Raw genomic sequence first — 61713 nt, forward strand, 5'->3', positions numbered from 1 at the left:
ACGTTCATTGAAGAGCCGCACATATACCCATGGTCGCACATATCTTGTGACCCAAGTTGGCGTCAACGAAGTTTATTGAAGAGTGACGCATGCCCAGTGATAATTACCCAGTGGCATGTGCCCAGGGATGCTTAGTTGGCCTGAAAGGAAAACAGTTTTACCTGGATATACAGGATCATCATTTTTAGGTTTTACGGAATGTTTAAAAAACCGCCTGTGTCAGGTAGTCTAAGCAAGTCCTTGAGCTGGATCATTGATAGAGGCGGACATGCACGAGAAATAGAAACAGAAGATCAGTTAACTGACGAATATTCACCTTCTAACTTGTTGACATGACATGACATGACAAGAACTTTATTGAGGTCCTGAAGAACTCACGCCCGGGGGGACCCGGGATCAGCCGATGGCTTGACCCATGACGGGACTGGCATGCCGAGACCTAGCGCGACATCATGGGCCTTCTGGACGGCCTGGAGTTGTAAATGTTCTGGACACCGGAGGGCGGATTCCCAGGAGTCTTTGGTTTGAAGTGAAGATGTCTCTAAGGCTGGGCACAGCCAGAGCATGTGTTCAAAATTACAACATTCGTATCCCCAATTGCCTCATTCCTGTGAGTTTTCCTGATCTCATCATCATCATCATCATCATGATCATCATCATCAGCCTGTATTTTATGTCCACTGCTGGACGAAGGCCTCTCTCTGCGATCTCCAATTACCCCTGTCTTGCGTTAGCTGATTCCAATTTGCGCCTGCAAAATTCCTAACTTCATCATCCCATCTGGTTTTCTGCCGACCTCGACTGCGCTTCCCTTCTCTTGGTATCCATTCTAGTAACCCTAATGGTCCACCGGTTATCCATCCTACGCATTACATGGCCTGCCCAGCTCCATTTCTTCCGCCTAATTTCAACTAGAATATTGGCTATCCCCGCTTGTTCTCTGATCCACACCGTTCTCTTCCTGTCTCTTAACGTTAGTCCTAAGATTTTTCGTTCCATCGCTCTTTATTCAGTCCTTAACTTGTTCTCGAGCTTATTTGTTAACCTCTAAGTTTTTGCCCCATATGTTAGCACCGGTAAAATGCAATTATTGTACACTTTTCTTTTCAACGACAGTGGTAATCTCCCAGTCAGGATTTGGCAATGCCTGCCGTATGCACTCCAACCCAACTTTATTCTTCTGTAAGTTTCTTTCTCGTGATCAGGGTCCCCTGTGAGTAATTGATCTAGATAAACGTACTCCTTTACAGACTCTAGAGGCTGACTAGCGATCCTAATGCTTGTTCCCTTACCAGGCTATTGAATATTATCTTTGTCTTCTGCATATTCATCTTCAACCCTATTCTAACACTTTCTCGATTAAGGTCCTCAATAATTTGCTGTAATTCGTCTCCGTTGTTGCTGAATAGGACAATGTCATCTGCAAACTGAAGGTTGCTGAGATATTCGCCGTTGATTCTCACTCCTAAGCCTTCCCAGTCTAAGAGCTTGAATACTTTTCTAAGCATGCAGTGAATAGCATTGGAGAGATTGTGTCTCCTTGCCTGACTGCTTTCGATAGGTAACTGTCTACTTTTCTTGTGGAGAACCAAGGTAGCTGTGGAATCCTTGTAGATGTTTGCTAAGATATTCACGTATGCCTCCTGTACTCCTTGATTACGCAATGCCTCCATGACTGCTGGTATCTCTACTGAATCAAATGCCTTTTCATTATCTATGAAAGCCATATAGAGAGGTTGATTGTACTCAGCAGATTTCTCGATTACCTGATTGATGACATGGATATGATCCATCGTAGAATAACCCTTCCTGAAGCGAGCCAGTTCTCTTGGTTGGCTGAAGTCAAGTGCTGCCCTGATTCTATTGGAAACTATCTTGGTGAATATTTTATACAATACTGAAAACAAGCTAATGGGTCTATAATTATTCAATTTTTTTAACGTCTCCCTTCTTATGGATAATTATAATGTTGGCGTTCTTCCAGCTCTCTGGTACACTTGAAGTTGTGAGACATTGCGTATAAAGGGCCGTAAGCTTTTCAAGCATGATATCTCCCCCATATTTGATTAAATCTACTGTTATTCCATCTTCTCCAGCAGCTTTTCTCCTGATCATGTCTTTCAAGGCCCTTCTAACTTCATCGCTAGTTATAGAAGGAGCCTCTGTATCCGGTTCATTACTATTTCGAATGAAAGTAGCTTGGCTGTTTTGGGCACAGTACAGGTCAGTATAGAATTCTTCCGCTGCTTTTACTATGTCGTCGAAATTGATGATGATATCACCATGCTTACCTTTCAGTGCATCCATCTTGCCTTGTCCTATGCCAAGCTTTTTTCTTACTGACTTAATGCTGCGTCCATATTTTACGGCTTCCTCAATCTTTCCCACGTTATAATTTCAAATATTCCTTACTTTCTTCTTGTTGATCAGTTTTGACAGTTCAGCGAATTCTATCTGATCTCTTGAGTTGGACATTTTCATGTTTTGTCGTTTCTTTATTAGGTCCTTTGTTTCTTGGGAGAGCTTACCTACTGGTTGCCTTGGTGCCTTACCTCCCACTTCAATTGCTGCTTCTGAGATCAACCTAGTTACGCTTTCATTCATTGCCTGTATGAGCCTGATCATAATAGACCAGGAAATGATCTATTAAGTGCATTAAGCGAGGAGTAGAGTAAGATCTAGTCTGTAGCACTCTAAGCGTAGAGGCCTGGCAACAACAATGCCACTGTTGTTGCCAAAGTAAAGAACATGTCATCCCGGCTGCTGCTAGAATCGCTAATCATTCAATCAATGGCCAGCTACGATGAACCGGACAGCAGGGACTATGTCTGCCATTTACGCACGTTCATTACGTCCCGTGCTGGCTACATAAGTGACGACGATCTCCTGTCCAACTCAGTGAACAAGGAACCCGTACGCGGTTCCGAAATGTCGCATTATTCGATTATTCATCAGACTTGGTCAGTGACCGTGATTCCCTTCATGGCTAGGCAGGTGAAGCGATGCGGCGCGCGCGATCACGTCATGGCTCGGCTCTGGAGCTGTCGCGAGGCTCAGCGCAGCTGGTGCGAAGCGTTGCTAGGCGACGCATGTGACGCAATCGTTCGGCGAGGTTTTTAAACATCGTGAGTGGTCCAGGCTTTTCATAAAACTGCGGAATCAGGCATGCAACACTTCAGTGCGAGCACTATTAGATTCGCTCTAGTAACCGCCTCACAGGAAGGAAGAACATATGCCGCAAATTCGGATTCCTTACTTCATTGAGTGGCTTCAGATATGAACTGTTCTGCTCTGATTAAGATGCTCAAATTGTGAAATTTGCCGCTCCATGAAGCGTTCTTTATTTTTTCTGTTAGCCTAGGCCAAACTCAAAATATCCGGCTCCCAAAACGGATGATTTTGCAAATAAACATTGCAGCAAAATCCATCTCACAATGTTTGTCGACGGCAATGCGTAAGCATTGCATCAATATGGCGATACAACGTATTGCCACGGTTGAAACGAGTAGGCGTACGTGTACTGCAGCATTGGGTCATGTTTGGCCCAATGGCGGTGTGCTGCCGGGGGGATGCGATGGAACCTTCAGCAATATGCCCAGCCAATTTTCTTAACGGACGTGCATTGATTGCTGATCCTGTAACTGTGTGCAGAGCTCGGTGGGGTCAAACTCGGTGGGGTCAAGCAACTGTCACAATTGCATGACCATCTGTGGATAGGATGGAGAAAAGGCTGCCTCCTCTAGCTGCGTTCACTGCACCGCTAGCCATCGGGTGCCAGCAGCCATCTAAGAATGGATGACGTGCACAGCCCGACATTTCAAGATGTATTCGGCCCCTTCGACGGGTAGTAGAATTTTTTCGTCTTCAAGACGGTGTAGTACGGGCCTGTCGAGTCAAGACACTAGATGACATGTTCGTGCCGACACCAGCGCAGAAACTCTACAAACTCGAGTTGGCCTACAACTCTTAGGGGCGGGAGTATGCAGAAAAAAAGAAAACAGAATAAACATGCGGAGGGTAGTACTGCGCGAAAAAAAGTTGAGAACGGAAGAGAAAATGGCTCGGTGGCTGACTTCTCGCATTGATTCGTAGTTCTCTTATACTGGGTATGCGCTACTCTTCAATGAACCTCCCGCCAACTTGGGTCCCTGAGTATGTGCCACTGAGTGGGCGGCAAACGAGGGAACGATTCTGAGCGTTCGCATGCACCGGCGCGTCACCCTTGTCGTTGCGGAAGCCACGCGAGCACATGTCGGTAGTGCCACCAGGTGGCGCAGCGTGTCGAGAAAGAAGCGCGTGAGAGGAGCTCGGTTGCAGCACGACGCGTTTCTCAACGGTCGCACTCACCGGCGCGCCATGCATTTCGGACGCGACGCTCAAGCTTTGCCGTCCAAGGTGATGATGATGATTCCTGATTTAATGGCACAAGCCCACTGTGCTCAATAGGCCCCTAACCGGGCGCTAATCTGATAAAGCATGAAGGGAAAATGTAGTCGAAGATGTGGAAGAGACAGATAATAATACAAATAAGATTGTGTGTAATAAGGTAGTCAGCCTTGCATGTCTTTTCCGGGAATACCCCAGGAACGTTCTCTTCCTGTACTACACAAGCGCGTACGTATCAGCGATGAAGGCTCATACGCAATGGCATGTAGCAATACAAAACATATCAGCAGGACATACCTTTCATACGATAGATTACTAATTGCATTAGCGTCGCCAATAATTTCCAAGGGATGGATGCCCTGGTAATTTTTTTAGGTAGACAGATTGCACACAAAAGCACGCTCGGCTTTTCGCGCGTCTTGTGGTTCGCTGCTTGTATCCTTGTTTGCTTCCGTGTTGATGTTTTGCGACGTATACATGCGGAGGTGTGCCAATCAATGACGATTAACAACAGCCGGAAAATGGCGCCACCGTCTGCCCCCTTTTTATTTTATTGAATAGCATACGGCAATCACATTTAGTTTTTTTTTGTATAATCTAAATGGGAATTTTCATACATATAAACCTCGCGTAGTGCTATTCATAACTATAGCCGTCGCAGTAAAGAATGTATGGTTTTTAAAGCAAGTTTTATATGCCTAGGCGAAATCTATGTACAGAAAACTATCATCAACAGTATTGGCACAAGCGTCGTCGTCTTCTTCCGCAGATGGCTCGTTGGCGCCCCTTGGGTTGCGCTCTTGCTCGGCACGCACTCGTGCCACTGCTCCCATGTTCGTCGTCGTCGTCTTCTATAGCTGGTTGCGCTGTCGCTCTCCATTCGAGCGTAGCATTTCACTTCTCTTCTGTCGTCGCAATGGGAAGGCCGAGTTTACGGGGGTATATGAGCCATTGCTTAAAGGGATACGGACACAAAAGTTGACGGGTGGTTTTTTGTGTTGGAACAAAACTTGAACTGTCGGGACTGACGAATACAACAAGCTGCTTTGGAAAAAAGAACGAGAAACATCTTTTTTTGCGATTTTCTGTTGCATCTTGCCTCCAAGCCGCCGTCGACAGAAGCTGAAATTTGACGTCATAACACCCACCCGCGTGCGCGCGCGCGCGGCCAAGGTTGGTTACAGCCGTCACAGTGTTTCCGGAGGTGTCGGTCCCTTACAGCGTTTGGTTAACCCCTTTCGGCGATCTTAGTACGTCGTCCGTCTGAAACATTATCCCTGTCGGTGCTCCACGCAGATGGTGCGTCTTACATGCGCCTTCCCGCGGTCGTCGTTGGGTATTGACGCGTTCGTCGCGGCGGAAGGAAATGCCCAGACATTGCTTAGAACAGCATCGTCGGTCAGGACGCGCCGTCGCACACGTTTCCCAGAGACGAGAAGGTGCGCAAATTTTGGATACCTGCCTGTCAGCCGCCACGCCCAGCCTGGAGACCTCTAAAAATGACTTAATTTGCGCGGACCACTTCGTCGACGATGATTATGTGACCAGCCCGGCTGTGCTGAAAAGCCTCGACATGCTGCTCAAAAAGCAACGCCTAAAGCCTGACGCTGTGCAATCGGTCTTCTCACGAAAACGCAAGGCAGGAATGATCGGCGGCGCGTTTGAAAAGAGGAGGCGAAAAGACGGTCGGTACTGTTTTCGTTCACTTGCAGCCTTCTTGAGCAGTGTGAGGGCGAGGCTGGGCAGAAAGGCAGTAATGTCTTTAAAACTGTTGGCAAAGCATAGTAAAACAATACAAAGCTAGCGGGGCAGACACACACACAGGTGTGCTTTTCCACAGGCAGAAATTTGGGGAGAACGCTAGACAGGTGCTGCCATCTGTCGGGCGGCTGGCGAACTGGACGTGAGAGTCTCGGAGGTAGTGATACCAGGCCCCGGAAACTCTTGAGTTCACCAAATGGCCACAGAGGGCGAAAAATCAACCGCGGCGCGTTCCAGCGTAAGCGCGCAAGTGGAGCTACTGTAATTTAGTGGCATATACTTTAGTTTGAGTTTATCTGCTAGGGGCGCTCAACACGACTCAATATTTGATCTATTAATGTACATATAATAACCAACAAACGCAGCTACGGTGTCATTTTTTTTACAAAATAAGCACTCTATTGTTTTTATTGGACTTCTCTTATTAAAGCTTGTGCTTTGGTACTTGATTAAAGGTTTTGAGGCCTCACTGACGTGTGTTAAGCAGCAGCCCATTGGTATCGATTGCAGTCAGTGCCGTTTATCGATTCAAATTGTACGGTGGTAATATTTGCGAGCGGGGCGGTCGTTTCCTTTAAGCAGCATCACGTAGGTTCGTTTTAATTAGATATCAATAATATCTCAGCCAGTTTATGAATCCAACATTCGATAGCTGCCACCAAGCAAACTTGCTTAAAGACGATAAACTTTATCAGCTGCGGCATTTCAATTGCATAACGGCTGCATGCACGGCTTCCGCCGTTAGTGATCTGCCGCGTCTGGCCGCGTAATGATCGACATGTTGCTTGAAAAAAAAAAGTGCTAGCCAGCGCGAAAATTCATCGCTGGAACCGAGCACAGTCTGCTTGAAGACTACCCACGAAAGCGGATTAACCTTGCAGCCCCTGGGCGTGTGCGCCGGTGAGTAAAAAAGCAGTGCTTCGCATTTTTAACTTTGAATTTCTTTGCGTTGCGAGGCGGATAAAACAGATTCCTGCAATCATTTCTTAATAGTAGAAAATGGTAATAATTATAAAGTTATTGCCCTTCCTGAGCAATTCAAACGAGGCTCATGCTATTTTGCCAAGTTGCTAAAATTGCTAACATGTGTACAGCAGAACTAATAAAAGTTTTGGCTGTTTCTGCATAAATGACACACCGCGATAAATTCACTGCACATTAGTGACAAATGTACTTCCGGCGATACAGTTAGGTTATTTGCATTTGAGACATAATAAAATGAACGTGTTTATTACTAGTATCTGGCAGAAACAATTATTATCTAATCCCACACAAGGACACCACTGGACACAAGGACACCACCACACAAGGACACCACAAAGACAGCCCACACAAGGACACCACTGAAAGAAATGCACACTCAAAACAGTGTTGGTGTGTGTATGATTTTCTGTCATAGAGCGTTTTGTGCACTGTTCTTTGTCATAGATGAATCACAAACTCACCCACATTTCCACCATAGTAATTGAAGCTCTTTTTTCTTTCGACTCCAGCCTCCAAGACGCTGTTCATATTTGTACTCATCCCTTTGGACTCTATTGTCTCTGGATGTGCAAGTCAACCGGGAACGTGTCGCCACTGGAAGTAACATTAAGGGCCCAAATCCTCACAGGGTATGTTTCTGAACATTTCAACTAGAACTGTGATTTGTTCATTTATGGGACTAACTTTTGTTTCACCATTTTTAACACGAAAGTGTTTTATGCCGGGGTCCACCAAGACTTCACTGACGTATTTCCGTCACGGAAATACGTCAGCTTACAATGTACACGAACATAATACAAAGAAAGAAACCAGAAGAAAAAGTTCCACAAACATGCAAAATTTGGAAATCGAACCCACGACCTCTCGGTCCGCGACGATAGATCGCCGAGCGTTTAACCCATTGCGCCACAAACGCATTTGCAGAGAGCTACACAGACGCGCCTTATATATCTAACACTCCTCCGTGTACCCGCGCTCTTGCTCGGGGTGGTGCCGCCGCCTACGAGCAGAAAAGAGAAGTACTGCATTATGACACTAACGCGCACCGACAGTGAACGCTTCGGTGGTCTCAGCCATAGAGTTTCTAAATAAAAAACATAATATGAAACTCTATGGTCTCAGCACTACGACGCCTCGATGCCTCTATGGTCATAACTCTATGATGAAACTCTATGGTCATAATATGAAACTCTATGGTCTCAGCACTACGACGTCTCGATGCCAGCATTCGAAGGGACGCTGGCATCAAGAAGCACTACCAACGCCACCTAGGTGGCGTTCACCGTACTCAGCACAGCGGAGCGTGGCCTCCGCAATTAGCTCTGAAAATGTTTCTGAAGTTGATCGCGGAGGCTGCAATTACGACGCGCTGTACGCGCTGATTTGACTCGGTGACGATTCAGTTACGTGCTTTGTCTTGCGCGTTGTATTAGTGTGTCAGTTACGTGCTTCGTCTTTCGCGTTGTGCTAGCGTGTGCAGCGTAGTGCAGCTTCCATATGCACGACGGTTGCTCATGGTCATCGACGTTGGTAGTCGTGATGGAGGAGACGTGCCACCAGGCGTCAGCGTGGGTGCATCAGCGCCTAAGGGCGCTTTAGCCACAAAACACCAATAGACATTATATATCAATGTGCAATAAACATTACACTACTTCTGTGAAGACACGTTTCACTTTCGTGTTCTATACCGATTCCTATATAAGAGGGATCAACCACATTTTTTTTATTTTGTTTTATTTTTCAATGCCGCTCGGTAATTGCGCGTGCATTGCGGCCGCAGTGTCGGCTTTCATTCTACTATGTTATTGTACGGTTCCCTTTGGAGAACAAATGTTTTTCGCGTTCTTCAAGCAGCTTGTATCTCTCGTGCGTACTGTTGCGCATATAGTTTTCCATCAGTAGGTCTTGCGAAAAGCAGATGAAGAAACATATGTAACCTTCTTGATTGCCGCTTCAAACAAGTAAAGCATATCTGCCCCGTCCGGCGCCTGTACTCAGATTTACGGGAAGCATTGTTATAGATTTTAAAAAGAAGAAAGAGTAAACTGCAGCGCAACATCCCATTCAAGTTTCCGCGGTCATTTATTGCAGTCGGACCGCGATCGAGGGCCGAAAATGGTTTTAGTTAGTCATTCTATATGCTAATATTTCGCCGTAAGCCGTGCGTGGAATTTCTTTGCCAATCGATACTTCAAAAAAGAAAAAAAAAGAAGAGAAAGAAAACCTGCGCGGTAGCCTAATTAGTGGCTATATAGTGGATACGGCGTTGAGCTGCTAAACTGGAGCTCGCGGGTTCAATACAGGTCGCGGAATTCGATGGGAACGAAATGGGAAAAGACTCGTGCACTTTTATTTAGGTGCACGTTAAAGAACCCAGGTGGTGAAAACTAAACTGGGTGCCTTATAATGATATCGTAGTTTTGTCACGTAAAACCAAAGATTTTGTTTAAATAAAAAAAGACTAAAAAGTAGGTGGCTGCGTTCTTCGGCTTTTTTCTAGGGGTAAAATAAATCATTCTCCAGTCTAATTTCCGAGAAAAACAAGTTACGCGCTTATCCTATATTTCATACATAAATGTAATGCCGTTCCCAAATGTATGACCGCTCAACTCAGCAGCTTGTACATTATAAACGGCTGCTTTCAGTTATTCGGTGCACTATCATAACGATCATAATTAAACAATTAAAGGAAATGCGTGCCTCACATACACGTAGAGATGTGCAGATCTGTTGCGTTCGTTGAAGAAGATAAGTGTGGTACCACATGGGGCACCCAGTTTTAATGGGTTGCAAACATGATGAGACTCAAAAAAAAGTTTTCCTTGCCTGAATCAAGTTAGCAGATTTACAGGCTGCCCCAAAACGGGGCGTTTATATTGAATGACAGCTAGGAACTTGTTAAGCAGGACTTATTAACACCCATGCGTTAATTCTCTCAGGAACTGCGCCTCTATGCAACATTATATATATATATATATATATAAAGATGTTTTGCCTGCTATCAATATTATTTCTGCGAGTGAGCGTTTTATGTGCAGTATTCCCTGATAAGTGTGTTACTGCATACACGTGCGCTTATTCCGGTCGGGAGTTCTCGCTTTTTCAATTCGTGCATTTAGAATATTTGTTATTTTTTCCCTTACATATCTATCGTGAACATATATGTCAATGTACCCTTTGATTTCATTATCTAGAAATACATTGGTCATTCTTCGCGCCACGCAGTTAATAAACCTAGTTTATTTCACTCCAATGCTGTTTTCTTCGATGAATGTCCCTGATTAACATCCACCAACAAGAAGCGTGCGTAATATCACACGATATCAATAATAACATTTTCGTACGTAGCTTCATGGTGCAGAGACACCAGTTACGTTTAGAAGACAGTGGTAAAAACAGCAGTTCACCTGGCTAAAACTACATTGGTACCGGCCGTCGAGAGTCACGGGCGCACCAAAGCAATTAAACATTAAAAAAATGTACTGCACAGACGTTCTCCGAGAAAAACTGGGCGTCCGCCAGCGTCCGCGTAGCGAACGCGCGCTCGCTAGCAGACGACGCGCTTGACAATGACAGCAAAATTGAAGACATCGCGTTGTATAATCCATGTCTCAAATATATATGTTTGGCAAAATGGTGTGAAGATAAATTTGCAGTTGAAATACAGCACTATTTTAAGAGCTACTATGCGCAATTGGCCTCGGCGCCCGCAACGAAAGTACGTTGAATATGTCGCAGAGCACGTCTCCGCCCCAATCCAGCTCGCTCGCAGCGCCCTCGCACTATTTTTCCACACGCGGCGCCTCAGCTGGAGAGCGCCGTTCGGCCCACGCAACCATTGTCTAGTACACTCTAATCATCACCACTACGCAGTGAGCAATAAGCCGCTACAGTAGCGGCCACGGAGAAAGAATACAGGAGGCGGAACTCGGCTCCTTCCCGCGTCGTCATAATGTCACACAGGAGCACAGGACGTACCATGCGGCGGCGGACGTCGTGACAGCGCCCCCTACAGAACGCCGGACGCATAACGTATGGTCACGTGATGGTTTGTTGAAGCGATGCAGCGGATCCGTGGCGCGGCGAGCGCGCTCTTGCAACGCCTCCGTTGGCTCTTGTCGTCTGCTCGCACGCGACGGCTTGATGCCAGTGCGCCGCCTTGGCTACTATCGCAGAACGTCTGATCTTTCATGTTTCTTGGTCTTATAGGCTCCGTACAGTCGAGTTTGCGGCTGCTCTGGCGCCATCTGGCGCAGCGACGCAACAGTGTTGGGAAGTGGGCGCCGCAGCTCGGCCGGCTCGATGAGTGTTCTTTCCCGCGCGCTACATTTAGTCTCGGCCACGGTTGAAGCCGTTTTGCTTTGTTCACCAGCCTCCTTATTTTTTTATACGTCTTGCGACGGTGCAATGGCATGCGCTTCATCGGCAAGTGTCGGAGGTGAAAAAAAAAAGGCAAGTGGAACCGGTGATACTGCTGCGTAAAGGGCTGTCACAAACACGAAGGCCAGCCGGTGATAAAGTTGTACAGGTTTCCTGGCAAATCTTATGAGATCGAACGGCGAAAGAAATGGGTAGCAGCTGTGAGGAGAGTAAAGTAAGTCAGCTTCTTTTATATTTGTGACAAGGTTTTGTTCTGTAAAGCCTGCTACACATGTGCGTTTCACAGCTCGTTGTGCGACGCCAGCGGCCATGGCCAGCTGCTGAACATTTAAAAGAAATTTGTGACGACTTTGCTGATTTGACGACTGCTTGCCGTTGTCTTAGCATTCGGTATGATCAGCATAGAACTGGCATGTGCGATGAGCAACATTTAATGCCAAGGAAGCCTATTTTGAGCTGGCGAGCACTAACTCGACGATCCTCGTTTCCGCCGCTGGCGCTTGAGAGGCGCGGTTTCACATGGTGCGATTTTTCTTGTGATATACATTTGCGATGTATCATTGTAAAAGCAAAGCGCGTATGCAAGGAAAGGAATTCGCATGCGATATCGTATCTCGTGAAAGGGGCCTAATGAGCCTCGATCATTGTACATGATGAAGAACGAACATTCGCGTCATGTACTTTAAGATCGCCTAGTTAATAAATCTCGTTTATCAGCGCAGCAGGTGGCTCCGACTGGGTCCCAAACGAGTCAACGAGGATAGCATGGTCACTGCCACACGATCCAACAATCCGAATCGTTTAGCTCACTCGACATGACTGTGCTGACGACAGCCTACGAGTGAGCGTGTAGCTGCACGCGGTCCAGATCGAGCTGTATGACAATCTAAAGTAACAGTGTGACAGGGCATCAAATGATAGGCCGCGGCGTACAACGCGCCGGAGCGAAATGAGGCATGCATTGCCAACAGTGAGGCGTCGATTAAAAATCGGTTTCAGGGTGTCACGTTTTCAGGGTGCCAGTTTAGTGACTTCAATTTTAGTATAACAGTAAGCTTTATTCACGTGAAGGATGACGTCGTATACTTGCTTTCCCTGTTGCGAATGGCACTTCGCGTGAACGTCCACGCCGCCTTTCACACAAGCAACATGCGAAGCAGCGTAGAGCTTGTGTCCGCTGGTTAACGCTGCACCGTGAAAGTAATCGTCTATTCCTTTAATAGGCCTGAACCCCGCAAAAACTATTTGTGCCATCACAGAGGGCCACGCTTGTACTTTCACGTACACACACGCAGAAAAAAAAAGAAAGCGGATCGCGGATATACGTGCGGCTTTCGGAGGCGTGTATACGTAGTTCCGAAATCTCGCTGTCTTCCCCCCTTCCCAGGTTCGCGCCGCCCGCCACATGCGACGCTGAGCATCGCGCCACCGCTGCTGCGCAGCAGCTCCGCCTGTTCACTGTACGGAGCCTATTGCCACATAAATAGCATGTGATCCTAAATAATAATCTATAAAAAATATCCAACTAACACGGTCTACAGGTCTTCTATCCCCGGATTGCAAACCGCGCTGGAGCTAAACGTTTTGGGCGGTATCCGACAGTAGCAGACGACGCCGGGCGCCGTCGGAGACCGCGGCTACCGCGGCCACGCGCGCGCCGCTGCGACCGCGAGCATAGCCAGCACCTCCTAGACAGCTTTTCAGGCCTGCGCGTCACGTGATGTGACGTCGTCGACGTCACATCGCGCCGGCCGACCGTGGCTGGACGGCCGCGCCAGCCGCGAGCGCTTGCCGCGCGCGCAATTCACGGCAACTTCTGCCTCAGACGAGGTTCCTCGACCGCGAAGTCCTCACGATTGATCAGGGTAACGACAAATAATAACTATCACGAATTTAATAATGTATTTATTTATCACAGCCGGACGCCGTCTGTATACAGGTATACATATTTATCCACGTGCACACTGTTCGCGGCTCAAATACATGACAGACAGCAAAAGATATTGCACTGTAATGCTGAAAATATGCCAAAAGTACAGCAGACACAACATATTACCATATACACTGCGCAGCACAAAAGCATGAATGACTGGCGGAGAAAACAAGTTATTGCACCAATAAGATGCACACACAGTACATCAAATCAGAGATTCATTTCTTTCTATTCCCTTGTCTAAGTAGGCGTTGTATGGGTCTCAGTTGAATGAGAGAAAACAAAACATAACACATTGTAGCGCCAAAAGAATGCCCAAAAGACAGAACATCAAAAGCATACTCCCATCTAAATTGTAGGTTCAAGGAAAATATACTATTCACTTATCACAGTAGGAGGCTTCACTTCAATAGCATAACACAGAACACATTGCATTGTAGATTCAAAGACATGCCAAAAAATCAAAATACATAAAACACACTGGTGACTAAATTGTGGACTACAGTAGGATGAATAAGTGACACAAACAAAACAAACTTATTGTACTGCTACAGGTAGAGGCATGTCCAAGGAATCCCAACACACAAATCACATTACACAATACTGTATCTGCATACAAAGTGCTGAAGAAAATCTTACACAGCTGCAAGGTACCAAAAATGGGTCATTCAACTACCACAGCAGGCACTCGGGCAGTTCGATGAGAAAAAGAGCACAGCACATTGAAATGCCAAGAACACGTAAAAACAGATTTAAAAGCTATGTACTGCCATTTAAACTGAGGGCTAGAAAAGATGCATAAACAGAAAACAAGGCTCATTGCACTACAACAGGCAGAAGTGTGCGAAAAGAAATCACGTCCGGACTGCAAAATAAAATACACCCAGTGCAATTTGACACGAATAAATTCAGAACACGACGTGTGGAAGATTACTTTGCTTGAAAGATTTGGGCTTTTCTGTTTTTTGAATTCTGTCCTTTCCCAATGCGTAGAAGATCGTTCCTTTGCTTGCTCAAGTTGTTAAGCATTATGTTTGCTGCACAGTTTGCAACCAATGTGACAAGGAGCTCGTAGGTGTGCCCATTTTCACATGCATCTATGTCCTCAAGCTTTGGCAGAGAGTCCAGTGTCAGTTGCCGAACAACATTCCTTTGGTTCGGCCCATGGAGAAACTGTGTGGAGGTACTTTGTGCCATAAGCTTTGTAACGACAACCTCCGTGTGCATGACTATTGTGATCACAAGGGCAGAGGGAAATTTGAGGCCACCTCGGTCCAGTTGTGTGATTAAGGAATGGATGTCCTCTTCCGTTTCGGTCTCATTTCCAGTAACGACCAAGTGCCCTCGGCAGCTTTCGCACTTGAGAACTTTCATTGCAGCATGTGCACAATACCCGCCAACATAACCAATAACTGGCATTTGTGCTCTGAGCTCATCAAGGTCAGCCTCGCTAACATGAACATTAAAAGATGTTGCCGCATCTGTGACACTGTTTATCTCTTCTATGCCTCTGAGGTCATCACTGCTCATGTTTGGAAGAACATTTTGAAGGCGAATCCTGCCCTCTGTTTCACAAAGCTGCCGAACAGATATGTGGTACTGCCCACCAGCCATCTGCCTGTACTGTCCGAAACGACTCTCGAGGGAATCCGTCTGGACTTTCCCTAGTAGGATGTACTTGAAGTGAAGCTCATTAATGCAGTACTTTGCCAATTCCAAAAGGATTGAGCAGAGAGCCTCAGGGCACTCAGTGTCTCCTGGGTAAGTACCCCGGTATCGTGCATATAAAATTCCCACGCGTCGAGCCATGTAATAAAAGCACTCAGAAAAGCTACTTTTGGGTCACCTGTATGGTGTGACATGGGCTCTTCGTAAACATTACGGTGATGGAAGCCTTTACTTGGTGTCTTTACATTGACAATACTCCACCAGCGAATAATTACTTTCATGAAATCAGCTGTTGCTGCCGCATGTTGAAATTCAGCTTTACCACTGCGAGCTGCCAGGGCTTCGGCTACGTGCGGATTAAAAACCTGCAGTACCAGTTTGACGTTTTGTCGTTCCAAGTTGCTCGGATTAAGAGCTTTTGATGTCAAGCCATACCCAGACTTTAGCAGCAGCGATGACTCCTCTTTATGTAAATCTCTCAAATGCTTAAATGAGGCAGTCATTTTGCATTCAGGACGAACATCATTGTTCGAAAGGTCAAAGCGTGGGTAGAAAAAGCAAGTCCCAGCATTTTTCTGGTTGAGCCAGTTATTCCTTATGCATTTGAAGAGATGCACAGCATCTACCACGTAAAATAATGGTCGAGCTGGGTCTGCCGGATGTGGATAAACAGGGCTAAGCTTTGGCAGAAACATCTTCATTACCTTCCGGTTTAGTGAGTTATTGTCACAGACAACGGCTATGACCCTGTATCCAATCTCTTCTAATCTCAAGATCACCTTCTTCAGCATGGCATGAAGGTCATCACCCTGTAAGGTTTTTACTGGAAGAATGTGTGCCACCTCCTTGAATGCGCTCAGCAGACTTTGTATCATAAATACGTGCACTGATGTGGCCGCTTCGTTGGAATTGACTGCTGCACCACATATGTTCCCACCCTTGTAATCAAAACAAGGCTTGATATGAATTTCGTCAAGCATCAGCGTCACAGTGTGTTCATGTGGCTGCAGATGTTTGAATCTCTCGGAAACATACTGAAGGAAAGTGGCATCACAAGAATCAATTTCTGGGCGCACTTGAACAGATGTGCATACATTTCTAATAGTACTTGGATGGGGCATGGTTAATGTACTTGTTCTTCTCAGAAACTTGTAGGCATGAGGTGATATTGTGTGCAAGATGCATGCTAACACCATTACCTGTGCGCTGTACTGAATACGTCCTGCAGAAAGCAGTAGTAGCTGTTCCTTCATAAAGTTTACCACCCCTTTCTTGTCTTCATTAATGCTACCTTCCAATTTGTCTAGAAGGGAATGTATTGCAAGAGACAGGTGGCGAGAACTGCAGCGCCCCTCAGACAGCATGCATAGGTTGTTCAAAATTTCCAACAAGGAACTTACTTTTTGAACTGAGTCCGGTACAACAGTGCTACCAAGGTTCTTAATTTGAGATCCTTGATAGCAGGCAAAGACTTTAAGGTTTTCAAACACGGTCAATGACGCATTCAACCAAGGTTCACGATAGTCGGTAATGTTCAAAAACATCGAGCACTCTTCTTTATGAATCACATTCCACTTCGCCGACACTGATACCACTTGCAGGCGAGCCTTTAGTTCTTCGAGGGACGAAAAACGGTCTCTCTCCTGCTCCACTTCATATGACGCCAGTGATTCTTCGACAGCACGAGCGAGTTGGGAAGCTTCTTGTCGGCTCCTCTTGGCATCAGGTGTTTCTCTCGTGCTGTTGTGTGGTACTGAAAGGTAGGATGGACAGCCGGGAAATACTGTTGGCACAGATCCAGGACGCAACCGCGGTACTGGCAATCCGACTTCAATAACTTTTCCTGTCCTTGGATCCGTGTACGATGTCGTCCTCTCGATGCATGAAGCGTCAAAATGATCCGAGCACACCTGCACAAACGAACAAACGTTTCGTGAACGTCCGAGAAGCCACTTGTTAAAATAACTTGTAGATGTAGTGCAAGTACATGTAGAAGCAATATGAAAGGAAACACGGGAGCGTGCGTCCACCGCGCTTCACGAAGCGCTGCCACCGACAACTGGCAAGAATGCACGGCACCAGGCAGATGTGCGGAAAGAGCAGCCGGCCGCGATGGCTTGCTGCGAACGTGCTTTTATCGCAGATTCTCATCGGCTCTTGGCGGCAGCGCTTCGCGAGGCGCGGCGGCCACACACCCGGTGTTTTTTTTTTTTGTTTGTTTCTTTTTTTCATATAGCTTCTACCTGTACAAGCAACGAGGAGCTGACAACAGGAGAATCACAAATGCTTACCTTAGTGCACGAAGTGGGAACAAAATCCTTCCTAGGAATGGCGCGTAACCACTTCTTGAGAGTGTCGCAGTCTTTAGGGAAAGAAAACACTTGTATCTTCTTTCCCGTCTTGTAGTTGCCGGTGCACCCCGGTACACAACACTTATTTGGCATTGTGGTATCACTTGAACATCACACACGAAAACAAAATTGCCGCAAAACAACAACGGGAAACGACAAATGTGACAGCGCCGTGCCACCAAACCGGCCCGCGCTGCGCGGAAAACGTGAAAGACGGTGGCAGATTCATGACGCTGCCGATGCGGCTTCAGCAAGTGTCGGCCGGCCGGAACTGACGTCATATTGCAGGGCGCAGGCTTGAAAAGCTTTCTAGGAGGTGTTGGCATAGCCTCCTATATAATTTATGCCTGCCGGATGAGCGCAAAAAGGCCGTCGTCTATGGCGGCGCCACCTACGTAGGGTAAGAGTCAGCATATTGAAGGGAGCGGCAAACCTCGTCACGGGGATGTCGCAACTGCCGCATGATAGCAGTAGCAGACGATGAAAGTTGTTCGTTCACACTCTTGTCATAATAAAGGTTTAAATCGGCGGTTGCGGTGGTAGCAGACGATTTCTTTTTTGGAAGCCGCAGAATTGGAAACGTCGCTATGAATGTTTCGCTGCTTTCCCTAGGTTTTTTTCTTGCAGCGATATCGTCGAAAATGTGAAGTTTACTTTCAAAAACGTTCAAAAAGCGCACCTTAGACCCCTACGTAAGTGGCGCCTCCATCCCAAGTTTTGACGACGACCGCTTTATATTGCTATATTATTACAACACTAAGATATATAAGTATTTACACAATTTTTATTTACTTTCACCTATTTTTTGTCCCCTATGAGCACCAAAAACGTAAAAAGCTCGCACGCGACAACCCTACGTAAGTAGCGCCACCGCCATAGTTCCGACGACGGCCGCTATCAATAGGATCGCCGATAATCCGGCAGGCATAGAATATATAGGAGGCTATGCCGCGAGGGAAGTAGTTCCTTCCGTCGCCGCAAGGGGCGCTGCGCCGACGTTAACCGCCAGCGCGTCTCCTCCTCTCCCAGCGTGACATTATCACGACCAGTGCTCGCGCTGGCGCCGGCCCCGAGTTTCGCTTCCTGTTATTCTTTCTCCGTGGTAGCGGCACAGAACACCCATACAAAGCGGTTCGTAGGGCTCGTCGCACTGCTCGCTCGCTGGTTTTGGGCGTTTTGTTACCGCTTTCGGGGCGGTATTCGTGTGTACTGTACTCAAACATAACTACGGATATCTTTATTATGTCGCGAGGTGACCGAGAGGCCTCAACTGGCAATAAAACACTTCAAACAAGTAAGCTTACATTGTTTATTGTCAATGGTGAATGAAGCAGTACATGATCACAATTTTCATACAGGTCAGGTGGACTTAATGTTGTCCGTCACTGAGTTTACAACATACAGAAACACAGACAACCATCTATTTAATGTAAACCAAAGCCGAAATCGAGAGAAGTTTTCTCATCGTGTTCGGCGTGCCGCTAAGCAGGGAGAACGAAGCCTCAGACAGCGATATTTATGCCGAGCTACCCTCGTACTTGTATTGCGTAACGTGCTGCTTGACGTTTTATATTCTCTCCGTTCGACGAGTTCAGCTACATTAAAGAAAGGAACATAAAAAATTGCTCGGCAAAAATGTACTGTCAGCAAGATAAGCTCGGGCTGCAATGTCCCATTGCTCTCATAACACATTGGCGAGAGGCACGAAGTGTGGGAGGGAGGGGGGGGGGGGGCGTTATGCTAAATTTTACATCACATATTTTCTGCTCTTGATATGCTTCTGCTGCACATTTAGTGTTCAAGAGCGGCAGTAAAGGCTTTGACACAAGTGGAGTACTCGTAGGGAAACCAAGAAACGTAAGTTATGGAGACAGCAGTGCTTACAAGGACTTCTACAAATATTGTGTGAATAAACAAGGACACTAAATCAACATATAAGCCAGCCCAATTAATGCTCACAGACCCTAGGAAAATGCAGCTTGCGGTTTCATGTTGAAAAGGAATCTCGGTATGTGTATTCAAACAAGGCAAAGAGCATGCAAGGAGATGAACACTTCAATTGAGTAACAGATGTGAGCAAGGGAAGCCCGAGCTTGGAGCCAACGTTTCACGAAGGAAACATATTTGTGAGGGCCGAGACGAAGACATGTGTCCAAGGTTGAATACTGGGCGTGTTGGTATAGCATACTAGAGGTTGGATTGCGCAACATTTTTCACGAGACACACAGAAGGCAAGTTCCCACGCTGTGGTTTCCATTGCTCGTCCACTGTTGATTCGCAGAATGTTAAGCCGAACTTATTCTGCGAGTAGATTTCAAAATCTTTTTGGGAGCATACTCGGGTTTGTCTTGTGCTGTTTGAAGAGAAAGAAAAATTGTTTTTAGCGATTTCTCAAGTTTGTGAAGTGTGAAATAGGCTGGCCGGTTGTGTGATTTTGCCTTTTCTAGCTATCTGTTATGGTGTAGGGCTAGCCTAGTTATTGATTTAATGCAAACTGGCAATGAGCCTCTTTTAGTAAACAAATGTAAAATACGCGAATCCAGATACCTAATTCTAATCCTAGCACTTGCCATGTTAACAACGTTCCCTTGTATTTTGTCATGTCATATAATTATTTCGGTGTACACATTACAAATAACTTAAATTGGACCGTTAATATAGAGTACGTCATTAGCAATGCTAATCACATGCTCTGGTACTTATGGCGCAACTTTTCCAAAGCACCGTCTACTTTAGAACTACAGCTTTACAAGACTAATTTGCTCCAAACTTGAATATATGCATCGGCAACACAGGATCCCAATCGCGTTAATCGTATTACTTCACTTGAACTAGTACAAAATAGCCCTACTTGCTTCAATTATTCTAATTATAACCGTACCGCGAGTATAACCTCAATGTAAACTAACCTAGCACTTATTCCACTAGCTAATCGCCGCAAAGTCGCCCGTCTTTTGCTATTTCATAAACTTTACCGTCACACCACACTTTCCAGGTATTCAGTGGAACGATCTCAACCCCATTGCAACTACTAATTCATCCGAGTGTACAGCTTTCATTGACCTCTGTTCTACATTTAATCTTTCCCAGCTCGTACAAGAACCGACTCGCGTTACCCCTTCATGTGCAAATGTGCTGGACCTTGTGCTCACCAACTATCCCGATTCTGTCTCTTCCTTAACCCTACTGCCAGGTTTAAGTGACCACCTTTCAATCCACTTTACTACGCCATCGCGCTCGCGCCGCAGATCGAAACATTCGAAAATAATCCGCGATTACGGGAGAGCAGACTTTCAAGCCATTAATACTGCTTTGGAACAGTTTATTGACGAGTTCTTTCCGCAGTTCTGGGAGCGCACAGTGCAAGAGAACTGGCGGTTATTTCAAACGCAAGTCAAAGCGCTCATCGATAAATATATTCCGCTGCGAAGAATATCTAGCAAGAGACGTTCGCCGTGGTTCAACCTATCGTTAAAACGCCTACTGAACAAGAAAAAGCGCATGTTCCGCCGCTGCAAGAAACTTATGACTGACAGAGCAAGGTTGGCTTATCAATCTATCGCCGCGGAATATAAACGTGCTCTCATCGGTGCTAAACACTATTATTTTCATTCAACCCTTCTTCTTTACTTACTTCAAATCCTCGCAAATTTTGGAATGTTATCGGCATGCGCGAATCTGATGAAGTTCGCTTGAAGAACGATCGAGGATTCTTTGTCTCAAAGAAACAGTGCTGTATCTTGCTCAATGACACATTTTCATCATGTTTTTCACACGTTGCACCAATAACCGTTCCTATTATTTCTGCACCTAACTTCTTTCAAATGGACCCTATCCTTATCGACTGGGTAGGCATTTCTAAACTCATTCAAGCTGCGAAACTTTCATCGTCAGCTGGTACCGATGGTATTAACTACAAGTTCTTGAAAAACACTCAGACTTATTCATCCATTATACTGTCGTATGTCTTTTCGCAGTCATTGCAGAGCGCTACGTTGCCGGACGACTGGAAGGTGGGAAAGGTGGTTCCGGTGCATAAATCGGTGATGTTCATAGCCCCACAAACTACAGGCCTATCTCATTAACATCAATTGCATGCAAACTGCTTGAACATATAATATATTCTAACCTAATGTTGCATCTCGAGTCGAACTGTTTCTTCACACCTAATCAGCATGGTTTTCGCAAACACCACTTCTGCGAAACTCAACTGGTCGCGTTTACCGATGATTTGTTTTCTATTTTGGATTGTTCATCATTCGTGGATTGCATTTTTTTAGACTTTGCGAAGGCATTTGATACTGTGTCACATCAACTACTAATTTTCAAGCTTAGCAAACTAAATCTTGATCCTAATCCGATGAAGTGGATCAAGTGCTTTTTGCAGGGCCGTACCCAGTACGTTTCAATTAATGACTGTGACTCACCTCCATGCCCCGTAACATCTGGAGTTCCCCAAGGCTCCGTACTAGGACCTCTGCTTTTTATAATATATATTAACGACCTTCCTGATTCCATTGACTCGCAAATTAGACTCTACGCTGATGACTGTGTATTATATAGACAAATACCTAAACCTTCTGACACAGCCACTCTTCAATCTGATCTGGATAACATCTCCACTTGGTGTCACACCTGGTCTATGAAACTAAATATTGCTAAGTGCAAAGCAATGAGAATAACGCGGACGACTAACCAGTCTTCATGCACCTACTTCCTTAATAACTCTTCTTTAACTTCAGTCTCTGATTATAAGTATCTTGGCGTATACATTACTGCCAACCTATCATGGAAAACACATGTTGCACATATCACTAATAATGCTAACCGCACACTTGGTTTCCTTCGCCGTAATTTTTCCATGGCTCCTGTGTCCCTAAAACTACTTCTATATAATACTATTGTGCGCCCGAAACTAGAGTATGCCTCTTCCGTTTGGGATCCCCACACCAAATCACTTATACAAGTCCTCGAATCCATCCAAAATCGTTCGGTTCGTTTTATACTTTCTAATTATTCTCGTTCAGCCAGTGTAACGCTTATGAAGAAAACATTAGATCTTCCTGGCCTTTCCTTACGCCGTCGTATTTCTTGTTTATGTCTCTTTCCCAAAATATATTTCACCAATCAATATTTAAAGCAATCACTTTTTATTACTCCCACTTACTTTTCATCCCGCATGGACTACCGGTTCAAAGTTGGCGTGCCAAGCTGCAGGACTAATCTTTATTTTGATTCGTTTGTTCCGAAGACTAGTGCGGACTGGAACCACCTTCCTGCCTCCGTCGTGTCCATCGCAGTACCCGAAGACTTCAAGTCTACTGTATATGATCATCTCCATTAATCTGCCTACTACAAATGTATTCTTGTATACCCCGTTGTATTCTTGTATTCTCGTATGCTTGTATACCCACTCCTCTCTGTAACGCCGAACTGCCCTGAGAGTAAATAAATGAAATGAAATAGGCATACGTTACGAACAGCAACACAGTGTCCCAGTTACTGTGATAGTCAACATGTCATCGAGTCTGCGGTTGAACCTCTCTGACAAGCCATTCGTTTGCGGGGGCAGGCGTTAGACTTGCGGTCAACGATGCTGCATGCAGCGAGAAGGGCTTGCATTACTTCGGACAGGAACACACGCCCATGGTAACTGAGCAAGCAGTTCGCGTGGTGCTCCATATCGATGAATGAAGTTCCGCAGCATGAAAAAAAAATCACAGCATATCAAAGGGGTGAATGATGATGAGTGGGCGAAGCTCCGGAGGGAATCATCGGATCTCCCGCTTAAGGGGACGCTAGCACAAACGCGTTAGAGACGTGCAGTACTCTCTAGTAAGGGGGAGCGGCCACAGCGTCTTACGCAGCCATTTACACATGCCGGAACGTGCACCGCGTTTGCCGACGCCATCACATGACTGCTGAGAGAGTATACCCCCCGTATTCATAAACGCTCCTCGACTTGAACTTGACTTGCCACCGCCTTGGGCAGCGCGTTCGAAACGCGTTGAAGGTAAGGCGGAGAGGCCACAGCGTCTTACACCAGCTTCTTACACGGGCCGTAACGCGCTAGCACAAACGCGTTAGAAACGCGCTAGAAACGCGGCCTTTCGTTAATGTTGGGTATTTATTGCCATCGTGGTGCTTGTGTCTATGTGTGCTTCGTGGCGTAGTGTTGCGACTGAGCAAGCATCTGCCGGCTTATGTGGTAAGCAATTCAAGTATGCCTGGTTCTCTTCGAGGGTACCTAAGGGAAGTAGTTGACAGTGTCCGTTTTCTATCCGTACGTTTTTCTAATGATTACCTTTTTTCGGTGTCACGGAAGAAATTATACAGGGATACACTTGACATGATCATACCGGTTCCCATGTATAGAGCCATAAACAGTGGAGGACAGGGACATGACGTTTTAAAGCGTGTTAAAAAATGCAGGTGCAGCCAGGTACAAAATCCTTTTTCTTTAAATTACATACCGGTACTTTGCCAGTACGGGACTTTTTACAAGAAAAGGGTTTTTATTTACCTTGGGGAGCAAACTGCCTTATATGTAAACAACTGGAAACAATCGATCACGTTTTTTTTTTGCATTGTTGGGAAGGGGTTTATTTTTGGGACGTTCTTCAAAGAACACTACAGAAAGAATTGCCCTTAAATTCATTAGGTATTAGATTTTTAACTGTAGAAAATGAGGACGGACTGCCTTTGGATCTCATTATGCTAATGGGCCTCCATTGTTTATGGCGGGCTCGAATGGCAGGTTTTTATTGTGAGCCTGACCGAAGGCCTGCGCGACAACTTTTCCGGGAGGATGTTTCCAAGCTCATCGATGTAATTAAAGATCAGGAATGCCTCCCGGATTGGCTGACGAGGATTGAGCCCCTCGCAACTTTAAAAGAATTTTAAACCTGACATGACATGGCAGCCAAAATGTGGCTGACCGCACAACATGGATGCATGCAACTGTGAAAGTATGTGTATATGTATGATTATGTATTTTGTTTTTTTTGGCAAGAACTGTTGAAATTGGTGTCCACAAAGTGAAAGTTCCGGCAATAAAGAAAAAAAAAGCTTCGTGGCGTAGTGGGCTAACGCCGCGCGCTCGGAAGCGAGGGGTCCCTGGTTCGATTCCGCGCTACGGACACAACTTACGAATTTTTTTTCTCATTTTTCTCAGACTGGTTACACACTACTACTACGACGAGGGACGAACGGGTGCCGCCTTAAGGAGCTTCGCCCCTAAAATGCAACTTCGCGCGCTGAGGCCGCCGGGAGTACGGCAGTCTCGGCGTAGCGCGTCAAGTGGTCGACACCCACAATTATCCAGTGGTTACCCGAGGAGCTGCAGGGAAGTGGTCTGTATAGGCCTATGCCGACGCGATCAAAGGGCCGAGCCAGACAGGGCAGTGCCTATAACTCGGTTGCTGAGTTTTACGCCATTGGCACGTCGTGCAAGTGCGTACGTACTGGCTCACGAAGGGATACATGCCGTGCCAGTAGAAACGCTGCTTAGCCGAGTATACGTTTTCTGAGCGCCGGAGTGACCATTATGAGGAACGGTATGAAAATAAGCGCATATGTCTGACTGCATGTGTCGTGGCATCACAAACAGCCATTTGCGACCATCAGGGAAATAATTTCCGCGGTAAATGACGTTGTCGCGCACAGCAAAGTGAGCGGCTTGGCGATGAAGTGTTGGAGAAGAAGGTGTGACGGATGGATCGTGGAAGAAATTTTGGATAGTTGAAAGCAGGGGATCCTTACGCTGCTCGTCGGCCATATAAGCGACGTTGATGGGTGACCTGGATGCAAAGGGCGTTTACACTGAAGCCACATTGGAAGGTATCGGCCATCGGGAAAGCGCATCGGCGTCAGAGCGCTTGATTCTCGATCTGTAGACAACGCGGATGTCACATTCTTGTAAGCGAAGTGTCCGTCGGCCGACACAACCTGAGGGATATTTCAACGTGGAAAGCCAGCAAAGGGCGTGGTGGTCGGTAAAAATCTCGAGAGGGCGACTATATTGGTTAGGAAAATTTTGAAGAGAACCCAAATAATGGCCAAGTACTCCTTTTCTGACACAGAGGGGTTAGCTTCTGCCTTCTTTAAAGTGTGACTGGCATATGCCATGACGTACTCGTCGTAGCCGTCCTTCGGTTGCGGTAGGACTGCCCCAAGTTGAATGCCACTGGCGTCCGTGTGTACCTCTGTAGGCGCTGTGGGATCGTAGTGTCGAAGAATGGGTGGCGAAGTAAGTAGGCGACGTAGTTGCTTGAAGGCTTCGTCACACAAAGTTGACCACGCGTAGATGCCGTTGCTAGCGGTAAGCAAATTGGTCAGTGGTATGGTGATAGTTGCGAAAGTGCACACAAAACGCCGCAAATAAAAGCAGGGCCCTATAAAGCTGCGGAGTGCCTTAAGAGTAGTGGGCACCGGAAACTTTGCTACAGTGCGAAGCTTGACTGGGTCAGGAAGGACTACAAACTTGACTTACAGCGCATACATAAACAAAGGGACAGCAAGAATGACGGAAGACATACCAACCAACTAGCCCGTACCCAAACCCTGCTTCAGGAAGCACACTGTCGTTCAATACAACGTGTCCCAATATTGTTAACTCGCGGGCAGAAAAACAGCACATTTTTTATGTTGAGTTGCAGGCCGGCAGAGGTGAATGAGGTTGGTATCTCACGCAAGCGAACGATGTGCATCGGGAAATCTGACGTGGACACGACGGTGTCATCAAGGTAGCGCAGGCATGTTTTCCACTTGTAGTTATGAAGCATGGTGTCCATAATACGCTCTAAAGTAGCGGAGCGTTCATAAATTCGTAGAAGCCGTCGGGCGTGACGAGAACTGTCTTCTCACAGTCATCTTCACCCATCGGTCCTTGCCAATAGCCGGCGCGAAGATCTAAATATGAGAAGTACTCCACGCCTTGTAAGGAGTCGATGGCGTCATCTATCCGAGGCAGCGGATATACATCTTTACGAGTGATCTTATTGAGCCCATGGTAATCCACGCAGAAGCGTATTCACCAGCCCTTCTTGAGTAGTAATATACAGGAGACACCCAAGAACTGTGGGAAGGGCGAAGGATGCCACGGTGCAACATATCATCTACTTGGTCGTTAATTATCTGCCGCTCGGCTGCCGACATGTCGTATGGTTTCTGGCATAATGGCGGATCACCCGCCGCGGTGGCACAGCCAGCTAAGTCGTTGCGCTGCTGAGGACGAGATCTCAGGATCGAATCCCGGCCGCGGCGGCCGTATTTCGATGAAGGCGAAATGCAAAGACGCCCGTGTGCTTGCGTTGTAGTGCACGTTAAAGAACCCCAGGTGGTCAAAATTAATCCGCAGCCCTCCACTACGGCGTGCCTCACAATGAGAACTGGTTTTGGAACGTAAAACCCCAGAAAGAAGGAGAAATAATGGCGGATCGGAACCAGTGTAGACGCTGTGAGTGATGGTCGCCGTACGTCCCAGGGTTGGGTCGGCGCAATCAAACGACGAGCAAAAATTCTGAAGAAGCGCGAGGACTTGCTGGTGGTACGGAGGTGGCAGATCGGCGTTGAAGACAGATTCAAGAACGTCTGACGACGACAATGATGATGATGTGCACTGGACGGTAGCAGTGATGGCGTCGAGCTGAAAACAGGCCGTGTCGTCGGAAGTATCCAGAATGTGAAGCGGGTCACGCGGCTGAACACCACCTAGTGATTCTTGGCGCAGTAAGGTCGCAGGGTATTGAAACGGTTTACACACAAGCATAGCGGAAAATCCACATATAGTGTTGAGGACAGCAACTGGGAGAGGTAGAGCATTGCGACGTAGAAAAATAGGGGACGGTGTAAAAAGTACCGTAGCGTCTGGCGCAGTGGAGCAAGACACCGACACAAGAACAGACATTACGGGTGGTATGTCCGGATCGGACGCAACGGTGAGTTTGGCAGCTTTAGTCGCAGAACGGTCAGGCAGCGGGGCATCGGAAAGCGGGAAAAGCGCCACTTCGGCCCTGGCGCAGTCAGTGATGGCATGATGATGAGACAAGAGGTCCGAGCCGAGAATGATGGCATGTGAACATGAAGACAGCACGAAAAATTCAACAACACATACAATGCCGTCAATGGGCACATTTGGGGTACATTTAGCACGCGGTGCTGTATGCTACGCACTCGCGGTGCGTAGTAGCATACCAGACAACGGCGTGGTGACCTTGTGGAGCTTACGACAAAAACTGTTCGTCTATGACAGGAACTGCAGCCCCAGTATCAATAAGCGCAGTTGTGGCGGTTCCTTCGACCATACCGTCCAGTAAATTGCGTGGCGACTGTGCAGGCCTTGCAGAAGTCGCGAAGCTGGTCGTTCGGGCCTGCGGAACTGCTGCAACTAGTTTCCCTCTCTGGGTGACTGGCGACGACGTAAGAGGGAAAGCGAGCGAGGACGCGGTGACGGAGAACGATGGTTGCCGTAAGGGCATCGAGATGGCGAACACTCTGAGCTGGGATGCATGGCATGCCCGGTAGTATCGTGGGAATAGCCATATCCAGGCGCTGCGACTGCAGGGTTAGCAGGCGGCATGCGACGATGGCAGAAGCGCGCGACATGGCCGGCGAAACCATAAGCGAAACATATGGGCCGGTTGTCGCGTGTACGCCAAGGGTACTAACTTGGCATCGAGGCGGAATTAAAGGCAACGCGGGAGGTGGCACTGTTTGAGTTCGAATTGGCACAGGCAACGCGAATGTCGGCGGTGAAGGTCGCGCTGCGACTGCGGCATAGGTCAAGGTTCCGGTACGGGAGGACAGGGTTGAGCCAGAGGTAGCAACTCGGCAAATTCCTCGCGAATGGCCCTCCTAATGTGAACAGGCAGAGATGTGTCAGGCTGCAGGGGTCGATCGCTGAGAAGCAGCATAAACAGTTGGCGTCTCAACCTCCTCACAAATGAAATCCTTAATCTGAACGGAGAGCGATGATTCGGGCGTGGAGTTTGAGGGAAGCTTGAGGCCCGAGAGAGAGTTGCAAGGTGCAACAGCGCTGCATGCAAGGACCCATTGTCGACTCAGCGTATGGAAGCTTTGGAAAAGAGTGACGACAGGAGCGACAGAAGTAAGGTTTCGTGCTAGAAACATTTGAAACGCGTCGTCCTCGATGCCCTTATCCGCGATATCCGCTATGCCCGTTTGCTCTCTGATCCACACCGCTCTCTGTCACTTAAGTTACGCCTAACATTTTTCATTCCCTCGCTCTTCCTGTGGTCGTTAACTTGTTCTCCAGCTGGGAATATGATATCGAAACATATGCTGTTTCTCAGTGCACGCAGCTGTTGCCGCACTGGTACATGTCCACAATAAGAATTTGAAAAGAAAAAATTCACCGACGATTACGATACTCCGTACTGCGAATGTTGAGATGCAGCTGTTTAGTGGTTTTGAATTCGCGATATACTGAGGCAAAGAATTTGTTTCAGAAGGACAGGGCCCTACGGCGGTGGTGCCGAGCTTCTGTTTGGGCAACTTACTTTGCAGCAATGGCATTTTAGTTTCCAAGCATTTCCACCGGTTGCGTCGATCATCGTTCAGAAACGAATCGTGAACATGGAAACGCGTGGCTCGCGTGGAGCGCATGCTCTGTAGGTGGCGGCGCAGGCGAAGTAGCGCATGGGCAGTGGGCCCGAAGCCCATGCCAGTGATTTGTTTCCATACATGGCATCGGTGGACACGCTCGCCAGATACCTGGTCGCCGTCGTGAAGCACGTCTCGTACGGCAGTCCACTTTGCTCCTCACCCTTTCGCCATACTCTCCTACTTCGCTTTTATCCTCATGCTTCCGCTGCACCGTCCTCCTTCGCTTTCTTTCTCGCGTTCTCTTCGCTATCGCCGTCTTTCATCCCTCGCAGCGCTCCCCGTTCGCTCTTTCATCCTTCGCTGTGCTCGTTCGCTCAGTTACGCCGAGGGACGCCGACGCTCATAGCAGGAGCATACACGTAAGAGCTGCGCTCCAAAACGCAAAGTAAGTTCTTGACATAAAATATGACAAAGCTCATGAAAATCAAACTACAAATAATCATCAGACTGTTTTATGCTCACTGAGCGACGAAGACCTCTCCCAGTGGCCTTTAGTTACTTCTACCTTGCGCTACCTACTTCCAACTTGCGCCTGGAAATTTCTTAAGTTATTTAACCAACCTAATTGTCTTCCGTCCTCGAGTGCACTTCCCTTCCCTTGGCACCCATTCAGTAACTCTAATTATCTGCTGTTTATCTACCCTAGAGCACTGCACGGGCCCGGCTGGGGCCCGTTTGTACGTTGGGCTACCCGCGCGAGCCCGAGCAAAAGCTTTATGGCGAGACCCGGGCCCGCCCGGGCCCGGAAATAATCTACGTTACCCGCCCAGCACGGCCCGCCACTCCTTAAACTTAGGCCTGAGCCCGGCCCGAGCCCGGTTCGAAACCGGCGCGAACCCGGCTCGAGACCGAAAAAGATCACCGAGCGGCATTAAAAAATAAAATAAAAGAGAATGGAAGGAATTTATTTTTAAGGCATAAATACATGTAATATTCAATTATGAACACCATTTGAGCGGTCTGAACGCAAATACGAGCGCGCGAAGTAGTACGAATGACCCTGCCGAGTAGTATCACGAGCAGTTTACAACGGCGCGACCTTTATCCGGCCCAATCCACATCTATCGCAGCGCGGCCATGGTATTTTTCCGCGTCTGGCGCCTCACAGCCAAGCACGAGCCGCCCCAGCCGCTCGTCCCACTCAAACGTATTCTAGTACACTATAGCCGAAGCGCAGCCACGACCGGTCGTGAGCGCAGCGCATGGATGGAGCAAATGGAGAAAGAAAGTTTCTCGTTCTTCCATGGTACATCGTAACGCGCTGCTGCTAGGCGGCCGTTGAGAACATGCGTGCAATTATGGATGGACGGAGTACCACACTTCAGCCGCGTGACGAATTATCTTATCTTACCAGTCATCGTTTTAGCCATTCGCCTTTGAAGAATCAGCAAGTCGCGAACGCGCTTGCACCGCGCTGAAAGCATTAATTACATTGATTTAGGTAAGGCTTACGATGGCATCCTTTAGTTTAGGGAGACTTTCTGGAGTTTTAAATTCTGTTCAAACAGCCCAAAATACGACGGAAGAAGAAAAGGTAAGTACACAGGACTAGCACGGCTGCCTTCCTGCTGCACCGGGGGAACAGGTTTTCAGAGTCGAGACGCATGAGGATACTCGCTGCACGTTACATTCAAACCGCCAGAAAGACCAAGCCCGGCCCGGGCCCGGGTCAAAAAGTACATGCCGTGCCCGAGCACGGCCCGAGCCCATGAAAAACTGCCGTAACAGGCCCGGGCTTTCGGGTAAGCCCGAGCTCGCGCAGTGCTCTAATCTACCCTACACATTACATGGGCTGCCCAGCTCCATTTTTTTCTCATTATTTCAGCTAGGTTATCGGCTATCCCCGTTTGGTCTTTGATCCACACCGCGATCTTAAATTCTCTTGGCGTCACGTCTAACAAGTTCCACAAGTACATATTTGTATTTGTACATCTTACATCTTACAAGTACAAAGTATCTAATGAAACCAGAAAGTAATAAATCTCTCAGAAATCCAACAGAAATTTAACGGATACACATAATATGCACTAAATTAGAAGGTGATTGATTGATTGATTGATAATTTATTGGCTTATCGCAATACATGTGATGGGAGTGGAAGGGAAAAGTGATTCAAGCATGGCTTGAGGCAGTCCTTCACCCCCGTACTGGCTAAGACGGCAGCTGAGGCACAATCATTGTGTGTACATTGCCGTGCACTTTGACGAAACCATTATATTAAAGACAGCACAGTTATACACTACGACGAAACCATCAAGTTAAGCACATCACTAGTTACTTCCTTAGACAGAGCGTCATGCATTAGCATGCATACATCACTGCACATCAGCATCATACGCCAGCACAACACTTCATTACAACGTTCGCATTACAATAGTGGCATTAAGGAATATATTTAAATGGAAATCACAGACAGCTCTAGAAGTCAATTTTAGGCTAGAAAGAACGCGTACACGTCAGATAATGTTGCTTCGCGAATGTCGATTTGTTTTTATTATAATCATTTAGTAAACGCGTAAGTTTGTTGTGAAGCTTATGCCGACCATAACCAGAGCGACATGACGCTTCTTTCAGATGGAGATTTACTAACCCCGGGGTGAAGATAATTATGACAGTCATAATTTAGGCGATATTCACGCAACAATTTGTACTCATATGTGTGAGCCCCAACCAGCGTGCCTTCATTAATTAATTTATTTTCAATAAAGTTTTTATTCACTCACTCACTCTCTAATAATTCTCAATTTTTTGAAGAGCTTAGCGGTAGGATGCAGAATTGTCACTTTCTCAATTATTCTAAAAAATATTTTTTTTTTGCAGTACTAATAGCCGCGAGAGGTTCAATTCTGTAGTAGTCCCCGAGAGCAAATGACAGTAGTTTAGATACGAAGCAAACAGGGCATTATAAATGCAGAATTTTGCTGACATCGGAATTAATTAGCGGTTTTGATTCAGAATTCCCGTTATCGCACCTAACTTTTGTAATATCGCATTGACATACAGATAATTGAAAGCTCTCACAAAGAAACAGCAGCCGTGCACAAATAATAAGTACAGTGTTATCGATGTGGTAAACAAAAAAGTGTTGCGTTGCTGATCACGAGATCGCGGGATTGCATCCCGGCCGCGGCTACCGCGTTTCGATGGAGGCGAAATGCAAAAACGCCCGTCTACTAGCGTTGTAGTTCGCGTTAAGGAACCCCAGGTGGTCAAAATTAATCCGGAGCCCTCCACTACGGCATGCCTCATAATCATAACTGGTTTTGGAACGTAAAGCCCAAGAAAGAAGAAGTGGTAAAAAAAATAAAATAACATACTACCTAACATGAAACAAAAAGCAGAAAGATTTATGTCAAAAAAAAAAAAGGTGAACTGAATCAATTAGAGATGACATTCAACGTCAGATGGGTTTTGCCGCAATTTTGTTTATAGTATGCTGTGTGCAACTGCTCATGGCTACTGTATTTGGTAAGCGTTTATAATCTAAACAGTTAGAATAATAATTTTTCACTTTCAAAAACTGGCTAGTGTGATCCTTCAGAATTCGTATAATGACATGTGACGCATGCCTAGACAAACGAGACGTATTTTATTCACTTATATAGAGTGCAGAAGAAATCTGTATATGAAGGTACAATCTTTAAACAGTAATGCAGTCACTTCGAAGAAATAACGTGCCATTATTCTGCCGTCGAGAGTAACGTGGCGCCGTCTGGAGAACTAGTAGTCGCCTTCGCCATCTGGGCACAAATCCCTGCTGTGAGCAGGAACTTCGACGCCACATGTGTCCACGAAATGCTCTATGCAGTCCTGCGGCACCGCGTCCTTCAATTCTTTCCGGGTCCACAAGGAGCATACTGGCAAGGAAAGAAAAAGGAGACAAACATTCATGGTCGATGATATAAAGCCGATTGATATAGCTCCAGTTGTTTTATCTGTCCACTATTGTTCCTGGTTATGTGTTGACAAAATACACGTGGTGGGCCCGCATTGTGATCCAGTGGAACTACAAAGGCCATGCATAATGTCATCAAACAGTGAAGAAAACTGAAGACGATGAAATGGAGACAGGGTATCTACCAACCGGGAAAACAGGGAAAACAGGGAAAACAGGGAATTCGCAGGGATCTTGAATATTCTGGAAATACTCAGGGAAAACTCAGCGAATTTTTGCCTCTAATTACTTACCTGTAATTTTATTGAAAGGGAACGAAAATTGCGGTAATGGAGGGAGGGAGGAAAGGCGACGTTTAGTTGCAGCACCAAATGCGTATTTATATAAAAATGTTGTGAGGCGAGAAGGTGGTAAAGACTTCGACGAGTATCCCGTTCTGATATCGTCGAAAACCTCCGAGCCGCCCAGAGGCACCGGCAAGAGTCCCCAACGCCGTGCCCGTTCGGTGGGAATGCGGGCAAAACGCCGACGGCGTCGACAACAGTTCTGCGCGTTGCTCGCGCTGCTGCATGTCCAAGCTTATACAGCTGATAAAACTACTATCCTTACTCCGTATAGCTCTCTACTAAATTGCTACCGCAATTGATGCTTCGCCTTTCGGGTGAAACTGCGACATTTTTTTAACATGCTCACTAAATAGTGACAGCATCAGGCAACATGGTGTCTGCCCATCTTGATTTAAAAGAAAGCTCCGTTTCACTCAGGGAATTTAGCAAAATCACTCAGGGAAAACCTGGAAAACTCAGGGAATCTGAAAATCTCAACTTGGTAGACAAGGCTCGCGCCAGGAACATCTTGCGCGGTTGCATCAATAAACCGCATCCGATGGACGCCAGTCTCTGTCTGCAACATAGTTTGTTGCCGTGAAACTCGGGAGAAGACGGGCGTCCTGCACCGACGTTGGATCGACTGCGAGGCAGCAGAGGTTTACTTAGAGCCGCTGCTACAAGGCTCATCTCGCCCGCTATCGAAGCGCTAGAAGCCGAGCATCCTTCGCCATCCGACCTGCAAGTTATTTTGGCCTTCGGGACAAGGACTTGGGGCTAGCAGTGCTCAACGAGAACATTGCCGACCTCATTGGCAACGGTGACGAGTATGAGGCCGAAGCCGTAGCTCTGGAACCATAGCTCTGGAGTACCACGACAACATCTGCAATACCATGACCTGGGTCTGCTTCCTTCTGAATGCTGCTGCAAGAGCCAGAGACAGCCCCACGCAGAATGCTCCAAGCGAAACCACCACCCAAGGCGCCTCCACTCAAGCAAGTGCCCGAGCACCGTTACGAGTTTCCCTAGTGAAACTATAGGTATCCGTCTTCTCTGGTGAACTTCGCGAGTGGCAGGGCTTCTGGGGAAATTTTGAGGCCACGATCCATAACGACCGCGAGCTCTCCGACATAGAGAAGTTTGCGTATTTAAGATCATACTTAAGCGGAACAGCGAAGCGTGCTGTCGAAGGTGTGCGCCTGGCTGAAGCGAACTACGCGGTAGCGGTGAAAATGCTGCGAGAGAGGTTCGGCCGTCGTACCGCCCTAGTTGACGATGACATCAACTGCCATCGCAACCATTGATCGCTCTTCCCAGGTATCGCAGCTGCGGGAACTCTACGAAGAGGTGCACTTCCATAGAACCTGCCTCGACAGCCTCGGAGTTCCAGCGTCAGAATACGCGGTCATACTTCATCGAGTGCTTATGCGATCGCTCCCTGAAGATATCGCCATTCTTTACCGTCCACGCACCGATGAGACTGAGGCAAACGACGGGGCTACTCCGAGGTCGCGGCAAGAGGAAGTGTGAAAGGTAATGAAGTTCCTGCAGATGCAATTCGAGAGGAGAGAAGAGAGCCAGGCCTCCCGTTCAAGGTGCCTACCGAAAATTACATCCGCGGGACACGGGCGATGCCAGCCTTGTCTACCACCGCCGGTACTGTTGGTAGCGTTGGCCGCAGGATCTGCATCGAACGACCATCCCTGCTGTGTTCTGTGCGATCAACGTGACCACGCCATAAATGACTGCCACATCACATTGTCAGCACACAAGATCAGACGCCGACTAAGTGGAAAGGACTCTTTTAAATGCGGCAGGAATTGAGGGCCATGTCACACGAATGTGCCGCAATGCCGCGTAGCTCAAGTGCAAGTACTGATCGAAATGTCACCTTTCCGTACTGTTTGCCATATGGAAATAAAGTAGCAATCGCCCGTCTACGGAGAGCAGTAATACACTTGTCAACCATGACCCAACGAAAAGTGACAAGCCGCCAGTGACAAGTGCTCCAGCTAGTAGTGATACGTCTGCATATGTCCTGATGCAAACGGCCACAGTGTGGGCGCCCCGAAACCACAATTCTATGTTACTTCGATTAGAGCTTGGCACCGGCAGTCAGAGAACCATTATTTGACGCAACCTGTCCAGAATGCTCGACCTGCCTTCACTCGGGACCGAAGACCTCTCTCTGTTGACGTTTTGCACTTATAATTATTCCCGCCCTTACAGGTGTGGAAGCGTCAAGCGCATGTCTATAGCGCGACCAGACTGTGCGTCTTTGACAGAACTCTCGGTGAGCAGTACTGATGACGCTAAGGTCGTCAGTGCCATTGATGTGAGCCCGCAATTTGCGCCGGCGCAGCAACAGAGTCTCCTCAGCTTTCTTCACTCGTCCAAAGATTTTGTTGCTTTTACTCCTCGATAAAACAGACTCAACTCACGAAACACTGTATCATCATTGAACCGACTGTGAGACCCGTGCACCAACATGCCTACGGGTTTCCCAGAAGGAGCATGATGCCATTCGTAGGCAGGTCAAGCAGATGCTTGAAGGCGACATTATAAAACCTTCCACTAGTCCGCGGACATCACCGGTTGTACTGGTGAAAAAGAAAGACGGCAGCCTACCGTTCTGCGTGGATTACCGCAAACTCAACTACGTCACAAAAAAGACGTTTATCCATTGCATCACATTGATGACTCCTTAGATCGTCTCGTACATGCTTGCTATTTTTCGTCGATGGACTTGCGCAGTTATTACTTACAGATTGAGGTGGATGAACGCGATCGTGAAAAGACTACATTAATTACACCAAACGGACTGTAAGAGTTTAAGGTCCTCCCATTCGGCTTGTGTTCTGCGCCCGGAACATTTCAACGAATGATGGACACTGTCTTAAGTGGCCTAAAGTGACAATTTTGTTTCTTGTATTTAGATGACCGTCGTAGTATTTTCCACAACGTTTGAACAACACATGGAGCTATTTAAAACTGTCCTTCCGGCGATCCGTACCAATGGCCTCTCCCTTACACTTGAAAAATGCCATTTCGCCTACGACGGACTCAGATTCCTTCTCCGCGTCGTCAGTAACTCTGGAATTCAACGCGATCCAGGGAAAGCTACCGCTGCTGCCTATTTCCCAACAGGTACAAACAAGCGGGAAGTCCGACGCTTTCTGCGACTTTGCGCATACTACCGTCACTTCGTTGAGAATTTTTCACACCTCGCTGAACCACTAACTCGGCTTACGAAGGACGATATCTCTTTTGTTTGGGCGCAAGAACAGTAAGACGCATTTCGCGAGCTGTAGACCCGCCTCGAGTCTCCTACATTTCTGGGCCACTTTGACGCGGATGCCGGTACATAACTACACACGGATGCAAGTAACGTTGGCATTGGTGCTGCTCTTCTGCAGCTACAACAATGTTTCGAACGAGTTATTGCGTACGCCAGCCGCAACTTATCATTTGCGGAGAGAAATTGTTGTGCTACCGAAAAGGAGTGTTTGGCAGTCGTGTGAGCCACCACGAAGTTGTGACCTTGATTGTACGATCGACCTTTCAGTGTGGTTAGCGACCACCATTTACTGTGTTGGCTGGCTAATATAAAAGATCAGCCAGGACGCCTAGCTCACTGTAGTCTCCGATTGCAATACGATTGTGCTCAAGTCGGGGCAGAAGCATAGCGATGCGCACTGTCTTTCTCGCACTTCTGTTAGCACTGGAAGCACCGATCTCGAAGAGGACTGCGGTTTTCTTGCTGCTCTGGCAGGATCTGATCTAGCCCAAAAGCAGCGAGAAGACTTGCAGCTGCGGCCACTCACCGACTACCTCGAGGGACGCACCTCCCAACCTCCTCAAGAATTCGCACGTCGCGTGTAATCGTCATGCTTCTGCAGCGACGTGCTTTACAAGTACAATTGTTTACTTAGTACATGCAAGTACATGCATAGGTAAAAACGTACCAATAGACCGGCCCGCTATTTACCGAGGCCACTATACATTATAGCCGCTGAGTTCTCAAGGCGTATCCACTTGGAGCGAATTCTAAGGACTGTACCAGTTTCGAGATATTAATTTTCAAAATATACGAACAAATGTATGGGCGTTTCAGTTGACTTTGTGCATCAATGCATAAAACAGCGTTTTCCTCAAAAAGTCAACTGGAACGCATATGCATTTAGTCGGTCACTTCGAAAATTAATATCTCGAAACTGGTTCAGTCCTGAGAATTCGTTCCAAGTGGATACGCCTTGCGAACTCAGCGGCTATAATTCGTAGATTGAGAGATGTGCCGTAAAATAAATGTTTAAAAGGTTAATTAGCGTAATTATGTTAATTGTTCAATTAGGCGTTTTGATTTCTCGTGGAAGTAATGGCCGCCGCACCGAGTAGTTTATATCAAGGATTATAATTGTGCTATCTGCCACAGGCAATTTTGAAAAATTTTGTGCAGCTAAAACACCCTGTAAATTGTAAGGTAGCCGCACAGCTTTTGTCTCGACGCCCTTATTCGGCTGAGCCACGCGCTGAACGAAGGAAGGTTTATGTTTCGACGACAAGCCCAGTAGTTGATGTGCTTGCTGCGGAGTCAGATCCGTACTGATTGCGTTGGCGAGAGCAGTAGCAAGAGCCGCATCTGCAGGTGGGCGTAGCTCTGCAGTACCAGTACTCGAAACCATCACCGAGACAGGCTATGTGTTCACACCGCAAACCACGACAGCACCTTTGGGAAGCAAACTGGGCTCATTTGTGACGTTGAGTACTGCGAGAAGGGTGTGCCGTTGATGAATCGAACGATACTCGACGCTAGCGCAATTCCTTCGGATAGGCAACGGGCTGATGGGGCGAGTAGAACGTCACCATTGTCAATTACGTCGGAAGCAATCACAAGAAGTTGCTGGTGGTCAGGTGGCACCACACAATCGGCTACGGTTTGCAGACGGTGGCCGAAATGAGGCCCCTCGTCGTTGTCCTCAGTCTCGCGCATATGGACAAGGCGTTGTCGACAAGAGATGAAAGCGGCAGCGGCAGAAACTCCCAACCAAGAATGAGCATATAAGCGCAGGAAGTCAGCACTGCGAACGGAATATGGTGGCGGATCCGATGAATAAAAACTCGAGCGGTACACTGTGCCGATGGCCGTATCGTAAGGTTATTCGCGCTACTTAAAGGAGTGCCATGGTAAGGGGTAGTGACCTTGGGTACGCGAGAGCACAAATCGGCATGAATAATAGAAATAGCGGCTCCCGTATCAACTAATGCTCGAACAGGCACACCTTCAGCATTCACTAATAACAAGTTGGCAGGTGTTGTTTGTCCGAGTGATGCAGCTTTCCCTCCAAAAACTGCACCATCTAGTTTTCCGAGTGGTAGTCGGTATGGGTGACTGGCTGGAGAGGCGATGTTGAGCGTCGGAAAGGGGAAGGAGAGCGGCGGCGTCCAGGACGGTAGTTTCGAGGAGCGTCGGGTGGATAGGGTGGGCAGAAGGAACGTGTGGAAGGGCGGCGCTGGTATGGGCTCGGAAAGGACACCAGATCTCTCTCGTAAGCATCGTAGCCGCGGCGTTCGTCCTGCTGGCGCTTTCGACAAAACCGCGAGATGTGGCCTAGAATGCCACAAGAATAACAGATTGGGCGGGAGGAGTGCCAGGGGGCGTAAAATGCAGGTACAGGTGCACGGGCCGTAAAGGCTGCTACGTCGTTCTGAGGAACAGGTTGCATGGCAGCAGCTTGGGCGTAGGTGGCTGGCGGATTTGGCGGCGTTGGATGGTCAGGGCGCACTGCGTAAACCAAGGAAGACAGCTCGTCTTTGATGATGTCTCGTAGCCCATTGGACGTAGAGTCAGCTTGAGGAACACCAGAGCATGACAGGCCTTGTGCTTGATGCTCTTCGCGGATCAGAGTCCGAATCAACGTGCGCCAATCGGCATCGAAGAAGGTCGCGTGTCACAGACGTCAGGCTGTAACCGGATGGCTTGTAGTGTATCGAGATGCTGGCAGGTCGCGATGACATCGTCCACGATGGTGGGGTTTTTAACTACCAGTGCGTTAAACGCAACGTGTCCAATGCATCTTAAAATGTGTCGAACGCGATCGGGCTCGCTCACTGCCACGTCGACGCGGCGGCAAAGGGAAAGGACGTCTTCAATGTACGAAGTGTACGTATCCCCCGGTTGTTGCATTCGCGCATCGAGCTGCCGCTTTGAAACTCCAGAACGGATGGATGGTGTTCCGAAAATCTTCCAGACAGTGTGCTGGAAGGTGATCCAATAGGGCAAGGCGCTCTCATGGTTAAAGAATCACGTCTTCGCGACATGGGACGCGTAGAAGGTGACGTGGCGAAGTTTTTCAGTGTCGTCCCAGTGGCTGTACCCACTCACTCGATCATAGTTCTCCAGCCAGTCCACGACGTCGTTGCGCGAGTGACCAGAGAATACAGTGGGATCACGCTGTGGGGCGGTAACGGTCCATGCGGAGGCGGCTGGTTGGGGGGCAGAGGGGGTGATGCCGGAGGCTCCGGGTTGCGGTACTTGGGTCATGGCAGTAGACAGGTAGAGCAAACGGCGACCCGAATGAAGCTTCAGTAGAACTCGAAGTCGTAGAGGCCTAGAGGATCGAAAGCGTGCAGCCTCCACCACTTTGTCAGGCACCAGCATAGCTGTTGTCTCGACGCCTTTATTCGGCTGAGCCACGCGCTGAACGAAGACGACGCGCACAGTGATGATTATGTACAGGTGAAGAAGATAAAGGATGAATATTGTGCTCACAATATATATAGTGTCGGGCCCTCGGGCCTTCTGCAGCACGCGTGGTGGAAGCCTTTGAAACGCACGCCACTACAGAGCGCGCCGCATGGAGCATGCGAACCGATCGGTTTGGCGTAAGCACTCGCCCGATAAGCACATAGCGGCGACGGCACTCGGGGGCTTTTCGGGCGGTGAGTCTGGTGAAGCGCTGGTCAGGCGCGACTAGGCTATAGGTTTTTGCCGAGTGAGCTGCGGAGCGAGGGAAAACGTTTTGCGTAGTTTCTACGGAAACTAAGGCTTTGTTTTCCGCATTTGCGAATACCCGTGTTTGCCTGGCAGGTTCAGCGCTTGCTTTTCGCCTTGCGTGGTCTGCTATCGGCCGTAGTATTGCTGCGATTGATTGTTTGCTAAGGCTGTTATTTTGTCGCCCATTTGCCAGTACACGTGTTTGCCTCGCTCGTGCGTTGCCTGCCGCTTCACTTTGTGCTTTCTACTATCGGCTGCGAGACTGCGGTGATGGTTTGAGTGCTTCGTTACGTCGCGAAGCCGGTTCATTTTCTTGCGCCACTGGTCCTTCGTCGCGCTGGTCGCGGCTCGCGGATCCCCTAAGCGAAGGCGAGGGGCCTTCATATGGCGCCCAACGTGATTTTTCTCTGATTTCTCAGGAGCATGCTTCCGTGAAGTGGAGACCATGAGCACGGAAAAAAAGGAACCGCCCCCATCTCTAGGCAGCTGGCAATTCTCCCTATTCCGCTCCTGTCCATGGCGTGTTTTGTTATTATTATTGCGATAGCAATTAAATGGACACTTCAACTAGATTTGTGCCGTCGGCGTCGCCGTCGCCGTGAGGTTCCGTATAGATTCCAAGGGCGATAAAATGCCGCGCGCCGTATGCGCGAGCGAAAGCGCGCGCGGGGCGCACGCTATCACTGAGGGCGAACTCCCCCGCGCGCTATCACGGAGAGCGAACGCACGGTTAAAAGCAAACGCGACCGTCGCGCGAAACGCCGAGGGGGTATGGCAGGGAGGGAGGCGGGGCGGCGCTGTACTCCGGCACCAAAGGCGTATCTTGCTACTCAATCTCCCACGCGAAAACAAGAAACGGGAAGAGGGGGAAGGGGGGGGGGCAGCTTCTCCTCTGCCAACTTCTCTGCCCTTTGCCCGGCGGTGCCGGTGGCCCGCACAGTCTCTTATCTCCGCACGGCTTTGCCCTTTGTATGCGCTGTGCATTCACCGCTCAGTTTCGTTGAAGCGATAGACCGCGCGAACCTGCGCTTGCTGCCAGCGTTTTGACAGTCGTTGGCTGCGGTCATTAAGTGTGATCTATTCATGTTTGCTTGTGCGCGCTGACACCACGATTGTTATTTCAGTTAGTAAGCCAATGTGTCCAAGTTTATGCAGCCGATAAAACTACTATCCCTACTCCGAATAGCTATCTACTAATTTGCTATCGCAATCGATGCTTCGCCTTTCGGGCGAAACTGCGACATTTTTTTCATTTGCTTTACATTTCGATCGAGGTTGGTGAGCTTTTAACCCACCCTCTAATTACCTAGCTCAACTCTGCCGTCCACCATGCCTGCCGCCGCCAGGCACACTACGTCACCGGCTTCGTCAGCCCTTTCTTGTGCTGGTGCTCTGCGTCAGTAAGACTATAGTGTTGGGCTGCTAAGCACGTGGCCGCGGGATCAAATCCCGGCCATGGTGGCCGCATTTTGACGGGGGCAAAATGCGAAAGCAACCGTGCACTTAGACTAAGGTGCACGTTACCAAACCACAGGTTCACATTATTCAAGTGTACCCCACTACGGCGTGCCTCGTAATACGATCGTGGTTTTGGACGTAAAGCCCCTAATTTAATTGTTTTTGTCAGCGAGATACTGCGATCTTCAATCGCACTGATAACAACGACGTCGGAGATCGACTGTCATCCGCTCACAAACTTCATATTTTATTTAACGGGTGTGACCAATCTGCGGTTTTGAATCCACGAAGTCATTCTTCGCACATGGGTGGGCCTTAAGTCAAGCTTCTCAGAAGTGCTTGGCCGACCTCCCATGCGCAAACTTCACACAGAAGAACTTCTCCGAAGCCCCGCAACTTGGTGAGACATCCACCCGCTAGATAGATGACATCGTCGATTCCTTTAGACGTGTCAACCCCGCTATGACGAAGGCGGGCAAGGTACACAACCTCATGAAGGGGATTTCCGACGATGCCTTTCATAGGCTGCTATTCAAGAACCGTGGCACAGTTCCTGAGGTCATGGAGCTTTGCTAAAGCTTCGATGAGCTCCACAGGCAACGCCTGCTCACGTGGCGCCCTTCTGTGTCAGATGAAGTCCTATAGGGCACAGCCACCACTCCCTACCTTGACCCCGTGCTCTCCCAGATGAAATAGTTTGACTGTGCGAAGTAGCTCGTCAACCTTTGCTGCTCTCATCTGCCGGACACCCGTCCTCGTCTCTGCTTCTACAGCTTCACCAGGTGATAACGGAGCATGTTTTCGAAGCTCTAACTTCACCCCGCGAGTCTCCACCGGCGACCGTTGCTAATTGCGAGCTAACTGCACCTCTCACCTATGGCAGGGCAGACATTCTCGCCATTGCTAGCAGATATGCCACTTCTTCCAGCTCCTCGCTTCATTCAGCCTAGGTATCCACCTAGCAATAGACAATGGTGCACCCCCGACAACCAGCCCATATGTTTTGCTTGGCGTTTCCTTTCCCACGTCGCGTGATGGTACCGTCGCAGCGCGATGTTCTACCGGCAGAGCTTTCCAGGTGATCCGTACGTGTCACCATACTCGTTGTCCTCTACATCACGGGATCCTGGATTAGATCGCCGACCTCTCGCCGAACCCCGCTCGCCTTCGTCTCGACGCCTCTCGCTTTCGCCGATGCATCGTCATTCTCCTGCGCCCGAACAGGAAAACTAATCGCCGCAGTTTCAGAGGCAAGAACTGCGTCATCTACGAAAATACCAAGGCAGCGTCATGTGCAGCAGTTTCAGTCACTACTGCGAAACTTTGTCGCTTGCTTCAGAAAGTTACGGCACTGTTGCAGACCGTTTGACTTCGCACTGTCAGTGCAGACCGTATCATGCCCGCGGCCGCGTGCTCTGCCGGTGTTGTCGGCGCCCTCGTCTCCATAGTTGAGTTTATAGTGCTGTGTTCTCGTTCGCATGATCTTATTTAGGTTGGGCCTTTCTTTCCGCTAATTACACCGTCGTCGGCTCTTCCCGTGCAGAAGGGGAATTTGGTGCGCTTTGCGATCTTCGCTTCTTGGCGCTCAGCAAGCCGGTCATCAAGTATTCTTTGCGGAGGACATCTCAAGTCCACTATATTCTTCTGCCCTTGCCACGTGGGCCTCCATGTTTATTCACTGTAAATGTACCCCGCTGCCTTTTGGCCTCCTAGAAGTTAGCGACAGCGTCACCAGCCTATTAGTCTGCAACCAGTTGCCATATCCCCTCACTTTGCTTCGCAGTGAGTGTGTTGGGCATTTCCAGAGGACCGGCCATTCTGCCATCACTGTCATGCCGCCAAGCTCCATCACCCCAGAGATCGACGCGCTGACGTGCAGCCTTGCCCATGAGTCCTGGGTCTCCAGATGTGTTGAATCACTCCGTCACCGAGACAGTGAAACCTTCCTCAACGCGCCCAGTTTCTACATCTTGACTAACAGCGTGCTTTTTTGCGGCGTACCTGAACTGTTTGCCACTGTATGGACACTGGTCTCAGTGCACCACTGCGAGAAAGGCCATATCGTGTGTCAGCGTCAAAGCGCCGTGTTATCGATAACCAAGTAGCTGATATGGTCAAGTGCGGTGTGGTGCAATCTTCCAACATCCCCGAGGCATCCCCCGTTATTCTATTGAAGAAGAGGGATCAATTCATTTTCGTGTCGATTATAGCAGACTTACCAAGATAACTCGCAATGAAGTTTACATTTTGTTGATTTTGACGATGCTCTTGAATGCCTTCAAGGCGTAGAGTTTTTGTCTTCTATAGAGTTACCTAGCAGCTACTGGCAAGTCCCCACAACGCCTTTGTCGTGCCAGACGGCTTATATGAGTTTCGAGTCGTGTCTTTTGGCCTTTGCAACGCCCCTGAAACTTTGTAGCGGATTATCGACAATCTTCTTCGTGACCTAACGTGAAAAGCGTGGCTTTGATACCTACACTATGTGGATACGTTTCCGCCGATTTTCCCACCCAGATCAGCCGGCTTGAGCAACTGTTAGTCTCTTACTGGCGCCACCTTTCAGCTAAACCTGAAGAATGCCGCTTTGGAGCAAAACAGCTAACCATCGTTGGCCATGTGGTATCCATACATGCTGTCCCTGCTGACGCCATGAATCTCCATTAGGTAGCCGAATTTCCAAACCCTTCGTGCCTGAAAGAACTCCGCAGCTTCATTGGTCTTTGCTCCTAGTTCCGCCGTTTCAGTCAGAATTTTCCCTCCATCACAGCTTTCTTGCGTGGCTGAGCTCATATATATATATATATATATATATATATATATATATATATATATATATAGCGACTGGGACAAATTCTCTTGAACGCCCGCTCTTGGCGATGCATTCAATAAGTTGCGTCTTCACGTCACCGCACCACCAATACTGCGTCATTTCGACCCTACTGCTCCGTTCGAAGTACACACCTACGGCAATATTGTCGCACTTGGCGATTGTACTCGTTTAGCGCAAATACAGATTCGATGAGTCGGGTACGCAAGCTGGACCCTTACCAAAGTATACATTAACTATTCTTCTACAGAGTGGGAATATTGCACCATAGTCTGGGCGCTTAATAAATTTAGGCCATATCTATACGACCGTACCTTCGAGGTTGTCACTGACTACCATACGCTTCGCTGGCTGTCGACGCTGAAAGGCCCCCCAGGCCGACGACCTCGCTGGGCCGTGCGGTTGCAAGATTTCAACATGCCAGTTGTCTATCGGTCGGGTCGCTATCACATCAATGCCGACCCGCTTCCCTGATCACCTGTGTCAGCGGACATCACTGCCTACCTCTCCGCCTGTATTTTCGTCCTCAGCGGGCTCGGACGAGAACCAGCGTATTCAGCATGGTATGGCCGATGCCTCCTTAGCGGGCTATGACATGGCTACGGAGAAGCAAAAGGATATCGGAATTAACGCTCTCCTGCGCTTCCTTTTGAACCCATCGACTCTGCCTCCTCCACCGCGCGCTCTGCGCCATAAATCTTCTAACTTTGAGATCCAGGATGGTCTATATCGGCACAACTACTTATCCCACGGCCATAAGTGGGTACTTGTCATACCTCGCCACTTGCGCGCAGGAATATGCTCCACCTTGCATGCTGACCCGCAATGCGCCAATGCGGGCATCTTTAAAGTTAAAACCCAGCATCGCTTAGGGTATTATTGACGTGGCATGTACACCTTTGTGTGCAAGTACATTCGATCATACCCGCAATGCCAACGCTACAAGAGTCCTGCTCAGCATGCCACCGGTCCGCTCCAGCCAGTCCCGTACCCTACCAGGCCCTTAAATTGCATTGACATTCACTTATACCTGTACCTTCTGTGCACTACTTTAGGAAACCACTGGATAATAGTAGTCATCGACAACTTGACGCGTTACGTGGAAACAGCCGCCCTGCCAGCCGCCACACATGTGGTGTCCTTTCTCTTGCGACACTTTGTATTCCGTCATGGGGCGCCTGGCGAACGTCTGAGCGACAGAGCACGTGTGTTCCTTTCCGAAGTCAAAAACGCGCTGCTCTCCGAAACGCGCTCATCACTACCACCACCTACCACCCTCAAATGAATGGTTTGAGAAGCGATTCAACAGGTCTCTAGCGAGAGGCTCTCCAAGTAGGTCTCGTCACACCAATCCAATTGGGACCTCATTCTGCCGTTCATCACGTATACCTACAACACTGCACCGCAGGCCACTACGGCTTCTTTTTTGTCATTCTTCTTCGTGTACGGCCGCGAATCTTCGACGACAACCAATACAATTCTTCCGTAGCGGCCCGACCCATCTGAATCTACGCACCGTCGCTCAAGCTGCTCGCCACGAGGAAGAATGCCGCCAGCTGGACCGCTCTTTCACGATCACCGACCAATGGGAGCAAAAGCCCCGGTATGACGATGACCTCACAGGCGAGATGTCGCTTAAAGACATGCCTTTGGTAACAATTTGAGTCGAGCAGGTAAAATTAAGGACAGGGAGCGAAGTCTGATTGCCTGTAACGGTGAGCACGATATGGGGAACGGCCAAATTCCTTTCAAGTAGCACGTCAGTGGTGGGACATAGCCCATTAGACGCCCCCAGGAACAGATGGGAGCGACATTAGAGTGACGTACGTAGTTGCTTGAGGCGACAGTCGGATGTCGTTGGGATACCATAACAGTAGTTGTGTGACTGGAGGACTATAGCTGCCGTGGGGCAGTTCAAGCTGAATAACACTAGACGCGCTGTCAAAGAGGGCTGAATGGGACGATAAATAGTCTAATCCGAGTATAACTTCGTAAGGGCATTGATCCAAAACGGCAAACAAAACACTCGCGAGGTGCCCCGGGATGCGAATCCGAGCAGTGCACATACCAAGATTAACCTGGCTGTCCCCTGCACGTGTGTGCAAAATAATTGCTTTTCTAGAAGGATAAAAATATGAATGTGGATGATGTTATTTCAAACCATTGGGGGAATTGTTCTTATACATCCCATTCTTACCCTGTCCTTGGAACTCAATGTCACCAACGACGCAGTTTTCGTAGTCCGTGTAGTAGATCATCCCTTCCACTTCTGAAGGCTCTAGGAAAAGATATGTGGAAAGATTTTTTTTAGATCAGGAAAATTAAGAAAATTTGTTGCAGCATCATAATAACAGATTTACTGCTGTGTTGGCCAGTCCTGTACTCAGGCAGATTAGCAATTAAAGTGAGAGGCAAGTCACTAAAATGTGTGATAAGATTACGTGAGAACGAAAAAGAATGTCGTTCATAAAAATACAAGTTAAGCAGGTTGTTTTCTATTTAAAATGAAATATAATTTTACATTGGCCCAAGCTGTCGGCCGAGACTGTAGAACCTTGCACTAGAGACAATACGTTCTGAAAGCCCGGTTTATTAAAATTTGTCTAGGACTTTGCACTGGTTTACCCAACAAACAATAAAACACAACAGTGGTTTCACTACCTATGCGGGTGGCATCGTCAGAACACAAGTGGTCCAAAAGTGCAAGTCGATCGTAAGAATTTACGAAGCAGCCGTAAACATCCTGAATCTCCTCTCGTGACGATAGGACGCTTGTTTGATTTTAATAACGTGACATCGTTGGCGCGAGAGCAGCGATTGGGCCCTGAAAAATTCATTGAGTCATAATTTATTCGCAGTGATTGGTTGGCATGCAATTCTAACCTTCACTCCTGCCGGATGTTTACGGCTGCTGCATAGATTAGTAGGATGTATCCGTCCTTTTCCTCCATTTGTGTACTGACGATACCACCCGCAATAGGTGACGAAACGCCATTGTTTTGTTCTAAGTTTTGTCGAGTAAAGCCAGTGCAAAGTTGTTGAGAACTTGGTACTAGTTACTGAGCACTTATCCCCCCACCTCCATACCGTCCTTCACTTTCTGATATGTAAATTTTCCATATTCATCCCTACTTATTTATGGAAGCACAGTTAAGTGACCCCTTACCTTCTCCAATGGTAACTGCGAGTGCCCCAGGAGCGTCACCTGGATGTACGTGCAGAGGAATTGCTTCCCTAAAAGGATGTAAATATGAATATGGATGGTAAAGATCGACTTGTAAGCGGCACATTGTCAGCTTTCCACTCTCTCCTGCACAACAAAGGCAGCAGAATTTGCGGGCATTTTAAAACCGTAATTTCTTCTTACATGAAAATGCGAGGACGTAGGCACGTTCTGTGGTTCCATACAGTGAGCTTGGTACATTTTTCTTCTTTGCCTAAAAGCCACTCTTAGTTTAAAAAAGCTACCCTGAGTGCTTTAAATCAATTTTATATTTCAAGAGTGTCGACAACCAATATGCTGTTCTTTAGAAAATGCACGCAAAGTGCTGGCTGAACGCTTAATGTGTACATTCCATAGATTCTCTTTGTGTTAAACCAATAAACAAACCGAAGACACGCGATATGGCCTTTCAGGTCAGTGTACGCCTGAAACCAAACCGCTATTGTTTATATGCGTCTGAACCAGAACCGAGCCAAAAGTACTATAGAAAAAGAATTACAGCAGAAAGCATTGAGAATTATTGCCAATGTCAGATGCAGCTTTCCTACGTAACTCAGTGCATATCTACATGTTATCCGTGAATCACGAGCGCTTATGCGTACATCAGTATACACACGAAGTGGCCACCTCGCGGCGAACCACAATGCCAACTGAGGCTGCATCATAGTATCCCATGCTGAATCTCCGTGGCAGTCCCAGTATTTCTGCCGAGGTGGCACGTGAGCTGACGTCAACGTTCGAAACATATTGGCAGTTTCTGGCCCAATGAAGGCCCAAGATTAACAGCGCGGCTCTAATGTGGGCCGTGCCATTCTGATTCCTGGCCCAATGATGGCCTAAGTTAACAGCGTGGCGGGAATATCGGCTTTGTCATTCTGATAAAGACTCAACGCTGGCCTGGTTTACATACGCAGTAAGCAATATTAGTACCGCAGTGCATCAAGGCGGTATTTATTGGACCAACATTGCTATGGACTTGCCGACATTGGTTACTAAGTTGGCATTCTTCGGACAAACTGGCTCATTGAAAGGAACTTTTTTGTCTTAATCATTTCATAGGTTTTCTGGCACAACTTTGTAAGCGTAAATATTGTTTTAGAAAAGCCATCGCACGGAGCACAGTGCAGGAAGCAGAACTGGTTTTCCCAGTGTTCCACCTACGAACTAGAACGAACGCTTATCTGTCACAGGAGACTGGCAGACGCCACGCTGCTGTGAAAGACCACCAGGTTAATCACAATGGGGTACTATATCTTGAACCTAGAAATATTACCCTGACACAGAAAAGCCCTTTACCACTTTATGACATGATCTGGCTGCCGGCGCAAGCACAGATATATTTTATTGGTCTATATGCTTGTGATCTTTTCCTATTATTTGAGTCACGTCCATAAGAAGGGGAATGCTTTACACGCCACAGTGATTAACATCTACGGCATTTAGTTAGGTTTTATTCTCTCTGGGAATTCAAGAAAAGATAGCAGATGTACAGCACGCTCGACACAATAGTTTTTCTTGAATGCATCATTGTGTGTTTGCATGTGTGTGCGCTGTTGAATTGTAAAGAAATTTTAAGTTCAGCAACTGGAGGTAGTCTCGTGATGCGCGGACACATGAAGCGTGTATTGCAGCGCGGTGTAGATACATGTGCTCACCGAAGTGGCGGTTTCTTACACGATCAATTTTATCCACAGCTTCTTTCTGTGCATTTTTCCATCCGTCAACCCCCCTCCCTCCTCCACACCTACGCGCTATGAATTGAGCGCTCAACCATGCAGCTAGAGGCTGCTATATAGAACTGCGCGCATAGTCATGACGGAATGCTCTAGAATCACCACGCGCGGCCTTCGCAACCAGGCGCCGAAACTGATCTGAGGCGAGGGAAGCCTGGCGGAGTGCGCGCGAACCTCATTCCCTTCCCTTTCCCTCCCCGCGACCCACCAAACGACCCTGATTGGTTGCGCGAGTCACGTCATCCGGCACCGGCGCAGCTTTCCCCGCACCTGCTCTTTCATTGATTGTTTCTTTTTTTCTTTCCTTCTGTATTTCTTTTATCTTGTCTTTGGCTCATACCTGCATATCCATGGCTCATACCCGCATATCCAATGCGGGTATGAGCCATAACTGTTTTAGCGTTACATCGCCGGCGCATGCCAAGGTTTGAAACAAAACTGCCCAAGCACTCTGTACAGATGGTTAACCAGGGAAGCTGAAACGTGCGGCCCCGGTGTTTATCAATGACTTAATCGCAACGGTTCATTGAGTTATACAGCTTCGCTGTAAAAAGAGTTTCTTCGGCCCCTGCCATCGGTTCAAATGGTTGCCAGGCCTTTCGCTCGCTGACTAACACATTGTTGTAGTGAACCTAACTTCGGTTCATATAACCTGGTCACCCGGACGTGATTGTACAGCGAGCATGACATCATGGACCAGACCACGAACGAGAGACCTACGACCAGCGCAGAGGGCGTTGCCACGGTGCAGATTCACGTGCCGTCCTTTTCGCCACAAAATCCTGCAGCCTTGTTTGCTCAGGTGGAGGCCATCTCGACCTACGGCGCATGACCTCGCACCATGGGAGGTTCCTCCATGCTGTCTGGACACTCCCTACAGAGGTGGTGGAGGAGTTCCAACACGTTGTGGACGCACCCCACGACACCACCCCCTATGACCACTTCAAATCGACGGTGCTGCAATGCAAGTCCGTGTCCGCGGGCAGGCACCCCCAGCGGCTTCTCAATGAAGAGGAACTCGGTGACCGTCGGAACTTCTACGGCGTATGCGGCGGCTCCTCAGTGACCATTGGCTGGAAGCAAACAGCCCGATGCGGCGTGAACTATTACTTCAACGCCTGCCACAGAATCTGGTGGTCGTCTTCGCTATGATACCAGAAGACATGTCCCTCGACAATCTTCACAGCTGGCCGATGACATCGCTGTCTATTCAGCTAAAGGTAGTGGGGCAACAACGACCGTTCCGCTGTCACACCTCGAAGATTGTCAGTCTCGCACTGAGCAAACGATTGACGATCTTGCTGAGACCATTGCTGCACTACAATCACCGCCCCACTGTAGTCAGCGCGACTGCGATTGCCGTTCCAGATTCCCTTCTCTGTTCAGCTCCCGTTCTGGCCCTCATCGCGGAGCACACTGCACGTCGAACGCTTATTTCCTTGCCCTAGTAGGATTGCAACTTACAGTAATGTTTTGTCACCAAAGACATGCCTACAGCTAGTAACGTTTTCGTACGGCGCGAAGGCATCCGGCCATCCCTTACGCCGCCCTATGAGGGCCCTTTCAAGGTAGTCAAGAGGACAGAGAAAACTGTTGCCATCGACCTCAACGCAGGTGAAGAAGTGGCGATAGACAGGGTCAAACCAGCCCAGCTAGCGACTCCGTCATCATTATCCACCTTTAACGATTGTCTCTTCTGTTGAAAGCGCTAGTCTCCTCCTAAAATGGGGCGGGGGGGGGGGGGGTATCCTTCTAGCAGCCATCGCCATTTTCCTCGGCCGCCTTTCATATATGGCGTATTCCGGCGTGTGTGTCTCGTGCCTTGTGCTGCGAGCTGGAGGTTAGTCAGTTAGTCAGTGTTTATTTTCACTAAAACTAACACCTGTTAGCACCAAAACATCGGTGAAATAGGGGAGACGGCGAAAAAGCAGCGGATGCTGCAGCTTGACTAAGCACGAGGAGCAATGACGGGGTAAATATACAAGCAAAATCGAATAAGTGTACAAGAAAAAAGCGAATAACTAAAGTTTCACGGTAAATACACGAGCCAAAGCCAATAATTCATATACACTTTAAGCAACATCGATATTAGTACATATAGCATGATATTTGTACATTATAACGCAATAAAAGACAAATGGAATCATTGTTCTATGCTTAGTTAAAACGTAATGATATGAAGCTGTACAATTTAATGAATACAGAGTTACAAAAAACAATCTAATTACAATGGTGGCATTTAGTGTGTCGATTTTAATGTCGTGGTGCTCATATGCGTTAAAAATGCTTGGTAATTTGTGGCTAAGGCTTCGCGTTCCGTAAATAGTGCGTCATAACGGAGCTTTCCAGGGGTGTTTATACCGATGGAAGTATAAATACTTTGAGCATGTTCAAGGTTTGCAAGTGTCAGAAATGTGCCAAGCTTCTCCCGATTTGCCGTAATGTAGGATTGTAGCAACCAGCATTTGTACATGTCATTCGCCATAACAATTTTATGCTTAACAAAAAGTTGTCTGGTGTGTTCAAGGTATGGCATGTGCTATATTGCCCTAATCACTTTTTTCTAATGTATTTTCAGCTTATTCAAATTGGTTAATGTACTATTTCCCCATATTAATGCACAGTATTACAACCGGGCAGGAAAGACAGCTTGATAAATAAATCGCTTAATGGTAACAGGCAGAAGACGTCGAAAATGATTTAAAGCACCAACCACGCGCTTCAGCTTTAAGCTAATGTGATCTATTTGCTCATTCAAGAATACATGTTAATTAAAAATTACTTCAAGCATCTTAATTGATTTGGTTACTGCAATGTTGTATGGGCCTAGGGTAATATGGTTAGGTAAATGTGGGGATGTGCGAAGGGCTTGAAAAAGACACATTTTGCTTTTGTTTCATTTAACGTTGTATTGTTTTAGCTTATAACAGGTGTTAGCTTGCTAGCGCCTCGAGAGTACCTAATTTTTTCCAGGAAAAAATAGTGTGCAGTTATCTGCCTTTCACGAGAAGATATCAATTCTATCGTCTAATCTTTTTCCAAGGCATTTCGAGAAAATGGGCAGCATAGATATTGTGCGATATTTGCTTTAATTGTTTTTACCTCCTGTTTTATATATTGCCGGTAACTTTTTCTGGTTGCGTGAGCGTTAGAAAAATACCTTTTGATTACACTAAGTTGTAGATATCTGTTAGCCCTTCTGCTATGAGGTCTAATACATATTTTATTTGTCGCATTTCTATGCCGTCGGGATCGCAGCTGCGACAACTTTTTTATTCTACAGAACAGTGTAATTACTTCAGATGTGGAATTTGGTTTAAGAAAAACCATGTTTGGTATCCGATAAATGGCGGTTGTGGATTGTGCGCTGTGGCTGACATTACATGTTTTGACAAAGAAATCATTAAATTGATCTGCAAGCTGTTTTCTGTTTAATATTTCTGTTTAATATTTTTCGATCTGTTTCCAGGTTATCTATTTTAGTGGGAGTGGCTCCTTCGTGCAGCACTTCCTTTAGTTTTTTCCCCATAATATTACGTCGCTCTGGACGTTGTGGGTAAAAGATGTGCTAGTAGTAGGCCCTTCTCACCCTTTCTTTTTCTTTATTCAATGGATTTTTAAGAGCCTTGTATTGAGCCCATAAGTGTGCATTACGTGTTTTGATGAACTGCTTTAAAGTTTATTTTTATGGTTTGTCTGTCCCTTAAGGTTAGAATAATAATAAAAAAAACGAGCTTCTTTGGCTCCTGCCACCGGTCCGAACAGTTCTCAGGTCTTTCGCTCGCTGACTCGCACATTGTTGTAGTGGCCCTAACCTCGGTCCCTATAGCAGTTCATAAATTTTGAATGCGTTGAATACATAGCTGTATCGTTGTCAACTTCCCTGTAGATTGACTTCTGGCCCGTACGGATTCGTGCCATGACTTAGTGTCATTACGCAAACACGCTTAAAATGCTAGTGGGAATTTATTGGTAAACGCGAGAGAAATGCGATAACATTACGTCACAGCTCCTTGAGGTTCCGGTTCCGCGATTTAAAACGCGCTCGCCAGATCGGAAAGTATTGTTGAGGAGCTAATAAGACACACATGTCTTGTCTCTTCGAGGAGCCAAGTCCAACTGACGGTGGTGCGCAGCACACGATCGTCAGCTGCACAATGTAGAGCATGCTCGATACGTAATACTTGTTCGTTGAACGCATGTACGCTCTGTCAGCTATATGAGCTGTTCGATTGTAAAAACGTTTCTTTGCGAAATAGTGAGTCCATCTTTCTTCCAACAAATGTACCAAACATCTTATATATTTTGAGCGCGACCCATGACTTTCTTTACAAGCATCCCTGCGAAAGAACACTCCCGCAGTGTGGTGCCGAAGAGAAGTGAAATTCTACGCTGCAATAATGAGTGGCAACGGAGCCTGCTGTGGTAGAAGACTACGACGAACGCGGGAGCAGTGGCACGAGCGCGTGCCGAGCACAAGTACGAGCGCGACCTGAGGGGCGCCAACGAGCCAGCTGCGGAAGAAGAATACGACGTGCGAGCCAATGCTGTGGATGATACTTGTCTGTGGACAGTCGACGGACAGACTCTTTGAAAGAGAAGCTTTATATATATAGGCGAAATCGTATATCGCTAGGCGAAATCGCCTGTGTACAGAAATCTATCACCATAAGCATTGGCTCGAGCGTCATCGTCTTCTTCCGCAGCTGGCTCGTTGGCGCCCCTCGGGTTGCGCTCGTGCTCGTGCTCGGCACGCGCTTGTGCCACGGCTCCCACGTTCATCGTCGTCGTCTTCTTGCACAGCTGGCTGCGTTGCCGCTCATCATTCCAGCGTAAAATTTCGCTTCTCTACAAGCACGCTCGTCCGAGCCCTGTCTACCTCTGCCAATGGCAACCGCCAGCCTGCAACAGGATCCACAAGTTCCACAAGACAGCCCTACTCGCAGTCCGTCCCAGGTAACCCTTCTGCAACCACTGATTCCCGATCGCTTTCATGGTGGCGCACATGAAGATGTTGAAGACTGGCTTGACCAGTACGAACGTGTTGCCGAGGTCAATAGGTGCACTGCTCAACAAAAGCTCTCCCACGCGTATTTCGCCCTTGACGGCAGTGCTCGCACGTGGTTTGAAAACCGCGAAGCCAGTTTTGCTACGTGGAATGATTTCCAACATCAGCTAATTGAAACATTTGCGAGGGTCGATCAACGGGACCGTGCCCAGCAACTAATTGAGCTGCGCCTTCAGAAAGGCAACGTAACTGTATCGATGTTTGCCGAGGACATGGCCCGCCTGTGTCGTAGAGCTGACCCTCACATGCCCGAGGAAAAGAAATTACGCTACCTTATGCGTGGCATAAAAGAAGAACTGTTCGCCGGACTTGTGCGCAATCCACCGAGTACCGTGGCGGATTTTATGAAGGAAGCCACTGGTACTGAACGCGCACTCCATCGAAGATGCAGGCAGTACGATCGCTTGCCCACCAGCACTCCTATCAACGCCGCCGCAATGACCGTTAGCAATCAGAACTCCCTTCGTGATCTAATTAGGGAGATTCTTCGCGAAGAACTTCTGAAGCTCGGGATACCGGCAATGGACACACCCATGGCGTCAGTCGCTGAAGTCGTACGTGAGGAAATTAGGCAAGCGTTCTCCGCAGGCGATCCTGGTTACGAGCAGCGTCCCCTAAGTTATGCCGACGCTGTCCGACGTCAACCAGCTGTTATGCTCATGCGGTCGCAACATCAGCCGCCGAGAGCCACACCTTGGTCATCACCACCAGAGGAACCTCTCAGACACCCACCCGTTGTGCCGATCCCGCCCTACCGCCAGCCGTCATCCGCTGCATTTTGGTCACCGCCACAAGACGAGGCTTCGAGGCGCCCGCAAATTCGAAAAACGGACGCATGGCGCACGGTTGATAAGCGCCCCCTCTGTTATCACTGCGGAGGCATCGGCCATATTTCCCACCATTGCTGGTACCGCGACGCCTCATTTCGACCTCATTAGTCCTGGTCTGATGGTCGACGCACGAGTGACGACTACATGCCACCCTGCGACGACGCTGCTTTTCAAGGTCCTCGTGGTGCGCACTCTGAACGATGACTCTCTGCCTAACCACCAGACCGATTTTGGCCGACGGTCACGCTCTCCGTCCCCTTCTCATTCATCTTCACTGAATGGACGTGCTTTTGCTGACCTCCGGGGAATGAGTTCGCCCAGCCCACGCCGGGGAAACTAACGGCGGCAACCTCTGGGGGTAAGGTTGCGGGCCGGCAACAAGACGATGAAAAACCCCCAATAATCCCGCCGCAAGACGCCGTGAAACCGACACGCTCTGGTACCGACGAAATTGTGAGTGCAGATCTTATAGTTTCCGTTGACGGACAGCAAGTGCGAGCGCTAGTCGACACTGGTATCGATTATTCGATAATGAGTGAAAGCCTAGCCGTTCACCTTAAGAAAGTAAAACCGCCCTGGATGGGACCGCACATAAGGACTGCGGGTGGCCAACTGCTCACGCGTGCTGGAAGCTGTACGTCGAGAATCACCATAAGAGGTTCTTCCTTCGTGGCAACTTTCGTCGTTCTTCCAACTTGCTGTAAAGATTTAATCATAGGCATGGATTTTCTACGGGCATACGGCGCCATAATGAACATCCCGGATCGCTTGGTTACGTTTCACAACAACCCTGATTTAATTCCCTGCTTAACGCCGCAACGCAACTCCTTTCGTCTAACCGAAAACGACGTGGTCGTCCCACCTCGGTCATGTATCTTTGTTTCGGTGATATGTGACGTACCGTTTGATTGTGAAGGAGTTGCAGACCAAGTAATGCTCTTGTTATTTACTCATGGTATCTCCGTTGCACGAGGCATCGTAAATATCACAGATGGGCGCACGCACCGGTTGTTAACAAATTTTAGCACCGAGCGACGGCACGTACTAAAGGCACGGCTGTGGCTTATTTTGGGGATGTCGCTGATGTTCGTGGGTGCTTTTCAGTACTAGAAGAAGCGCATGCGCAAGACCCAGCACCTGTGCTTGACGTAAACACTACTTTACCGCCGCACGAGTGAGAACGACTTCTTGCGTTACTGGCCGAGTTCCACGACTGTTTTGCGTCGACGTCAAAAGTCGGTCGGACGCCCCTAACCAAGCATCGCATAATCACAGAGGACGAAGTGAGACCGATTCACCAAAACCCTTATCGTGTGGCCCCAAAAGAACGTGAAACGATACAACAGCAGGTAAACCAAATCCTTGAAGACGATGTGATTCAACCTTCGAAGAGCCCCTGGGCATCGCCTGTAGTTTTGGTCAAGAAGAAGGACGGCAGCCTGCGTTTTTGTGTGGATTATCGAAAGCTAAATCAGGTTACAAAAAGAGACGTGTATCCGCTTCCCCGCATAGACGATTCACTTGATAGGCTTCAAAACGCTCGTTATTTCTCTTCAATGGACTTAAAAAGCGGGTATTGGCAAATTGAAGTAGACCCGAGAGACCGTGAGAAAACCGCTTTTGTCACGCCAGATGGACTATACGAATTTAAGGTCTTGCCTTTCGGCTTGTGCTCTGCACCTGCTACGTTTCAACGGCTTATCGAAACCGTGCTTTCGGGGATGAAGTGGAAAACCTGCTTAGTCTGTCTCGACGACGTCATATTGTTTTCCGCAACGTTTGAAGAGCACCTTGAACGGCTTGAAGCGGTTCTGCAGTCTATACGGTCCGCCGGCCTCACCCTGAAGCCGGAGAAATGCTACTTTTGCTTTGCGGAGCTAGAGTTTCTTGGCCATGTCGTCAGTCACGCGGGAGTCCGCCCGGATCCTAAAAGAATTGCCGCTGCCGAACAGTTCCCTGTTCCTTCTGATAAAAAGGCTGTCAGACGCTTTCTGGGCTTCTGCGCCTATTATCGGCTGTTTATTGCAGACTTTGCTCGCATTGCGTCGCCGTTAACTCGCTTCACGAGAGATGAAGTTGCGTTTGTATGCGGCGACGAACAGCAAGCTAGATTTAACGATTTGCGGAACCGTTTACAAACGCACCCTGTGCTGGGCCACTTTGACGAGACAGCTCCGACAATGCTTCACACTGATGCCAGCAATGTTGGTCGCGGAGCTGTTCTTGTGCAGCGCCAGGAGGACACAGAAATAGTGATCGCCTATGCAAGCAGAACGCTCTCACGCGCAGAAGCAAATTACTCTACCACTGAGAAAGAATGCCTCGCCGTGGTATGGGCGGTTACAAAATTTCGCCCTTATTTGTATGGTCGCCACTTCAAAGTTATCAGCGACCATCATTCACTCTGCTGGCTTACAAATCTGAAAGATCCTTCCAGGCGATTACCACGTTGGAGCGTGAGACTGCAAGAGTTTGATATGACGGTCCTGCAGAATTCGGCGAAACGGCGGACGCTGACTGCCTGTATCGGTCACCCATAGAATCAGTTTCTTAGACCGATGAAGAGGAAACAGCATTCCTCGGTCTTCTCGACACGTCTACCATTGCACAACAACAACGTGACGACCCTGAGTTGCTTGGTCTGATTAATTTCTTGGACGGACGAACTCAGACAGCACCTAAAGCTTTCGCAAGGGGATTACCATCGTTTTGTTTAAGGAACAAAGTTCTATACAAAATGAACTTTTCATCGAGCGGATCAAGCTATTTGCTCGTCATTCCTACTACTCTTCGTAGGGAAGTACTGGAAGCATGCCACAACGAGGTCACTTCTGGGCATCTAGGATATACGCGAACACTGAACAGAGTGCGACAAAGATATTATTGGCCAGGACTGCCCGTTGCCGTGAAACATCACGTTCGGACCTGCCTAGATTGTCAGCGGCGCAAGTCACCTCCAAAGAAACCAGCCGGATTGCTACAACCCGTTCAAGTACCGCAAACGGCATTTGACCAGATCGGAATGGACCTCTTGGGTCCGCTTCCTACCTCTACTACTGGTAACCGCTGGGTTATTGTAGCAACTGACTATCTTACTCGCTACGTCGAAACAAAAGCTGTCCAGAGAGGCACAGCAGCAGAGGTGGCCCGATTTTCATAGAGAATGCTGTGCTGAGACATGGCGCACCAACCGTCGTCATAACAGACCGATGCTCCGCATTCACAGCCGCGCTTTTAGATCACGTCCTGATGCTCAGTGGCACAACTCTTCGAAACAAACAAACGGACTAACAGAGCGCCTGAACAAAACACTCGAAGACATGCTTTCTATGTACGTGAATATAGAGCACAAATATTGGGACGATATTCTGCCTTATATCACGTTTGCTTATAACACGGCTAAACAAGAAACTACACGGATGACTCCATTCAGCCTTGTCCATGGACGCGAAGTAAGGACGATGCTCGACGCCATGCTACCACACGAACCTGGCATTGACACGGATGCCGATGCATTTACGCAACGTACAGAAGAACCAGGCACCTTGCACGCGTGCGAATACACCTGCAGCAAGAATACCATGCAGGTCGCTATAATGCCCGTCATAGGCCTGTAGCTTACGACACCGGTGACAGAGTATGGGTCTGGACGCCTATACGAAAACGGGGACTATCCGAGAAGCTGCTGAGGCGATATTTCGGACCCTATAAAGTGCTCCGTCGGCTAAGTTACGTCACATACGAGGTCGTTCCAGATAGCCCTTACTGCACAAGGCGCCGCCAACACCGTTCTGAACTTGTGAACGTAGTGCGCATGAATCCCTACGTCAGCGAGTGACTGTGCGAGGGACTTTCGTTTTCACCAAGTGCCCTGTGTCTGTCTCGTTACTCGTCGTTTGGTCCTGTGCATATTGTGGCGCTGTCTTTTACTTGATGATGAAGAACCAACTAGCCCAAAAACACGTCCTTACCACCAAGCGAACTTATTTTTAGCATCGGGGCGATGCTCTTTTCGAGGGAGAGCAAAGGACGCGTGCTCTATGTAGACATTTAGACTAAGATGACGATATGTGCTTTAACGTGCTCCGTGTAGTGGGACAAGGGGGAACTCGAAGACGAAGAAGACGTCTGTTGTTCTGGTGGTCTTTTTCAATAGGCTGTTCCGCTGCCGCCATGCTCCGCCGTTGTTGTCTCTTGTTCGCGTTGGACCGCGACAATATTTTGCTGTGCTTGTTCGCTTGCTTACGCGGTGGGACAATGCCGACACTCGCCACTGGAAAGGGTTCCTAAGAGATGCGCTCTAAAATTACATCAAACGCAGTCACGGTAATATTATGAGAAATGGCAAGTTGCCTACCCGCTTGCAGGAAAGTACCAGGTGAATGTGGCGGTTTGTGCTTTAGGGTCGAATGCTGTCCTTTCTGTATACATGCACTCCAGAATATCGTCATGGTTTGCGTCGCTGATGGCCACAAGGTGCTCAAAACTGGCCACTGTCTGCAATAAGAAACACCAAGAAATTTCATTATAACCACCAGGTAAAGACGAATCACGGCTGTGTCAGCTAGCTCAATTGTTTCTTAGTTTATTGCTATAGCACTTATAAGGGCGCGCAACACGCGTTTGCGCCATCATCGACGGCGCCGTCCTGCTATTGATGGCGCATGCATGGCCCACGCTGAAGGTCTTTACAGACGCTGAGCGCTTTTGGCTGCGAAAGCTACTAAGTGTCTTACGTGTTTTTGAAAGCTGGGCTTTCCTTTGCCGTAGCAGTGCCTACATTGTTCTTTAAAGAAATATACCATGATTTTTCAATGTTTGAATTATCACGCACTTACCTGGCATTCAGAATACTTTATCTCAGTATTATGACGTCTCTGTTGGCACGACGTTTATTCGGCCCGAGTACTTGGAAGCGAACCAGCAAAAGCACACACTCGATGATGATGATGATCACACATAACTGAAGATGAGGATCGCGCAACGTAGGATGATGATGATATTATACAGATGAAGAAGACGCGCGTAATAAACGCCCACACTAATTGCCCCCCCCCCACCCCCCCACGTGGAAGCGGCCATCCTGGCCGCAAGTCAAGGCGACGAAGAACGCCGCGTGAAGGGTTTCATGCGGGACACATGAACGACCTCGGTGCTGCGACAACGGCGGTCTGTGGCGGCGACAACAGGAGTCACACGATAATTGACGGGCGGTGTCTGCTCCAGGACAATGTAGGGCCCGATGAAACGCGGCTGGAATATATACAGATGAAGAAGACGGGCGTAATAAACGCCCACAGTATTTACTTAAGAGTCACTTGAACAGCAGGTTTATTTATTTTTATGCAAAAAAAAATGAGTTCAGCTTGCTCTAGCGGTGCAAGGCTGGAGCAAACAGCGGACCTTGCGACCGACCAAGCTACAGCCAGGGTCGCTATCGCGACGACGCTGCATACTCAAAGGCACACTCTCGCGTTATCGTTCTCGAAACTCGGGATCTTCGACTTGACGACGCCTCTTCTGGGCTGCAGCTTCGGCACGGTATTCCGGATCGGCTCGGCGCCGACGCGCAGATTCTCGCTTGGCCGCACGACGCGCTTCTAGACGCGGCCTGGCGAAGCGCTGACATGTCTAGGCGAAGCAAGGCACATGTGTTTGCTAGGCGACGTTAAATGACGTCATGGCTAGACGGAGCACGAGCGCGGTCGTAGGAGATCGGCGCGGCAATGCGGAGCGGCGGCGAAGTGAGGCGCAGGTGTGCCAAGTGGTTGCTAGGCAACACGCGGTGACGTTATCGCCAGGCAAAGTTTCTGGTCTACACTATACGGGCCAACCATAGAGTTAGTCTACTAAATCTAGAGGAAAAGCTGGGCGAACAAATTGGGAACGGCGAAGGTGCCGCCATGTTAATACGACTCATTTTTGTAGCATAAAAATATTCAAAATATTATGCAAAAGCAAGCACTTACACATACCACGTAGGCACGGACATCGTTTGAAGTTCATTCCGTATATTTTTCAGAAATATCGGATGGCTTTCTGGCAAATTTTGATGCAGAATTACGGTGTCTAAAAGCCTGCGGTTGCAGGCGTCTTCACTAGATGGCGGTACCATACTGACGGAGGCTCGGGATCACATTGATTACGCGCCTCGTCTGAATCACATCTCGTCGTCTGTGCCTGCACGCCTGCATAGGGTAGCAACATGGCAGCGCCTTTGCGGTTCCCGATTTTAATGCTTGTGTGCTATGGGAAGCTTTCTCTCTAGAAA

At 48.1% G+C, this 61713-nt stretch overlaps 1 protein-coding gene across 1 annotated transcript; it reads right to left on the reverse strand.

The window, feature by feature from the left end:
- Positions 1–32774: 32774 nt before the first annotated feature.
- Positions 32775–59900, reverse strand: LOC125946595 (uncharacterized). The gene is made up of 4 exons (XM_049670080.1): positions 59800–59900; positions 47755–47822; positions 46786–46866; positions 32775–32945 (listed from the first exon to the last, which is right to left on the reverse strand). Exons 1-4 carry the CDS (start codon positions 59871–59873, stop codon positions 32809–32811), a joined length of 360 nt encoding a protein of 119 aa, XP_049526037.1. The 5' UTR covers positions 59874–59900; the 3' UTR covers positions 32775–32808.
- Between the last annotated feature and the right edge of the window lie 1813 nt (positions 59901–61713).

The sequence above is a fragment of the Dermacentor silvarum genome, chromosome 7 (assembly GCF_013339745.2).
Source record: "Dermacentor silvarum isolate Dsil-2018 chromosome 7, BIME_Dsil_1.4, whole genome shotgun sequence".
NCBI lineage: Eukaryota > Metazoa > Arthropoda > Arachnida > Ixodida > Ixodidae > Dermacentor > Dermacentor silvarum.

What these genes read in the sequence shown, in the direction of transcription:
- LOC125946595 (XM_049670080.1), bottom strand. Translation starts at nt 59,873, where the DNA reads ATGTATACAGAAAGGACAGCATTCGACCCTAAAGCACAAACCGCCACA. An exon ending in TGGTACTTTCCTGCAAGCGG is followed by an intron (nt 47,823 to 59,799) that starts GTAGGCAACTTG and finishes ACATCCTTTTAG; the next exon opens with GGAAGCAATTCCTCTGCACG. An exon ending in CATTGAGTTCCAAGGACAGG is followed by an intron (nt 32,946 to 46,785) that starts GTAAGAATGGGA and finishes TTTCCTTGCCAG; the next exon opens with TATGCTCCTTGTGGACCCGG.